The following is a 58,254-nucleotide window of genomic DNA, read 5'->3' as shown; positions in this document are numbered from 1 at the left end:
ATTAACTCGCGTTTGTTCCCTCACCCAATCTGCTCTTTTCTTATCCCTTAACGTTACACCTATCAATCTTTCCATAGCTCGTTGCGTCGTCCTGAATTTATGTAGAACCCTTTCCGTAAGCCTCCAGGTTTCTGCCCCGTACGTGAGTACTGGTAAGACACAGCTGTTATAAACTTTTCTTTTGAGGGATAATGGCAACCTGCTGTTCATGATCTGAGAATGCCTGCCAAACACACCCCAGCCCATTCTTATTCTTCTGATGATTTCAGTCTCATGATCCGGATCCGCAGTCACTACCTGTCCTAAGTAGATGTATTCCCTTACCACTTCCAGTGCCTCACTACCTATCGTAAACTGCTGTTCTCTTCCCAGACTGTTAAACATTACTTCAGTTTCCTGCAGATTAATTTTTAGACCCACTATTCGGCTTTGCCTCTCCAGGTCAGTGAGCATGCATTGCAGTTGGTCCCCTGAGTTACTAAGCAAGGCAATATCATCAGCGAATCGCAAGTTACTAAGGTATTCTCCATTAACTATTATCCCCAATTCTCCCCAATCCAGGTCTCTGAATACCTCCTGTAAACACGCTGTGAATAGCATTGGAGAGATCGTATCTCCCTGCCTGACGCCTTTCTTTATTGGGATTTTGTTGCTTTCTTTATGGAGGACTATGGTGGCTGTGGAGCCGCTATATATATCTTTCAGTATTTTTACATGCGGCTCGTCTACACCCTGATTCCGCAATGCCTCCATGACTGCTGAGGTGTCGACTGAATCAAACGCTTTCTCGTAATCAATGAAAGCTATATAAAAAGGTTGGTTATATTACGCACATTTTTCTATGACCTGATTGATAGTGTGAATATGGTCTATTGTTGAGTAGCCTTTACGGAATCCTGCCTGGTCCTTTGGTTGACGGAAGTCTAAGGTGTTCCTGATTCTATTTGCAATTACCTTAGTAAATACTTTGTCGGCAACGGACAGTAAGCTGATCGGTCTATAATTTTTCATGTCTTTGGAGTCCCCTTTCTTATGGATTAGAATTATGTTAGCGTTTTTCCAAGATCGCGGTACGCTCGAAGTCATGAGACATTGCGTATACAGGGTGGCCAGTTTCTCTAGAACAATCTGCCCACCATCCTTCAACAAATCTGCTTTTACCTGATCTTCCCCAGCTGCCTTCCCCCTTTGCATAGCTCCCAAGGCTTTCTTCACTTCTTCCGGCGTTACCTGTGGGATTTCAAATTCCTCTAGACTACTCTCTCTTCCATTATCATCGTGGGTGCCACTGGTACTGTATAGATCTCTATAGACCTCCTCAGCGACTTGATCTATCTCATCCATAATAGTAATGATATTGCCGGCTTTGTCTCTTAACGCATACATCTGATTCTTGCCAATTCCTAGTTTCTTCTTCACTGCTTTTAGGCTTCCTCTTTTCCTGAGAGCATGTTCAATTCTAACCATATTATACTTCCTTATGTCAGCTGTCTTACGCGTGTTGATCGCGCGGGCACCGAATCGGTGAGAAAATTGGCCTTCACACCCTAGCAGAGGCCAATAACTACCGCCATACAAAAGGAGTGAAAAAGGCAGCAAAATGTTGACCGCCGAATAGCTGTCAAGTCTCAACATTGATTTGGCGGCACTTTAGGAATGTATGTGAGGAGTGATGGCGTTTGCGGGAAGGGGAAGGTATGCCGGTTAATTTGGGGGGGGGGCACCCCCCCCCCCTCTGTTTACGTGCCTGGCTACCGCATAACACCGCCCAGCAACGACAGTGTCTGTATATGCGAAGACGACGCGTCGATGATTGGTGTAACTTTAGGGTGTAAGTTTGAAATGGTACTGCACTATCAGCGTCAAATGAAACGCGAACGGTGGAGCGCGTGGCCGAAGCGTAACTGAATATATACTGCGCGCCGCCCAGTCACCACCATTGACAGGCGCGCATGTAGATCCGGTTTGACTGCACTGCGCGATGATGCTCCCTCTTTTCTGGGATAGTTTCGTTAGTGTTCTGCTTCTCTTTTATTTTAAAAGCTAGAAAAGATGACGTCTTATAAGTAATAATGACGGCGCAAGCAGTACCACGTGCACCGTTGTTAGCGTTGCATTTGAATCCGATAGCACAAAGTTCCGTCGAAATGTGCGATAGTACTCGCCCTATATGGCGATATTTAGCTTCTGTATTCTTAGATTTTTCTTTCTTCTATTTTTTTAGATAAAAGAGAACCGAAATTCGCCCTGCCGTGCAACAATTGTTCTTCGGCACCCTCAGGGGCGTTTGCGTCAGCAGATGCCCCTGCGGTCATCGAAGTCCGCCCAGGAAGTCCGCCCCAGGTAGTGACAGAATACTATATGAAATGATCAAACGCTTACGCCCTGAAACCCACAGAGCACTAGTGTCACTATTTAACTCCATGTTCCCTGCCGGCTGCATTCCGTCCGCTTGGAGAGATGGAAGGATGGATGCAAAACTTTAATAAGGTCCTGAGGTACGCGACTCAGCGCGCTGCGGGCCGCTCCCACGTTGGGACAGTCAGAAGCAATTGTGATTCTTATTCTCAAAGAGGGGGCAAGGGTCTTTCCTCACCCAATAGTTAGAGGCCTATAGCTCTGACCATGCAGTTGCCTATGCAAAGTCTTTGAGAAAATGATTAACCGGTGCCTCATCCATTGTCTTGAAAACGACAAAATACTCGATCCCTTAGACAACGGTTTCAGGCAACGTAGATCCTCAATAGATCGCCTTGTCCGCATCGAGACAAATATCCGCGATTCGTTTGTGCACAAAAAGTTTTTCCTTGTCAGTAATTTTAGAAATGGAGAAGGCATACCACACGACTTGGCGCTTTGGAATCCTGCGTGATCTGCCCGAAATGGGAGTCCGAGCCAACTTACTAAATGTGATTCAGAGCTACCTTTCCCATCGCATGTTCTGTGTTAGATTTGGTAACATTCTGACTCGTCCTTTCACGCAAGAGGTTGGTGTTCCACTAGGTGGTTCGCTGAGCTGCACTCTTTTTATTGTGAAAATGAACTCGCTCCACACTGTCATACCACGTACCGTGTTTTATTCTGTACATGTTGATGACATCCGGATAGGTTACAGGACATGAAATCTAAATATATGCGAGCGACAAGTACAGCTTGGCTTAAATAAGTTGTCTATGTGGGCGGACGAGAGAGGTTTCATATTAATCCCCCCCCCCAAAAAAAAAAATAAAAGTGCGTGTGTCCTCCTTTTCAACAAGGGAGGTGTGCTACCAGAGCCCGTTATAGACCTTCATGGATAACGACTATCTGTGAGCTCCGAACATAAATTCTTATGTATTGTCCTAGTAAACTGGTATTTTTCATCCATCTGAAGTATCTTAAAGCGTGAAGTATCTTAAAGCGAAGTGCCTCAAGACTATGAACCTGTTGAAGCTCCTGTCACAGACATCCTGTAGAAGCGACAGGCAACGGCTCATAAGCTTGTAAAAAAGTCTAATCCGATCACGCCTTGACCACGGAGACATAGTCTATAATTCAGCTACGCCTAGTGCTTTAAAAACGTTAGATCCCATCCACCACTTGGGTATCCGTCTTGCTACAGGCGCCTTCAGAACTTGTCCTGTGCAAAGCCTCTAGGTTGAATCTAACGAATGGTCTCTGTACTTACAAAGGACGTATTTAAGCTTTTCTTATGCCTTGAAGGTCGAATCAGCTGTAGATCGTTCATGTCATTGACTTATTTACGACTTGTCCTTGGCCAGGCTTTTCCTCAACCACCCAACCACTAGGCCTCCTCTTTTCCTCCGATTGGACGCTCTGTCAGAAGAAACAGGCTTCTCCCTTTTAGGGAATGTCCTAAAGGCTCCTACTAGGCTTCTACTACTGCCACCTTAACAGTGGCAGACAATCCAGTGTAACGTCTCTTTCGTCGAAACATCAAAACGAGCACCTGAAGCACACATACATTCACATCTTCTTGAAATTCAGGATAAGTATTCCTGTACTGAATTTTATACAGACGCTTAGAAGTCTCCTGCTGGTGTTGGTTACGCAGCTCTATAGGACCATCGTTTTTAATATCCGGTAATATCCGGTGCATTGAATCCATATACAAGTAGTTTTACAGCTGAGGCATATGCGATCCTTCCTGATGTTAAACACATAAAACAAATGGATCTCGCAAAGGTGATTGCGTTCACGGACTCATTGAGTGTAGTCCGAGCCGTAATGAGTTTACGAAAACATAAAAACACTGTATTTAACGAACTATATGCACTACTATCTTCAGCTTATATTGGCAAGCAAGTTAACATCCTATGTTGGGTTCCTGGCCACAGTGGCATAAAAGGCAATGAAGCTGCTGACGAGAACGCTACCTCAGTAGTTTTTAGCGACACCGACATAAATACATCCATTACAACCACAGACTATGAACCATATTTGCGGCATAAGTTGAAGAAGCACTGTCAGAAACAGTGAAATACTCAGGAATCCAATAAATTGCATCTGGTCAAACCTAAGTTAGGCTACTGAATATCGGAGAAAACAGCACGATACAAGGAAGTGCTCCTCCGTCGATTAAGGATAGGTCATACCTTCGGCATACACTCTTGCCTGCTGACTGGAATTTATCCTCCCCCATGATGAAGGTATGGTGACAGCCTTACAGTTCTCCGTGTCCTCTCCAGTGCAAGGAAATAGAAGCTGAGCGTAAGAAGTACTTTCATTCCGCGTATCGTCAGCATATTCCACTCCATCCAGCATTCTTTCTTAGTAACGAACCGCTTTTTAACCTGAAAACAGCTTTTAGCTTTCTAGATGATACTAACATATCAGCAATAATTTGGCCATGTCATGTGTATAGCACAGTCTCGATTTCGAGGCTGTAGCCGCAGTGGCAAATATCTACAGCACGTGCCTGCAGCCCTTAACTCCAAGAGCCCTGCGCAGGCAGTAGTGCTTGTTTAAATTTTATTGTATAACTTCCTCGTAGCCAAACTTTTATGCTCATCATGGGTCATTGACATCAGTATGATGCTTGGCCTAATGCAAACAGCGCAGCCCTGATAACAAGTGCCGCTATAGCTTTTCTCTAAGCCACCGGGCTGAACGCACGGCTTTAGAGATTCTACAACTCTGTGAATTTGTATATACGCATGTCTTCCTTATACCATCATCATCAATCATCAGCCCTTTCCCTCCCCGTCCCCTTTTTCCAGTGTAGAGTAGGAGGCCAGAGCAAGTTATAGGTCAGGCCGACCTCTCTGCCTTTCTGTAAATAAATTTCACTCTCTCTGTATATATGTTTTATGCACTTCACAGCGACCCGTTTTAGGCCTCTTTATAGCCACATTACAACTGCCGTTTGCAACTCATTTGATCATTTCACACAGAAAACGAAGACAATTTATTACCATATGTCATGGGGCACTTTGGCCATAGCTGGCCCTTGCGCCGTTAAACACCACACATCATCAGTTGTTCTTCCACATGCCTTGGAGCTTTGACCACCATACATGTGCGACGGGTATTGCTTATTTCGCTCCGAAAACCTGAATCAAAAGGGGAGCCACGAGCAACGACGCAGAAAACTGCGGCCGACGGCAGTACACTTAGGAGCACTGCGCGTATAGGCATGCGGTCGCCAATCCACTCCAGGAATCAGTAAAGAGCTCTCTCTCTCTCTCATAATAAAGACTGAATCGTTAACGCACTGGTTGACTGATTCCTTCCGCACATTTCATAAATGACATGCGAGTCTCTTTCAAGCTCGTGCATTTGTGCTCGTGCAGACATTGTGTCAGGCCTTCGTGCTCGTGCAGACTGTCATGCTCGTGCAGGAACCGGCGGATGAACAAGGCGTGCAACGTGAGCGTCGGAGTGTGCGCCGCCCCCGTCATTCTGGCCCTCGTCGTGCTGCTCGCCATCGAGTACCAGAAGTACTCGCTGGAAAAGGCGCGGCAACAGCGAGGTGCGGGCTCGGTACTTCCAATGCAAATGTTTGAGATGGACGAAGGAGTCTTATGAATATCCCCTTTGAAACAGGGTAGTGAATGGCGTCACAGAGGTCGCTATTTCTTGCGCCCTTGTACGTTTCTTCTTTTTCGCTAATAATAGTCGTGACGCCTCTTAACGAATAGTTTATTTTTTACATAATTTGGTCTCCTAAGGTCATGCTTTACTATCTTTCCATTGTAGATTCACGTGTTCCTAGTTATACTGCCTAAAGCCTTGGGCAGGGTAACAAGATGCTCATTTAGGTCTGGACAAACACGCAGATATGCTGAAAAAACATGTCCAGTGGTAGGTGTGCTACTTGCACAGCAAGAGCACACCTACGGTCGCGCCATCTGTGGACGTAATATTTTGTTGTGACCTTTTGTTGCCATCGAGCACTGATTGTACGCCTGACTTCAAGCAGACAACCGCATTTGCGAATGCAAGTCCTGGAACCATTACACCTTTCCACATATTCCGGAGCACCTCGTACCTATTGTATCCCCGTAGCGCTCTGAGTTTCATTATGGCAGCATTTCTCTTCCCCCTTACTGTTATTGTTTTTTCCTGTGTTTCCATATGTCTATTGTCTTCGTTTATCCATATATCAATGTATTTATATTATTTTCCGCGAGGTATATTCCTGTCCCTGTATTGACACTGTCTGCTCAGTGTTTTCATTGAATACCATAGCACCTGATTTTTAAAGCTAAATTTCAAATCTAAATTATCGCCATCCTGTCAACAGATATTAGCCAGACGTTGCATATCACTTGGCTTGTTAGCTAGCAAAACAATGTCGTCCGCATAAAAAAAAAACCTGGAAGCTGCTACTCTACTACTGTACCCGCCTGTTTGTGTGGGCGATTAAACGCTGTATCACTTCCTTCTAGCGCCCTTTCCACCCTCACCATGTACATCATAAACAGCAGTGGGTATAAAGGACACCCCTGCCTCAGTCACTTGTTGATAACTTTCTCCTCGCTCCTCATCCGATCCCCTTCAATGCGCACGGTATTTTCTAGGGCAAATCTCTATCAAAAGCTGTAGGCAATCATCGTCTAAACCTTCCCGTTACTGCAGAAGTGAGTTAACGAGATTTCGCTCGAGAATCTTCCATTGAAATAAGAGTTTCTGCCTTGTTGGCAAGTTATATTTATTTGCCTAATTCATAAGTATTTTGTAACATTTTTTTTTGCTTAAGCAGCGGGAATCGTTTTGAACCTACCGCCTAAATATGACAAGGGAACGAAATGATCACAGCAACAACGTAAAGCATTGAAAGTACAACTGCAACGGAATACAGCAGAAAAGAATGGATAATAAGAAGAACAAAGGAATGAAAGGATAAGTACAACAGAAGAAATCGCAAGAGAAGGAAACATACGAAAAAGCCTAACGAATGAAGGGATGAAGACAACACAATATCACACAGAAAAAGCAAGGAAATGAAAGGATAACTGCAACAGAATAAAGCAGAAAGGAATGTAACATAGAAAAAACAAAGGAATGAAAGGATATGTACAACAAAATACCGCACAGAAAAAAAATGAAATGATAGGATAACTGCAACAGAAGAAAGCACGAGAGATTGAAACATAAAAAAAAAACAAGGGAACGAAAGGAATACCTACAACAGAATACCGCACAAAGTAAAAATTTGAATGAAACGATAACTACAACAGAATGCAGCACAAAATAATGAAGCATAAGCAGAACAAAGGAACGAAAGGATCACTTCAGGAGAATACAGCACTGAAAGAGAAAGCACGTAAATTACAAAAGAACGAATGGGAAAGCGTAGTAGAATATCGCAGAGAAAGAACAAAGAAATGAAACGATAACTGCAACATAATACAGTAGAAAATGACAGGTAATTTGTACCTCGCACCACAACTAAATTTAAGAACTACCCTTCCACAGCCGTTTCTAAATTTAGAAAAAACAATAATAAAGTGGCGAGGGGGATCGCAAGCGGCATCGCGATTACGGTCATGGAGAAAATATTCGTCCCTGTGCAGCGGTGGCGCTACGAATGTATTCTTTGAAAAGAAAAAAAAAGAATAACTATGTAGGTCTCACCGAGATTTGAACTCGGATCGCTGGATTCAGAGTCCAGAGTGCTAACCATTACACCATGAGACCTTCATGCACGTTCCGACGCCGGGAATCGAATCCGGGACTTCTGGGTGAAAGCCAGATACCCTAGCCACTAGACCATCCCGGAGATAGCGGCACTCGAGCGAACTTTCGAACCGGTTGCTGTCTGCGGCAACCACGGGGCATTTTCAATACGTTTCGTGCAGTTCACTGCTGACGATGGTTTATCGCAGCGGCCGCAAGACGCAGATATTATTGTCCTTCCTATCGCTGAATAGTATGCAGCTTCGTTCGCAGCACTTGCCAGGGCTTGTTCTCGAAAATCATATTTAAGATTATTAAATGAGCTTGGCGGAGATTCGCAGTGTTGAGGAACGTTTACGAAAGGGATGTTGGCGCGGATACACATCGTCGTAAAATGTGTGTTACAATAAAAAAGAAAGGAAGTCTGTAAAGGATTAGGCTTCCGAGTTAACAACAAAGATGCATTTTTTTTTTTAGTTCGTACTTTCGGGTGCATGCCAAATTTCTTTGTTGTATATTTTCCCTCAGCCTTGTGGATTTTCGCGGAAAAAGCACACATACCCATGCGCGAAAGCCGACCTGCTGTTCTCAAGCCACTCAATGAGTGAGATGAATGTACACACTGGCGCTGCTTAAACCTGGGCCTAAACGCGCTAGCCATATCAATGGCGGTGCTTGAGGCTTCCCTTCGACCGCAAGCGTCATGTGGTTGAAACTACTGTTGCATTTCTGGAACCATATTGAACCTGACGCTCTTGGACTGATCCAGAGACGTCGCATGTATTTTGCGCTAAACAATATTGTTAGGCACAGTGCAGGTCCAGGCGGGTTCTTCGTTTTTTGTGGTCTCTCACGTTATGTAATGACAAATGAGATATGTTTGAAATTAGCGGACGCGGACGTCTTCGCATATAACCATCAGGAAATAGCGTTAGCAGCACTTCGCGTGCGCAGAACTCAAACGTTGGTTGGCCTCTGCATGCGCGTTGCCGCCATCGTGTGATATTCATTTTGTCAAGTAATTCCTTCCTATTTTTTTCTCGGATCCAGGAGCTTCAGCTCAATTAGATACGCGAGCTCTTTCAAAAAGCTTTGGCAAATGCAACATATGCAATAATGGAGTCTCTCAACCCCGTAATCAGAGACAACCTAAGCAAAGTACGAAAGAAGGTATTGCTATAACTGCAACGTGATTTCAATTTGGCTAAATCTGGTATAAATGAGTGTAGTATATACCACTGAAGCAATCTTGTCAAAGCCGCGCAGGGCTGGTAATTGTAGTTTTCTTGTTAACAGCCTTTAAACAACGCCTAAGCAGACGACGCGTGCACCGTGTGGTAGTCGTTATGACGTACGTAACTCTCTCCACGCCGCCTCCGAGATCTTTCAGTGCGTCCCGGACGCCTCCCTATCTCGGAGGTCATACCGAGCGGTACACAGAAGCTACTCATTGTAGGTCTTGCGTCACTTCTTCCGAACGGTAATGGCTGCTTTCTTTATAGTTTTAGTATGAAACTGTGACTTAGAGCGCACAGCGGGGCAAGGACACGAAACGACGAAGTGCCGAAGTCACAGTAACATGGATGACCAACTAGCCTGGTCTCAAACCTTCGCATGAAAGGCGGTTATTTCTGCGAGCTTTCTGTGACCCTGCCGCTCGTATATCAAACGTGAAATTTTGCAGGGATTGTTCTATATCTACACTATCCTAAACAAGGGTTCTTATGCGATCCTCATTTTTGTTGCTTTGACCTTTAAGGACCATAAACCATCTTCGACAGCAACACCCCAAATCAACCGAAGAAGAATGTGGGTTCTGTGCCTGCGCACTACGTCTGCCGCTATTTCTTGCGTACATGTTAAGGCACTTGCGCCCACCCACCTTTACGCTAGCTCCCACTTAAGGGCCCTGGAATGTTTTGTAAATGTCTGAGTAAACTGGTATCCTAACATAGTTGATACGATGGTGACCCTCTCACATTACGGATCGCCAATAGTTGGTGTTAAGATTTATCCTCCTCTCAACTCAACTAATTGAAAAGTATGAGAAGCTAACGTGGCCTATTTCTGAGATCGTTTGACGAGCCTATGTTTCATAGGCTTGACGATGGATCTTCTCGACTTGGACAGATCTCAAACGTGGTGCCAGATGGCGCCAGATGGCGCCTTATGCGCTAGCAAGAGCTTGGTGGCGCAACCCACCGTCCCGTTCCAAAGGGGACGCTCGTAACAACCATCCACCCATCCATCCATCCATCCATTTTTGTTTGCGTTGCCATGTGTTAAACCAAAAGCCTGCAAGAGACTCGCGCCGCAACGTCTCGCAAAGTGTTTGCATTTAGCGCACACAAAACACGTCGAGCGTTTTCTTTACACTTGAGAGATTTAGGTTGTCCGGAAACGTATTACTCTCTGCGGAATACCAGGTTACGCAAGCACCCAAGACTAAAGCCCCTCAATTTTATTTCGCGTTGGCGGCGCCATCTTGTGGTGGAGAATTTAACCACTCAGAGAGCTAGCACAGAGCTAATATATCAGCCACCAACTATATTCCGCCTAACTGGTGTTGCAAAGCTAAGAAGAAAAAAACAAGGACAGACGACGCAAACTTCGCTCTAGAAACATCCGAACACGTTGTAGTTCGACAAAGGATCACCAGCTGTTGATACTACCGTCCATGGCTCTGGTGATCTGGTATTCCGCAAACGGCGATACCTTCAGCGACAAGCTATAACTCTGTACCGTCTATTGGAGACGTACAAACGAAAGCGGCATACAAGCCTCTTGCATCCCCTAATATAAAGCTACCTATACTGTCTTTCACGTGAGCTCGCGCTCTCCTGCCTTGCACGCAAAGCCAGGGCAAAATTGCAGTCGACCAACTCCACGAGCGGTAACACGACTGCGGGCCGCCCCACCCACGATGCGGGCAAGGCGAGTTCGGAGACCGGGTCGCCGCCCGCACGCGACCAAGTGGTGTTCCCAGCCGAGGCCGTGCTGGCGGGCCTCCTCTTCAACCGGCGCCGCTTCTTCTTCGGCCGCTCGGTGGACTCGCACCGGGGTCCCTGCGTTGTGGCCGCCCCGCAGCCGCGCTGCCTCGTGGTGTGGCAAGGGATGCCAGCACGATTCGAGGACGACTTCGAGTACCTGGTACGCACACACGAGGGAAGCGGGCACAGCGCCGATAACGACGCGGCTTCCGATATGTTGCCGACAAAATTGGATGAAACGAAGCCCCTCATTCCGCATATCGGCCAGCTATTCGTCGAATAACTCGAAAACTATCTCTGCATCGGACATCTGTAAGCAATCACGAAAAGGCAGCACGAAAAATTACGTATATACATCTATACCATGAGCAAGAAAACGCATTCTTGAAAGCAGTCACAGTAAATTTTTTGAGGGGGTAGAACTTAAGCATGCCTTCCAATGGCAGAAACTTTTTTCCCTGCTGAAGGTATGAAACAATTTCACATTATTTATTTATTTATTTATTTATTTATTTATTTATTTATTTATTTGTATATATTTATTCGTTTATAAATTACTATTGGGATCATATGCTACCGCAGAAGAGGCGTTAAATTGCAGAAGGAAACCCAATATTGGATTGACAATAACATTTTAGTATTATGTAATAGTTCAAAGTACAACGACAGCCTTGAGTGCCAAAATAATACACAGTACACCGTTCAAAATACGTGTGTATTGCAGCACTTCTTGTTGCTAATGGGAACCGCGTCCGCTTGAGTTAGGAAACAAAAAAAAAATGCTGTAATATGAGTATCGGGGATATGTGCTCTTCGCACATAATGCTCTTCGCATAATGTACGTGACTCTGGTGCTCACAACCCTGCATTTATTGTCCCGTGTATCGTGATTCAAACTTCCTAGAGACGCGAATGTTTGCTACACACAATCACATTACCCTTGGGTGTCAGTTCATATCAAGAAACGGATGATTTTTTCAGGGGTCGGCATAACTGTACCCGCATTTTCTTTGCCCATAGCTAAGCCGTATGCTATCGCCCCATTAGATTGTCACGTGTGTGAATTAATCTTCTCTAGAGTGGCCAAGGGACCGACCTCACCATACGACGGCTCCTTTGGAGCAAACATACCAAATATTGAAGGCTATACGTTTGTGAAATAAAGGCGCTGGAAGCGATTGCAGAATCCACAAACGCGTCATGCCCGCCACGTTTTACGAGGGCGAATCAAAAAGCCTTTGCCCCTATTTTTTATGAGGCAAAATAAGGTACGTACACGGAATTACAAATATACGTTCTATTCTACTTTCCTTGCAGTGCTTTTTCACGTAGTCCTCACACCGGTTTAGACGATTGTCCCATCATATCACTAAATTTGATATGCCCCTGTGGTAGACGGTCGTTGTCATGCAAGTCTTCACGGTCTTTTGCTAACTGACAACACCACCACCACACACTTCTAAAACGAGATACCTTTCTCCGTACGTGGGCTGTATTTCCTGGTGGATTTCGATGGGCGTTCGTCCCTTGCTCCATAGAAAACGAATCACACTTCGTTGCTCGTAGGCAGTGGACGTGTGAAGCACGACCGCCATCGCGGCAGGTTATGTGCTAAGAGCCGCCATGCCCAGATACCTACACCAGATATAACGTCCTGTCCCGAGCCAGTCTCGCTGCATCCGACCTTGTTCATCCATCCCACGCTTGAGAGCAGCACAATAACTGTGTGCAAGCGCCCCGTCACGTTGTATTTTTTTCATGTTTCGCGGGCTTTCTTTGGAAGGCGGAAGAAAGGACCACGTGAGATATGTCGTGTTGGAAACAATTTATTGAGGGGTTTTTCAAGGTGCTCTACAAGTTTGCATCACACTTGGGGTCTGCAGCCAGTACTTAGAAAGTTGATTAATTAAACTGAACAAATCCATTAGTTAAGGGGAAAATAAAAAAAATAGCCCGAGTAACTCTAAGCCAGTGCCAACATTATGCATTCGGTTCAACTCGCGTCCGGAGTGCCTTTCATTTTTAAAACTTTGGCTCAAGTTATGCGGGACAACCTGTATCTGACCTGGAACACACGAGCTGGCATTTCCACACATTTAACAAACAGACAAGATATTGTGCAAAAAAAGAACAGAGGCGCATGTCACAGAACGCAAACGGACAAGCACAAGAGAACTTTAGCGAAGGCTGAATGGCTGCACACAAGTGACAGTGCTTATCACGGCAATGTCACTGCGCAGGCATGGAACAAGCCATTGGTTGACGAGGATGAAGGCTTCATTTAAGACCTATTTGGCAAGCAACAATGACCCATGAATCGTGCGACAATTCATATGAGCCACGCGCAGTGTGCATGCACCAAATGCATCAATGTAACGACTATGGTAAAGTACCGCCCTTTCTGTCTGCAACAAATATTCAGAAGAAGGGGAAATTTGGCAGGCACTTAACAAACAGAACGCGATCTTTGAAAACACGAGCAATGAATTACCCAATTTCAGCCCAATTTCGGCGGAATTGCGTGCGTACAGGAGTGTGTCTCATTAGAGGCATAATAAAATAAGTCCCGTGGTCGGGTCGATCAGGCAGAGCGAGAATTTCATGCGGCGACAGAAGCTGTCGCTCGCTTGCCGGAGACCTTGTCAATAAACACGTCTGTGCTGTCAGACTCCAGTCACTGCCTTTTCGTAGGGTCGCATGGCCAAGATCTTGTGTATGCGCCGGATCCTGTAGTAGTCACTCAACCTCTCCTCCTTGGCTGCAGATGCTCTCCGGAAGGAACGAAGCCGATCACGCAACTCTTCCGCCAACAACTCGTCAATGTATTCGAAGGTGATGTCTGCGTCGGACACCTGTAAGCAGTCACACATTGGCAACGAGAAAGTTTACACACCTAAAGACCATGTAACTAATTACTCGCTATCAGTCGCATTTTGTGGGTAGCTGTAATTGATCTATTACTTTATTCTTTTTCTACGCAGTAAGGTTCGCTGTAGTTTAGTTACTCTTTCTGTAACCGATTACGTGTAACCAGATACGTTCCTTTCCGAGGAACGGGGACTTCGCCTGGCGTCCCCTCACAATTTCACGGTCAAAATGGCTAAAAGAGTGAAGGGCGCCTGCCCTGCTCTAACATATATTGGCCTATACTAATTGAACAGGTGGTGCTCTTGCTTGTCAGTGATGGCCAGTCGCGGCCTTAATTAGGCCAGGAAATTGCCTAGCTGTGATTGTTTCAATTTTCGTTCGACCTACCGGAGCGCCTCCCGTGAGCCTCAGCAACATTGAAGCACTGCGCTTCATAAATAGAGGGCACGTGTAGGCGAACATCGCGGCACCGAAGTGAACACAGTGTTGTGAGCAAAGTGTCCGTACATTACAACACAACCCATCATTGCATCACTGCACATCCAGCAAGTTTACATTGCAGCTGCTGACGTGTACGCAGTAAAAACGAGATGACTGAGGAAATTTTAGAACGCGATTGTTAGCGATAATAAACAAGGTTGTGAAAAACTGCTGAGGAGGCACTGAAAAAAGCCAGGTCAGCTCTGTTTTCTCACTGTAATTAGCGACATGACAATAAATGTGCCGAGGAAAGTAACAAACCTAATCGATTTTCTTTTTTCAAATTGATCAATTACTTTCGTGAGGAAGGAAATGACCACTAATAAATTACACTTTTGAAGGCAGTAAGTGCGATTAGTTACTTTTTTCGCTAACGTGCACAAGTTTGCCAGATTGAATGGTTTAATGCAAAAGCATTATATGTCCCATCACGCGAATATCGCTGGGCGTGGCAGAAACGTGGTACCAAAAATTGCCGACTGCCCAAAGAGTAAAAGCACCTAAAGAAAATGGTCGGATTAACGTGAAATTTCTCAGGGAGGTCCCTATAAACGAAGCAAATTAATGGCTTGTCAAAGAAAACGCGCTAAATTTTGGTCTGGGGGCGAGTCAAACCCGGCACCTCCCAAGCCCGAGCCGAGCGTGCTTCCCCGACGCCACGGCAGCTTGACGGTTCTGGCTGACTAAAGGCGTGGCTTATAGAGCGTGCGTCATTGGTGGCGCCACGTTATGAGTGTAGAAAATGAGGGTTTTCACGACGTTCCAAGGTCTACAGACGATGTAATGCTGTCGCATTCACACACGTAAGCAATCCTAATTGTCTATGAGGTTTTATTTGGCTGTGCCACTCCCTTAATTTCACTTGTAGCGCACCTGAAAAAGTTATCACGTTACCGAAAACACTGGGTGTGTGGAAAAACAACGCGCATCAAGGGATCAGTTTTTTTTTTTCGGAAATTCGTTTCACCCTTCCACTTGTTCACTGGCACCATGCAGCAGATCGCACTACTTCCAACACGGCGCGTGCGGGTCGCGCATGCGCTGTTCAGCTCGAGACAATTTTAATTGTGAAATTTACTGTCGCGAAACTGCACAAAATGTTAGGAGATACCCTGCGGTGGAGGATTCCGAAATATGTTTGGGCAACTGAGGTTATTAAACGCGCGCTCATTGCACGGTACACATCAGAATGAGGCCGTGGGCAGGAAGCGGACCCGCGAGGCGACCTCTGCTCGGCTACGCATCGTCATAAAGTGTGCTTGAGCAGGTTCCGTATAATTGCTATACGCGATGAAATGACGCGCGGGATGGTCCGCGAAACCGCCTCGACATTTACGTGACGTCTGATTATGGCAGCATAGTAAGGAAGCTAAAAATAATACCGCAGTTTCACGCGTCGAAGCAGCATGTTAACAACTATGGTTGTTCAACCATAGGAATTAAGCATGAGCACTGTTGGGGTACTTGCGATGTCCATTTGAAGGCTTCCAAGATTCCTCGCTCTTTTTTGCTGTGGTAACCTAATGAGATGGTGAGAAACCTTAAAGGCCTTCAGTGTGCGATTTTGAAATTGGGTCAGCCATCCTTACATGTCATCGTTGATGAAGAAGATAGCGTTTGTGAAATATATGCCCTAACCATGGAAGATATACAAGTCGTTCGTGAGCGGGGTGCAAGCGGACTAGTTTGTTTTCGTTTTCAATTGCGAGTTTCATAAATATCTTTCCTGTTCTTTAAGCCTGTAAAGAATCCTCACATCAGAAAACTGCGCATTCATACGGTCCGTGTCAGTTGTATGGCGTCCCTGCTTCATTGCGGTTGCCAAACAATCATGCAACAAACACAGCGCCAAACAGAAAGAAAGACTGCATAATGGCGCGTAAAGGAGCCACCAACGTTGGAAGGTTATTGCGCGGCGAGGCAGCAGAAAAATAGGCTTAACTCTGCCGCATAGAATCAGGCACTTCGTCATGTTGTACAATGTCTCGTAGGAAATGCTGCATGTCGGTCAGATGCACACTGCATGCGCTTCCCGATGTCATCAACTGCGGAAGGAAACGACATCGAGGCACGCGCCGCTGTAACAAGTTGAACGGCAGGCCATGGCGTTGCCCAGTTGTCTCAAAACCCCGGACGCCTGCACACCTACCCTACTATTGACTGCGTGAATTGGACGTTTACTGCCCTGCGATAGTAACAAGCGCGGGGAACAGCTACTTCGCACGAAGCGCAGCACGGTCCCTTGCCGCACAATACAATCAGTCCGCTGCGCCATCAAGTTCAAAAGAAGCAAATAACTTTGAGGGACATACCTTTGAAAGAGTTGAACTGCAGGTCGTGGTGTCGTGCAATACGACCGATTGTGGCGAATCGTGGAATGGCGGCAGAGTTCCAGTTTCACTGGAGACTGTATCAAGGAATGCGGCGGGCGAAGTGGCTGGAACACGGCCGTCGCGTCCCTCTCTGGTTTCAGGCATCATGACCACCGTCTTTTAGTTGACCACGCTTTTGAAAATCGCTTCCCGACTGTGGTACACTTGACGTGGCGTGCAGGACGTTTGCTGGCAGTCGCCGTAAACGAAACGCAGAGTTTCCCGCGAAGTGTCGCCTTCCGCGCTGATAATGCGCCCGCTAAGATAAGGTGATAATGGTTTGTAATCATTCCGCAACTCCTCGGTTAACATTGTCATCTTGAAGTACACCACTGCGCGTTGACTGCCACTTCAAGAGGTCGCCACTGATTACTGAGGCCAACGAGAAATAAACTGCCACGTATTCTTTCTTTCTTTTTTTGTTTTTGTTTGTTTTTTGGCACGGGGGTGGGATGCAACCTGTAGGGAATTTTTTTACAGCAGTTCTTCGTTTTATTTTATTATCGTTTTTTTTAATTGCGGCGTTGTCCATTACACGGCTATCGGTGCTACAAGGAGAATGCTAGAATGACGCAGCTGCATCGATGAAGCTGGAAATCGGTGCCCTGCATCGCTTCTGCTGCCTGCAGCACTTTTGACGTGTGCAATACCACCCGATTCGCCTATCTGTAACAGAACTGATAGTTGGGCGAGTTGGTACGAATTCATAGTAAAATATTTTTTCCGCGCACAATTGACAAGGACACAGTGAAGGGGGACACACGAGCGCTTACTCACAACTATCTTATTTTCGGAAAGATACAGAACACATATACCCCAGCTATCAGCGCTGAGCATGTGCAACAAGAGTGGTCAGTAAAACATAAACAGATTAAACGCAGATTAAGAAGGTTCAACCAGTATTTAAAAAAGCGAATTCATGTTCAGTGATTACAACCGAAGGTTGGCCTATGCATCTTTCAGCGCACTTTTTGATATGGAATGCTTCTGTGATTTCACGTGTTAGTTTATTTTTATCCGAAAACAAAATGTCAGTGTTACAAAATATCGGATCACAATGACATCGATTGCAGTGGTTCGACGAGTGCGAATGATTTTCTTTGCCAAGAGAACGTTCATGTTCTTTTAGACGGGTGTTTATGCACCGACCGGTTTGTCCTACGTACATGTTGCCACAGGTCAATGGAAGCCGGTACACAACACCTATTCGGTGTTGTGTACCGGCAACACCGAATAGCTGTTGTGTACCGGCTTCCATTGACCTTTGGCAACATGTACGTAGGACAAACCGGTCGGTGCATAAACACCCGTCTAAAAGAACATGAACATTCTCTTGGCAAAGAAAATCATTCGCACTCGTCGAACCACTGCAATCGATGTCATTGTGATCCGATATTTTGCAACACTGACATTTTGTTTTCAGATAAAAATAAACTAATACGTGAAATCACAGAAGCATTCCATATCAAAAAGTGCGCTGAAAGATCCATAAGCCAACCATCGGTTGTAATCACTGAAAATGAATTCGCTTTTTTAAATACTGGTTGAACCTTCTTAATCTGTGTTTAATCTGTTTATGTTTTACTGACCACTCTTGTTGCACATGCTCAGCGCTGATAGCTGGGGTATATATGTTCTGTATCTTTCCGAAAATGAAATAGTTGTGAAAGCGCTCGTGTGCCCCCCCTCTTCACTGTGTCCTTGTCAATTGTGCGCGGAAAAATATTTTACTATGCCTATCTGTAAGTTCTGTCAGTGCCGTCTGAGATAAGCGGCGATAAACTTGTTAGAATTCAATATCACCATTAGGAGGTCCCATTGCAGTCTTTGGCCTCGGCACCTCCTCCTGTATATTATTGCCTTGTACTATATCTTGTCTGTTAATAATAAAACATCATGCATTCATTCAAATGCAAGCGATAATTGCGCACAGAAAACGAGCCGCACCGTCAGATGGTCTAGCACTGTAGATACTCATGAAAGCCAGTATTTCTTTCAAACATGTTTTCTCTAATAATTCGTGCCTCGAATTTAACAAATCACAATGAATAAATTTAGCTGTCTTTTTTTTTAATTCTTGATAATTTCCATGTGTGGGTAGTCTTTCTCGCGATATTTATGAATATTCGCTAGACGTGGGAGTCACATTACATAGTAGTTTCTGGTTTTGCCTCCTTTTGGGATGTTAACTGTTATCCACGTTCTCGTTCGACCCTGTTCGACTACAGTGCATCAAAAAATTATAAAAGGACACACGCACTTTTCCAAAAGCTATTTTATTGCCAGAATACATCCGTTAGCCTCGGGTTATTCTTCTAGTATAATCATTGAACGAGTTGTCTAACATGCATTTGACCAGCCAGAAAAGCGTCTTGAAGTTTATTGCCGACGTTTTTGCTGGATCACGCAATCACGTTAGGCATCTTTTTCTTCGCAGTCAGGCGGCAGCCGCAAACCGCGAAGAACGCGGCCGTATTAAATTATGTTTGAGTTTCACCATAACACCACAGCAACGACAGTTCGTGTCCCACTTGTGCGGATACTTGGTAACGTCTGCAGCGCACTGATTACGTTGTGTTTTTTTTTTTTCACCCGCCGTGGTTGCTCAGTGGCTATGGTGTTGGGCTGCTGAGCACGAGGTCGCGGGATCGAATCCCGGCCGCGGCGGCCGCATTTCGATGGGGGCGAAATGCGAAAACACCCGTGTGCTTAGATTTAGGTGCACGTTAAAGAACCCGAGGTGGTCAAAATTTCCGGAGTCCTCCACTACGGCGTGCCTCATAATCAGAGAGTGGTTTTGGCACGTAAGACCCCAAATATTATTATTACGTTGTTTTCGAAGAGCGGTTACGCTTGTCACCGACAGATGGTGTTCTTTCGCGCTCGGCAAGGAGCCACTCGGTGCAGTTTCCGAAATCTCGTGTCGGTTGTCACCCTATGCCAAGTGCATTGCGAATGGTGTTGGAAGCTTGTTGCTAGCTCACCCCACGTGTTACTGAACAGAGCGGCGACAGAATTTCCCCGTGTTCTTCCCACGAAGCGCCAACAGCTCTCGCCCATTATCGCGTATCGATATCGAGCAAACGCACTGCCCTTAGCGGCGAGCCTGAAATGATCTGCTTGCTTTCCCGCTGAGGTTGTCTGATGGTGCAGCTGTCTCGTGTGCGAGGGCGCGTAGTCACATGGTGTGTTGATGACAATGCCTTCCTTAGTGAGTTATCTGTTCCTGTCGGGTAGGTATGTTACTAGCCTATTTCGTGGGCCAATCCCTGAGAATGTGCAGACTCGAAATATAGACCGATAACGAAGGCAGTGCAGCGTAAAGCCGCTCCAGCATGTACGTGCAGTCTAAAAATGAGGGCCCATCCCGAAGTTTGTGCAGCAAAAATTTTAAGCTTCAAGCGCTCCTCCTACCATTCTCGCGCGAGGGATGACGGGATAGAGTGTTTCACACAGTAACTTCATCCCATTCTCACCCCCAGCTCGCTCAGGAAGACATTTTCGTTCATCGACATCAACTATAGTGGTTGAATTGCCTCGCAGCCTTTTTCATATTTCGTTGGCTTTCGCTTTCCGACGGTAAAAGTAGACGCGCCATGGGAACAGCCTGTTTTAACGTCTGTGACGATTCTAATCCGCACAGTAACATCTCTACGATTAGAGCAAATCGATAAGTTAGGTAATTGCTATTGGATAAATAAATGGATGCCTGGAACTACGCAAAGAAAGAGAAGTAGTGGCGTTTCTTAATAGGACTAAAAAAAAAAACAGTTTTACGTAAACTAATCCACATTTCTTCCGTTTCTTTGTGTATTTTTTTTTGACGTGTTTCATCTTAGCTGGTCCCCCACCACCGCAGCGCTATTTGACGCTCACCAAAACCCGCCGTGGTTGCTTAGTGGCTATGGTGCTGGGCTGCTATAAGCAGGAGGTCGCGGAATCAAAACACGGCCACGGCGCCCGTATTTCGATAGGGGCGAAATACGATAACTCCCGTGTACTTACATTTAGGCGCACCGTAAAGAATCCCAGCTGATCCAAATTATTCCTAAGTCCCCCACTACGGCGTGTCTCATAATGGGATCGTGCTTTTGACACGTAAAAATCCCATTATTTTTTGTTTTTGTTTTTTTACGCTCACCAAGTTCTAACGCTCACGAGTTTATCACTAATATGTGGGCATATGGACGTGCCACGTTGAAAACCGCAATAACTGTGCTGGCACTTCTAAAATTACAGCAGACTCGTGTGCAATCATAAATGAGGTATATAGCACGGTTGAGCGACAAGCGCTGAAAAGTGCAGAGAAAGTTGTGAAAAGAAAAAACATCGGCGAAAAGTTCCAGAGAAAATTGCCAACCTAAACCGAAAACCGTCATTTTCTTATGTTTAGTTTCGCTCTGGAGCAAAAATCTTAATCACCTGGTCTAGCTCCGGTTCGAGCGAAATATAACGCCTTTTTTTTTTTCGGTTTCGGTAAAGTTCTGGTTCGATACCCTGGACTGTAGAAGTTGTAGTAGCAGGTGTTATTGCTTCCGTGGTGGTGGTGGTTGACGACGACCAAGACGACGACGTCGACGACATGATGATCATGATTCTGATAATGACGATGATGAAGCGGTATACGGATGAAGGTGTACAGTGGCAGCGCTTGCGCATGCGCGCTCTCGGCCGTGGCGCAGGCCCACTCGGCGGGCGTGACGTTCTCGTGGACTGCGCACCAGGCCGGCCACCCGTGGCCGTCGAACGTGGTGCGCCTGACGGCCAACACCGCGTCGGGGCCCGGTCGCCGGCATCGCGCGGAGGAGTTCCACTACGGCCGCAGCCCCGGCTTCGGCCGCAGCTCGCTGCTCGCGGGCGTCGTGCGCCTCTCCGAGTCGTCCAAGCTGATCGTCATCGACAACCAGCGGGTGCGCCTGTTCCCGCACTACGAGCTGCTGGTGAGCGCGATTATCCGCTGCGAGTCCGCAGATTGGCGGCTGTCCGTGCCCTCGCCCGGCCAGCGCTAGCATAACCCTTCTGTCACTCGGTACTGAATTTGGAGGTTTAATTATGTAGATTTTTTTTTTTTTTTTGCAATGCCCGATTGTCGTGGCGCGGGAGCAGAAGGCGGTGCTCTGCACGCCTGACTAGGCTCCTGGCGTGTCACGAGCCCAGCAGACAACAGTGAAAGAAAAATTTGAAAAATGTAAAATAGATAGACATATATACATACATACATTCATATATTATGCACACACATACACATACGCGCGGATATATATATATATATATATATATATATATATATATGCGCCCGTATGTGTGTGTGCGTGTAAACCACATGCAGTTTTACGTACAATAAGTTACAGCCACTCCTTTTCGGGAAAGAAAGCAAAGGGAAGTGAAGGCAGACAGTCTTGCAATATACATGAAATTGCATATTAGTTGACAATCAGGAATAGCAATCAGAAAAGGGAAGGTAATTGTCGAGGAAATACGGCTTTCATTTTTTCTCTGAATATTGAAGGAGTTCAGGAATGGTCCATATTATCAAATAAAGCATGCTCACCATTAAAAGTAATCTGCCACTGTAATAGCTGATTGGCCGTAATTTGTTATGGATTTTATCTTAACAAAGTTCCTTGATCTTAAGGTGTAATTAGTTTTGGTATTGGTGTATATGCAAAAAAATGAATTTTTGCAATTACTTATCAATTCTAAAAATGCTTTCACATGACTGTTGTTTATACTGACTGTTGACATTCAAAATACTGTCCTGTTGAAAGTACTCAGAAGTATGTTCTTACACCGATAGGTCATGAACAATACGAATAAGCTTTTTCTGCCTTCTCAATAGAATTTCCGTGTTAGCTTTAGAAGTGACGCCCCAAACAAGTACATAATAGTGGAGTCTAGAAAGAATAGTGGAAAAGTGCACCTGACGCTTAAGTTTCAAGGTCACAAAATGGGATACTTATCCAGCATATCGATTAATTGTGCTTGTTACGTTTAATATAACTTGATGCGTCCACCGTAGATTCTCGTGTAAGAATTACACCCGGAAACTTTTACTGGGAAACGCTTTCAATTACTCGTGACTTGAATAATAAAGAAGATGTCAGCTTAACTATCTTGTTAGTAGCAGCAAAAACAATATACTTCATTTCTCTAACTTTCGGCTTTACTTTATTAGCCGATAACCACACTCAAAGCAAATTTAACCATTTATTAAAAAGAGGAATTAGAAGATAGATGCTGTCAGAGGAGTAAAGTACATTTGAATTGTAGGCATATAATACGATATCGGGTGCTTCTGGTTTTGCAACGATGTCATTCACATAGAGCAGATAAAAGGTTGTGCTTGAAAGAGAACCCTGCGGGACGCCGTACCTAATATCTGATAAATCTGATTTTATGTTGTTGATTTCCTCACATTGGGAGCGATGTCATAGATAGCTACACAGCAATTCTAATGCAATGCCTCTGATTATATCAAAGGGTAACTTAGATAAATGTATACTGTCTTTAATTGAATCAAATGCTTTAATGAAGTCTGAAAATATACCTATGTACTGTTTAATGTTCATTTTATATGTTGGGAACTATTTTATCACGTATTTCAAGTGAAGCGGATTCAGCGGATTAACCCTTTTAAAAGACATACTGATTCGTGGATATAAGCTTATGCTTCTGCAGGTGTCCAGTTATACTAGAATCTAAGGCTTTTAAATTTACTTTAGAAAAAGAAAACTGGTAATATGGATATCGGCCAATAATCAGGGGTGCAATCAATGGCGCGACCTTTATGGAAGACGATGATCTTAGCAATTTTCATGTTATCCGGAGATTTGCCTCTAGAAAACACAAGGTTTGTTAAGTCGCAAATGAAATCGCATAGGTCCGCAACTACCTTAACTGGTCCCACGTTAATACCGTCATACCCACAAGACTCGCCACTTAACGACCCGGCTCCTGAAAGAAAGAGTGTTCATCATAAATTTTGTTGCATGCTCATTTATAGAACATACCCAAGAATTTTGGACATTTCCCCTGCGGCCATTTGTTGAATGTCAGCGAAATGCGCCGGTGTAACTCAATGGGCAGCATTCTTCAGTTCAGTTTCAGTTTCAGTTTCAGTTTATTATTCGTGCATAACAATTTGTTACAAAATATGGTATACAGACAAGGGTCCCAAAGTCAGAGACTGCACCGGAACCCTTGGATTAGAAGTTATACAAAAAAATAAAGCGGAATACAGAGCAGAGAAACAAATCATGAAATAAGCAAAATATAATTAAGAAACTGAGTGACGACACACATAAAAAACAAAAGGAAGAGGAAAGATGCACAATCAATGGTAATTCCACAGCATCTAAATAGAAAAATAACATTGTAGGAAATTAATCAGACAGCAAATAATTCTTGAGTTCATATTTGAAAGAGTACAAGGTAGTTGACAACTTAATGGAATATGGAAGACTGTTCCAAAGTTTAAGCGCGCAAAAAGAGGAAGCCATCTTTCCGTAATAAGTATGACATAAAGGCAACAAGAAATTTCCTTGTGCTGCAAACCTTGTGTTATTGAGATTAAAAAGGAGATTAGAACTAACAAAGTTGTAAGAAACTTGTTGAGTTAGTAATGTGAAAAATAATATCGCTAAATGATAGTTAAACAAATCAGTAACTTGAAGAATGCGGTTTGTACGCAGTTGTGAAGAGGCGTTAGAGAAAAAATGGCTTCGCGTTATAATGCGGATAGCCTGATTTTGAATGTGCTGAATAGAGGAAAGATGACAATGATAAGTATTACCCCAAGAAGCGATACCGTAAATGATATGACTGTGAATGAAAGCGAAGTATAACGACAATAATGCTTCTTTGGAAAAAAATGCACGTGATTTGAGTAGTGCTCTAATGCCAGATGCTGTTATAAAGCGATATTTCAAAAAAGCACCTGAGTTTCAACAACCTTTAGTTGGCGACGTTTAGGGGGCACCTCCTGCTAATCAGGTGTTTATTTACGGCGCTTATTCCTAATTCTGCTGCTGCAATATGGCAGTGTTTTAAGCCTGACCGAAATTCTGCTATAACGCGCCATAGACGTCATGACCACGTGTCGTAAATGGGCACGTTAATAAAAGGGTAGATACCCTCGACGTTGTTAAGTGACAGTCCTTGAATTACACGCGGCCGTCATATGATATCATTTTTCGAAATGTTCAGTATTTCTGGACGTGGCACATCTTCTCGAATAACGAGTGTACGGCATGCCCATCCGAGCACGGTTCGTCTACAAGAGAGTACGTTAGTGCAGAAGCAGTGTGATCGCACGGTGACGTTCTCGTACGTTGTGTAGGCGCTCCTGTTGATAGGACACGTCCTGGTGATATAATGTTCCTGTGTACTCTTGCCCGACAGAATACACAGGAAGGCCACGAGAAAGTTGCGGTATCTCGTATTACTCGAATCAGCACCGCGACCGGCACGTGCTCGGGCCTATAGCGAGCAGCGGGGGCGTGTCCCCCATCCGTCGCGCAATCTAACGCGTAATGTACCCTCCAAACAGCACTGAGCGATATGTGCCGCAGGCACGGGGCCGCTGGTAACACAGACATGACACAAATACAAACTCGATCCCCCGTTAGGGTGCCTCGATATCAGCGCCGCCGTTTGGGTATCGACGCACATATGATCCCCCTGGCTGTACGTCGCGCACTCTCGCGGTGACCAACAAGAAGCGTGGATTTACTTTTATCGGCTTTGTTAACTTGTAACGATTCCCTTACGAACTATATCATAGTAAAACCCATAACCGGACATGTAGAGACAAGAACAGCCCCTCAGACGTGGAAACCCGTGAAGAAAACAATTCTCACGGCAGCACTAACATCTGGCCGCACGCAACAGTAGAGTGCAGCATAACGCCCTGCTTCCGGGAGAAACCGCCGCACGACACCGCGCTTCCGCTGGCTTCACCTGCGCCCTGCTCGGCGAGTGGTGAAGCGGCATCCAGCCAAACGTAGTGGAATCGGAGCCAAAATTCAAACGGAATGTGTGGATACCTGGGTTTCGGTATGTGTGTGAACATGTTGGTGGGCTAGTCGGCATTGATGGTCTCGTCGGTATTGCATTACGTAATGTGTAGTGCGACGTGATTTAGCGTCGCGTCTTCGCCATTTCCGTCCCATTGCGGGCCCCGTTTGCGCTACATGTCACGTTATTATAGCTGCCTTCACTGATTACAATGCCACCGATCGCGCTGTAGGCAACGACACCGCGACCGTAGCTTTTAAACTCTTCTTCTTACCGATACCTCTCACCTCGACAGTGTGCCCACGAAGAGAGGGACGAAAGCTACAATTAATGCGCATGAAATTTGAATGTTGTAGAAAATAAAAAACCGCGACCGCGTTGCCAGAAGACGCGTTGTTATGATTATGTTCATATCTAAGCATTTATTTAGATCCTAACGCCCAAGCGAAAACGCTCTCTTCATACTTTCAAAACATCTGTATTTACGTATACTAAGGAAAGACGCGCCTGACTCAGCGACAACTTACTTCCTGCGGAGGTTCCTTCCTCGACCGCGCAAATAAACAAACTGGACGCCACCTTTGCGCTGAAACTTTTTGAAACGCTTAAAACCACTTTCACGTAGTTGCGGCAACCAACGAAGGCGTATGCTGATGCCGAAGCCATCCTCCTCCAACCGGCTTCGTAGCGACGAGGCTGACCTTCTAGTCCGTGCGCGGGCTGGATGTAACCAGGAAGGAAAAAAAAAAAAACTCTGAGAGGGCGGCAACTCTAGAGCGGATGCTTTGAGACCAGTTTCGTACTAGACGGAACGTCTGCGATTGCACTGCTCGCTGCCAATCGAAGACAGGTTGGCAAGCGGGCAACGTTTTTTCTTTTCGCTTTCTTTTTTTTTTTTTCATATTCCTCGTAGTACTGTGCTCCGGAGTCTCTGAAAGAGCTCAGGTGCGCTGACTTGGAAGCACGCACACGTCGGTAACAGCTGTGTGCCGCTGTGGCATGCGGCGTCCTCCGCAGACAGGGTATACGTCATAGTACACAGCACGTACGTACTCCGTGCACGACAGCGGGACGCCCTCTCTGAAACGTGACGGAAAGCTTGGGAAGACAGGTAGGATTGATGGACGGCTTGGATCGTTCATATTTATTTATTTATTTATTCTTTTACGCAAGTGCCGCAACAAAAAAAAAAAATAGTGGTTGTTTAGTGGTGAATGCGGCAGAAAGGCGTCTGCAATACGTTGCCCCTCTTTGAGGTCCCAGATCCATGGTTTAAACCACGTTCACCACATTGCATATATATATATATATATATATATATATATATATACATATATATATATATATATATACATATATATACATATATATATATATATATATATATATATATATATATATATATATATATATATATATATATATATATATATATATGTGTGTGTGTGTGTGTGTGTGTGTGTGTGTGTGTGTGTGTGTGTGTGTGTGTGTGTGTGTGTGTGTGTGTGTGTGTGTGTGTGCGATAAGGAGCCAATAAACACTGATACCAATGACACCTTAGGCGAAATTATCTGCAGTTGTTCGCTGAATTGAAGAAATTAGAGAAAGAAATGGAAATGAAAAAAGGGAAACTATCAGTAGGTGAGATTCGAACCCACGTCTTCCCAATACGCTCGCATGGTAAGAGCATTGCACATCACCTGCCACTCACAGGTACGCAACCCGCCGGGTTACCCCGTGGAGCGCTGGCACCAGTGCCAGGACCGGTGCAACTCGACCGAGGGCGCAGTGTTCGGCGGACTCGAGGGTGGCACTCCCACCCTGGTAGGGAGGGCTTTCTTCGACGGCCGCTTCTCGCCCTGCAAGGTGGTCGCCGTGGGCTGCGTACTGCCCGGAGGACAGGTATGCGCACGATGCAGTAGTACATAGTAATTGGTACTTTATTCAGGTGCACGTCAAAGAACCCCAGGTGGTCGAAATTTCCGGAGTCAGACACTATACGGCGTGCCTCATAGCCAGAAAGTGGTTTTGGCACGTTAAGCCCCATAATTTAATTGGTACTTTATTTAAATTAGAACGAAGAAAATGAAAATACAGTGGACTCCGCTTAAACGAAACTCGGAGGGACAGAAAATGAAGTTCCGTTTATCAGAATTAAGCTTCGTTTACATGCGAAAGATCCAAAATTCAGGAAGGAAAATCGTTTTTATTTCAAAAGCTTAGTGTGTTCTCACTTCACTACGGTGAGGGGAAATGCCTTATTGTACTTTAGCTGTTCTCGTGTGATTCATTAAGGAGATTTACTAACTAACCTCAATTTGCAACCCTACTGCCCGTGAGGGGCACCGTATGGGACCGCACGGAGGGAGTAGGTGCTACCAATTTAATTTTCGCCAGCTCAGGCTCTTTATAACGTGCATCTTAAGCTAAGTACTAAGTACACGGTCGCATTTACGTTACGCTGCCACGGGAATGCGGCCGCCGCAGCCGAGGATCGAACCCGCTACCTACAGTACGCAATTCCACCACCATACGCAATAGCGAATGAACCGTCGCGTCTGATTGGCGAGCTTACCGTACACAAACGTGTGCGAGGACACATTCCTGCTGTGTCTGCGTGTTGAAGTAAGGTTACCGCACGCCGAACATTTCGGCAACTAATTATTACGAAGAGCGCAGTATATATTCAGTGCAGGTAGTGCAAGTAAAGCACAAGTAAGACACCGGTATTCGTAGGACACGCGTGTGACTGGTGGAACGGAAGCCGATCATAATCTATCAGTGTCTATAGCTTATTTTCTGCTTTGGTTTATTTGCACCTCCTATACATCTTCATAGGACTTATACATCTCTTAATGAAGCATTGCTATCGTACCCACCTCCAACCCGGTCTACGTAAAGGCCTAAAGTGGCTCGCTGCAATGGCTCATACCCGAAAAAGGCGGCGTCAAATGAAGCAAAAAATATCGTCATCAGGCATGGTTCATACCCCCGTAAGCAAGCAAAGATGCAATGGCTGGATATGAATGAAGAAACAAAACAAAAAAAGAACGAAGGAAAGAAAGAGAGAATCTTTAGGTAGTGCATTATATTAGGTGCACGCATGTGTCGTTGAGAGGGCCGACCTAAGCTCCGTACGTTTACTTCACGCGGCGGCTCGTTACGTATTGCAAGAAGTCTGACGCCTCCGATCGTATAACTTAATGCACTACCACGTGTGCAGCAGGCTTTCGTCTTCACGTATCGCAGGAGGGCAACATATATGCTGCCGACCTTTTGTTTTATCTATGTATTTCGTCCGCCGACTACCGCCAATGAAATCATAATAATATTTGGGGTTTTACGTGCCAAAACCACTTTCTGATTATGAGGCACGCCGTAGTGGAGGACTCCGGAAATTTTGACCACCTGGGGTTCTTTAACGTGCACCTAAATCTAAGCACACGGGTGTTTTCGCATTTCGCCCCCATCGAAATGCGGCCGCCGTGGCCGGGATTCGATCCCGCGACCTCGTGCTCAGCAGCCCAACACCATAGCCACTGAGCAACCACGGCGGGTGAATGAAATCAGAAATTGTCGAACAGTAACCGATGGACTATGCATGTAATTTACAAAAGTTTACTAAGTAGCGTTCTTTAGGAATTACCCTGGAGAATATGACCATTTAATTTGTTAATGGAAGCCGACCAGTGCTCCCAGCGCACAAGCTCAGCAGAGTGCGCCCAGTCATTCTGCCAGGAACACAAGGTCGTTCGACTCCCGTGTCGCTGCAGATTCCGATGGAAGCGGGATAGCACTTACTCGAAACGTATGCCAAGTAGAGCACACATATATAGTTATCGAATGGCGCTGATATGCACGCTCATAATAATGAGAGACTGAAATATTCTATTGATAGATGACACACACAAAAAAAAAAATTATCGAGTTTTACGTGCCATAACCATGATATAGTTATGAGTCACGCCGTAATGGAGGAGTCCGGGAATTTAGACCACCGCGGGTGCTTTAACTTTCACCTAAATCGAAGTACACGGGTGTTCCTCGCCCCCATCGAAATGTGGCCGCCGTGGCCGGCGATTCCATCTTGCGACCTCGTGCTTAGCAGCCCAGCACCATATCCACTAAGCAACCACGGTGGGGGATAGAGGGCATAAGTTGCGCGTTCGTGCATGGAAAATGCTTCTTCACTTTCGTGCATGGGAAAATGAAATTTAGCCTCCCTTCATGCTTTGGTGTTAGAAAGAGGGAACGGTGGTGAACAAGAAACAGTGGCGATGACATCACCGGTCTCTATCGGTGCCCGGTCTCTCGTATAAACAAATTAAACATGCATATAACTCTATGCGTATAGGTAAGATGCCCGGTCAAGCTGATTACTAACGGCTGTGTTGGAGTTGGCACTTGACTAGGCTCTTGAGAATGCTTTCTTTTTAATTCGAAAGAGCAAACTCGCTTTTTATCCCGTACATTTAAGCTCGTTCGCAATGTGTTACGCCTGTCTGAGAACGAGCGGCCACGTCGCAGCGCGCCGAAAGTATGGCCTTCGAGATCGTGGCGCCACGCTTAGTTGCAGCAACAACGTGATTTGGGAGAGTTGGTTATTTTTCAGGTAAAACTTGAAGCAGCGCGATGAAGGAGAGGACAGGAATCTAAAACAAACACAACAGGACGAGCGCTGTACTGCCAACTGGGAAACTTGTTGAAAGATCAACCAGCTTTTATAATATGTCACAAGAACACCAACAATAACCACAAAGGTGTTTGAAAGGCATGCGTGCTGCCTACAAGTAGATGTGCTTTGGAGGAGAGGAGCACCTCTACTTGTAGGCAGTACGCATGCCTTTCAAAAACATTTGTGGTTATTGCTGGAGTTCTTTTGACATGCTTTAAAGGCTGGTTGATCTTTCCACAAATTTTTCAGTCGGCAGTACAGCGCTGGCCCTGTTGTGTTTGTTTTCGATTCGTGTCCTCGTCCTCTTCGCGCTGCTTCAAACTTAGTTGCAGCGCTGCAATCTCGGAGCCCATGCAAGAGCTGACGCAAACTGTGAACTTTGTCGCAGTGTTATGGTGCTGGACAGCGCTTAATAAATAATTAAAGCTGGCGTGTCAATTTATGTCCTTCTTTACTGCAGCGAGTCTGCCATGGTTCAACGCAGAGTCGCTATTAAATTTATTTTTCACTTTTGTTCTAAAATTATTTGTACTGAAGTACAAGAGTCTTCGCGGGGTGTTATCTGGACACCGCCCATTAAAACGAAACCGGTTCGTACTGAAACGGTCGCATGATTAAAAAGCACGGCTGTACGCTTTCGTAGAATGGCTGTTGTAATGACTTCTCGATACTACCATAAGTGCAGAGCCAACAAACTGTGGCGCCGAAGTTGACAGCAAGTTCCTAAGCTTGAATCGTTGCTGCGATTTGCAAAGGCGCAGTGGAATAGTTTGTGCTGAAATGCACAATATTTTTGTTGGCGCTGTAGCTGAGAATAAACACAACAAATAAAAAAAAAGGAAAAAAAAATACACCGCCTTGCCCCGGGTGAGGATCGAACTCACGACCTTCAGATTATGAGACTGACGCGCTGCCTACTGCGCTACCGAGGCGGATGTCTGCGGCGCTGATATACGGGTACTTATACTTTCTGAGTGCTGGTGTCCATGGGCCTATGTTTGTTGCACTTCTTTAACTCTCCAAAGCCATTCCCGTGAGCATTTCATGCTATTTTTCACTACTACAGAGGGTATACAAGCACCTCTTAATACTGTGCGCAAGGTAGAAAACGCCAGGATGCGGTAACATGAAGGGAAAGTGAGAGTGGCGATTGCCGCATTTTCGCTGTGATAAGCAGCGCCATTTCGTTAGTTTTGGCGGCTACAAGGGAACTCGGCCTTCCGTAAACTGAGAAGAATTCATCGCACTTTTTTTTTTAACTACCAAATAAAGGAGAGGGTCACACAACAATGCCTCAATCCGGGCTTTTTGGTTGGATTACACGAACACAAACAGCAAGTAGCGTCGTTTCTTCGCGATTGTGTCCGTGCGGACTCCCTGTCGAGTGCCCTTTATTCCGTCTCAGTAATAATAATCGGCGAAACTTGGAGAGAATAAATAAATAAATAAATAAATAAATAAGCTTTTCACCCAGATAATCTCGTCAGACAAATTTCATACCAATATTCATTCGTGTTCATTAGTACAATCGCAAGCTCATTCAAATGAACCGTGCGGACGCTTTTCTTTTTCTTAATTGTTTTCGTACCAACACTGATATCAGCTTCACCGCACGTACATATTAGTTATAGTGGCTCAAGTGGTTGCTAAAAAGAATGGAAGGGGACTACCCTATTTCCCTCTCACGCCTCTCATGCGGACAAGCTACCACCAGGCGTGTCCAAGCTGGGCAATTGCAAAAGCCTCTGTACAACTACCAGTTAGGAATCTGCCTCATTGAACAGCTGGAGCTGGCAGTGGCCAGAGGATCTAAATAAGCCGATTGCTGCAGTTGTTGATTTTGGCGAAATGAATGTTCGGGAGCGCTTGGTTTGGCCAACGACGTATTCCCTTGCGCAATCCTATCCCGTTGTTTTCTTCATTTTGTTCATTTTTTCACGCTTCCTTACATGACGACAAAAAAGCGTTCAACGTCTGGAAGCATGCCATCTGATGTTCGGGCTGAGAAAAGTTGTAAAAAACAGCCGTTGAAGCTCACAGAAAGGCTGCAGCCTCAGCGATCTACTCGAAGCTGTCTCGTAAATAAGCATAGCGAGGAGGTATGACGAGGTGCAAAACCGGCACCTTGATACCAGGATTGCCAACCATCCCTAATTTAGCGGGACAGCTCTTGAATAAATGTCCCGTGTCCCGTCTTGACCCAGTCGGGATGGCGAAATGTCCTGACTTTTTCTTTGTTTTTTTTTTACTTGATAACAATAAACAAACCAGATTTCCTTTTTGAAATGTCTGAGAGCTCGTTTGCGCATACTTCCTTTTTGTATTTTGTTGCATTGCCATGAACACAAAGGCGGTCTCGTCTGTGTTGTGGTTCTAGTTCTGTTGTAAGGCCCTAACATTCATGTAGCCGTACCTCTACTTGTATTAGTAGCCGCGTTATTCAGGCAACTATGCTGGCATGTGCAGACTGGCGGCTCATGGCACTAAAAGGGTCTGTCGCCGCCAGGGGCTAGGGATGGTCGATTAATATTTTTATTCGATTAACATATATTTGTTCGTCATATAAGTCTGCAATCGACTAATCGCTTGGGACGCAAGGGTTTTCATAGATTAATTGAATAATCTAAAAACTTGCAGGGCACTTTAAAGGGACACTAAAGGTTACCAGAAACTCAAGTTAAAGTGGTAGAGCAATGTTCTAGAACGTCTAAGGCGTGAATATAATCGCGAACAGAGCTTTAGTAACCGAGAAATTGAGGTAAATGCATGACACGATTTGAGACCCCCCAGCGACATTCCGGTACTAGCCCGATGACGAAAGGACTCCTCATAATTTGTGTTACTAATACTCAACTGCTCGTATTAAAAATATCATTTCATTCGATTATAAGACGGAAAAAAATGCTACTTGTCTACGTCTATTCGATTCTAAGAAAAAATAACATTTTGACGTTGCCCTTCAGTAATATGGGTGTTCGAAAGGTTTCGTTTTCGCTCGACTCTGCGCGCTCGACTCTGCGCCGCGCACGCTTTGGAGTTTCAGTAGTTTCGTTATCGCGTCGTGCTGTGAGGGTTCTGCTGGCTCGCGAAACTTTCATTTGGAACAAGCAGCGAGAATGCCACGTCCATGTGATGTCGTGGGAAGCCCTCGTTGCTTTCCCGCTCCGGAGAGCCGGTGTCGAGGCCGCCGTCGTAGTACGCAACGACGCCGGCAGTGCGAGCCCTCAGCAGCAGGTCGCGCTCGTCGGTGCTCAAATCGCTAAAGTTGAGCCCACCATCGCGAGCCAATCTGTCGGTGTCAGGGTCCATTGCGACGAGCGTTGAAGTTAGCGTCATAGAATGAAGTACCAGCTTATGGGCGTCTTGCGCTGGAGTTTGAGGTATAGTAGCGGCGCCTGGTGGCGGTGCGGGAAACGACATCTGGGTCGTGCCAGCTTGGGTCGTATTGAGCCCTGGCTGTGGCGAAGCACGTTTCTAGGCCGAGTTTTGCGTCGATTCGCACATTTTTATGCCCTGTTGCGAGTGCGAAAAGGCTCGTCGCTTCTCATAGACCACGCCGACCACGCTGCGAGCTCGCCGCAGCCTATAGTTTAACGAAAACGGACTCTCCGTGTGCCGTGGGACGTAATGTTGGACGTAATTCGTTTCTCCTTCCGCTAGCCACCATACTCCCGCTTTCGCTCTGCTGTCGGCTCTGTCTTGGCTCTGTTTCTGGCCGCGCGTTCGCGTTTTGCGCAGAAAAGCCGTAGCGCCGTCTGCGGACGCCGTTCTACTCACCGATGGCGCAACGTCACTATGAGACCATGATGTCAGTACTCCTCGATCGGAGGGCGGGCGATTTGAACTGCGCTAGAGGTACGCGGACGCTTCAGAACGCATTTTCTCTTAAAATAAGTCTCTCCTTGGCACGAAACAAGCGTTTCGAGGTTTCTGTGATGGTATTTCAACAGTCCACGTTGACTTAATAGTAACCTTTAGTGTCCCTTTAGGAAGGTTGAAACACAGTTTTCTACTTTTGTAGGACACTGTTTTAATGTTTCAAAGGTGGAACTAAGCTTGAAACACAAGTGTATAAACGTTTCATACAGTATAATCTTCAACTTGTTAAAGACTAAATATAGTTGGCACTTAGTGCTGATTTAAATAAGAAAAATGGCAAAAGTGAAAGGAGAAGTCCAACTGAAATATGCAAAAATTATAATATGCACAGGGGAAAAGAAAATTACTGTGTTAGGATTTGAAACCACATGCTGTTATCTACAGAGCGAAAGAATGTCGATTGGTTGGGATGTTTGAATGAAATCGCCACCTTCTTCGAATGGCCACGCAACCAGCATGTGAGAACAGACGCTCGGACGCTACACATCTGCTGGAATCGACGTGAACTCCATCGCTATATATGTCACAATGCATGCTCCAAACCGGCGCGCTTGCTGTGCCACGTCTTTAGGTGGTCTGGGAGTGACACGACGATCAACTACTGGGTTTGCGTGCCTTAACGTGCTTAAACGTGCCTTAAAATGCAAAGACATTTGAAGCCTTCGGCATCGGGCGGCGTGGTGGGAAGAGAGGGGAAGCGCTCGGCACCGCATCACTCGGAAAGAACAGTCGACAGTCGCTCTATACCACAGCCGCGCAGTCACCGCTCATGCGCCACCATTCAAGCACGATTTCAAAATCTTCACGCCACTCCTGTCAGACTCTCGAAAACGATTAATCGAACAGGTCTACTATCGATTAAATGAAAGGTGGACATCGTTGAAGATTAATCGTCTTGCGGGGTACATATAATCGATTATTCATTCATCGATATTACCAACCCTACCAGCGGCCTCCCTCCAAATCAGTAAAGGTAAGAACGAAATTATTATTATTATTATTATTATTATTATTATTATTATTATTATTATTATTATTATTATTATTATTATTATTATTATTATTATTATTATTATTATTATTATTATTATTCTCGTGACGATACCTCAGTGCTCGTCCGACGAGGTGACGTCATAGATTCTTAAGCATTCGCTCGTATTTGGGCACAGGAAAACTTACCGAAACTTGCTAGGTCGAGTCTTTAATTCCCTTTAGTGCGCATAGTATTGACTTTTATATCGACAGGTACGATTTATCACTAGGCACGAGTAGAGGCTCTCGATATCAACGACGAACATCGAGTCGGTGGCCGTTTCGCTATTGCAGAGCTGTACGTAATTTGCTAAAGCAAATCTAATTTTCTTCTTCAGTGTCCTAATGGGGACGCTAAATCAGTTTAAGTTAAATCATTTTTTAAAAGCCTCATTTCCATTCATTTGGCGGAAAGCCTCACATTGGCGTCACGTCACGGCCAAAGTCTACATAGGTACCACGGATACCAAAGCGATAATTAGTACAAGCAACGACTTCCAACTTCTGTCGTGCGGCTTGAGTCACGTGGTTCAAACAGGGCGATGTCAACATGACCGGCTCCACGGACATAACTGCAATATCCGCGAGGGACTGCAGGGAGGGACCCATGACGGCGCATCGTAAAAGGTGTGGTTGTAAACCAGGGTTCAGAAATCCGAAATTTGAGTGCAGTTATGTACGTGTCTTCATTTCGCGATATATTGAGGCCAAAAATTTAACGGAGACATCATCGAAAGTCAGATCTGTGGGCCAAGCGCGTCGGCTTTTATACGCGACTCGTCGAATGTTCCATTGTAATCGCTGGTGCCCCGTAGCTTCCAGAAAGTACTACACAAATCGTGTATCGCATACAATCAGATTACAAAGCAATCACAAACCACGACAATCGAAACAAGCGCGAACGAGACCAAACCAAGCAAACCAAACAAGCGCGATTGAGAGCTGACGCGAGAAGACGATAGTACGAAACGAGCGGGTCCGGCTGAGACCAGATACGACTACGCATCGAGTGGTCGGGCGGGTCCGCATGACAACAGTTTCCCGCGCCCACGTCATTGAAGGGGTTGCTCTCATTTATCTCCGCCATTCGCGCCTCCCGTCTTTCATTCTTCGCTGTGCTCGTTCGATCGGCCACACCACCTAAGCTCGGCGCAGGAACGGACACCTAGAGCTGCACTCTAAAAATGCGCTGTTTTGTACGAGAACGCTGACCTGCGAACCATAGTCGAAGCTGCAGAAATGGCTAAGGGTGAGCGCTCATGCGTAAGCTTTCCATCCATTGCTTTGTAAACCAAAGAATTGCGGTATCTTTGCGTTGCACGTTCAAGTGGTGATTGACGTGGAGATTCTTGCACGTTACTTGCATTTATTTATTTTAGAGCGCAGCTTTTAGGAGCCCATTACTGCAGCGAGTGCCGGCATCCCTCGTAACCAAGCGAGCGAGCACACCGAAGGATGAAAGAGCGAATGCGGAGCGCAGCAGGGGATGAAAGAAGGCGAGAGTGAAAAGAACGTGAGCAGGAAAGCGGAGGAGGAGGGCATGGCGATAGCATGAGCAGAAAAGTGTAGTGCCACGCAAGACGGGCTCTGCCGGACCAAGGCTACGAGATGGCGCCAGATTAGCGCGCGTCGTCTGTTCACCGATGACGCCACTAATGACATGTATGAAAATAAAGCGCTGCATGATCGGAGGTCTGTCGGCTGCGGCTGCTGTGAATCGCGCCCACGTGTCACCTACGCGCTGCCTCTCGCGATCTCCCGATTAGCAAAGCAGTCGCGCTACATTTCGCTTGTTTGGTACCGTGCCGCACAACACAGATTGTCCGCGCAAGCCAATATATCATGAAATAAACACATGTATAGAGCTGCGCTCAAATTTCGCCTTACGGGGTATCGTAATAGTTGGTGTACTTTTTTTTCTCACATTCCTTACTTCTATATGCGCCGAGGTTGTCACTTCTGGTGCTCTTGTGCTACGGGTTCTATATAATGCTTCTGCCATGTACAAATTACACATGTTCACAGTGATAAAACTGTCGCCGTAGCGTTTGTGCTTGTCTTATCCGTTTGTGGCCGCGGTTCCTGTGCGCTAAATAAATAATAATTGGTAATGACATATCAACTAGCTCACTATATCACTTGGTGACGTGACGTATTGCAATGAATTTTATCGCAGATGAGCCAGTTTGGCATAGGAATTAAGAGGCCTCGAAGCTTGCTAGCCTGAGCCTCAGACTCATTTGGCATTCAATGTATTTTCTGTTGACAAACACTTAACCAAAGATAATTAGGCGCTCTTAATACTCATGAACCCACGACGACGTGCCGAAACTTCTGGGTGACGTTGCCAACTCTCGCGTTCTTGCGGCATTTCTCGCTTATCAAGTTTTTTCTCATGGTGAGGATGGCCGTTTTGTTATTGCAGAGGCACAGAATTTACTAATACAGTTCAACTTGTTACTGACTTTTTTAATTCGAAATAGTACTCGAAGCGCCTGTTTTTTTTCTGTTTTCTGTTTTCTTTTTGCCACGGTGAGCTTCCGCACTGACTCAGCGTAACGTCATTGATTTTAAAACTACTATAACAATGTTACATTATTATGTGCTCGTATAATAGCGTTCCTATTGCACAGTGACCTTGAACTTCTATTAGTTAACGTAGTGGCTATGGCGTAGCGCTTCTAAGCACGAGGTTGCGGGCTCGATGCCCTGCTTCGGTGGCAGCATATCGATGCGGTTGAAATGCGAAAACGTCTGGGTACAATGCATCGGGTGCACATTAAAGAACCCCAAGTGATCAAAATTCTTTCAGAGTGTTTGACCATATATTTCGTGCATCATAATCCCACCGCCGTTTTCGCTCGTACAACGTGTTTTCTTTCTTATATTTTCTTTTATTTTAAGAATCAACGCTAGTGCTCATAGGACGCTTCTTCTGGATAGCGCGCGCGCGCGCGCGCGTGTTTGTGTGTGTGTGTGTGTGTGTGTGTGTGTGTGTGTGTGTGTGTGTGTGTGTGTGTGTGTGTGTGTGTGTGCCCGCGCGCGCGTGCGTGCACACGCACACAAACACATCTAGACGATGCTCTTTATTTATTTCTGGAGACACTATGCTACAGCGGCGTATGGAATGAATGGGCGTGTTAGGTGACGAAAGTAGTATTTGCAATGTCTTACAGGTGTGTTCGGATAGCCGGTATACTGATGTAGTTTAACTACACCAATTTTATTTTACCGGTCAATTCGTCCGGTTTATCAGGTGGCCCTCATCTTCGAGTTCCTGGTCGAGTCCCGTGGCGTGGTGTTCGAGTGGGTAGACTTCGGCGGCGGAAGCGCGAAGGGCAACGCCAGCGACGGCCTCTCCGGGTCGCCGACGTCGTCGCCCGAAGTCGCTGAGGTGACCGTCGGAGGTGCACTGGTGGGCCGCAGCCGGCCGCTCCATCCGGACGGCAGGTTACTGCTGGGGGCCGTGGTTTCGGGCAACGGGTCACGGCTTTACGCCTGCGACGTCAGGGAACCACTGCCGGCGCCCTTGGAAACCTTCCAGGTGCTCGTCAAGAGACCTGCGGGCACGGAACTGCGCTTGCACTGAGCGGACGCAAACGCGCTGACAGGGAATTTACCTCTCAGCGACTCGGCGGAACTCTCCTTTCTTTTTTTTTTTTTTCTTTGTGCGCGTCTTCTTGTAGACAGCGCCTCAACTTCCTTCTCCAAGAACGTTTTATTTGTTTCTTTTTCTTGCCCATCGACAGTCACTTTTTTTTTTCTTCTTTCTTTCTGTTCTTACCGTTTTGTATGTGACTCGCGTAGACACGAAGACAAAAAGGCCTGTTGCCCGTTTAACGTCGTTAGTATAAGGTAACGGTGAGCAGCGGAAGGGAGACAAGACGACGCCCGGAAAACGTTTAGAACACTACCCGTTCGCTCCATTATTTGTAACAGAGCTGTTTCAAGTGACGAGCTATAGAGTAGAGCAATTGTGCAAAGTTCCGGTAAGGAAGAAAGACAGTGGTCGGCTCGCCGCGGGGCACTTTTTAACGAAGACCGCTCTTGCAACTGCCATTTCGCTGTTACGCCGTCGCTTGTTTCGTGGGGATCGTTTCCTCTTACGCATCTGTGTACGTCGAAAGTGAGGTTGCTGTAACGACTCTGCGCTGAATGAAAGCGCTCTGACTTATACTCTGGTGTGCGTATGGATGCGTTGCATTCAAGGCGCACACACACAATAAAGGACACTGCATTAGCTAACACTACAGATAACCGGCCAGAAGCCCGACTTGTGTATTCTTTAATTTCGAATAGCGAATGCATTAAGTTTTCTATATTTCTCTTGCGCTGACGAAATTTTTTATCTGTGCTGGACGTGCACTTCCAACTATCTAGTTGACGATATCACACGTTGTTAAAGCACATTCTGAACTCATTTGATTACATGTGCTGGATGGCCGTCAAATGCTATAACTCACTAAGACGTCGCACGATTGGCCTACTTTAAACTTATCTGGCCAATCACACTTTGGAAACGTGTATCAATTTTCGTTTTGTTGCCACTTCGACTTTTCTTTCGTACTTTTTCTTTCGTACTTTTTCTTTCGTTCTTTTTTTGTAGTTCGCCTGTTTGCTTTGGTCTTGATGTTATAGATTGCTGCAAATGAGATTAATACTCGCGTACATGCATATTTCGTGAAAGCTGGCTAGGACGGGAAAACCTGAAAATCTCGATTATACAATATTTGCAAACAGCATCTGCTCTAAATCACCTGTTCGTTGCAAAGATACGCCAGAGCTGCAACATTTCGGAATTGTCTTACATTTATTTAACTGTTTAAGATTAGGCTTATCGTCTTTCAAGAAATATTTAGCTGTCGCGACACACGTGCGTTGGTGGAGCGCCATCAAATTTTAATCAGCGCGTCGTCCTTCGCTTTATTTTCTTTTTCTTGCAGTTAAAGGATTACTACACTAGCCCCCGTGGCAACACCTCGGTTATGACGCATACTGTGTAGTATAACCGCATCAAATGTGGTCTCCGAAAGTTGACACGGCGTATGGAGCCACAAACTAACTTTCGCAACAGTCGGATGACGTGAGTTGCTTTACATCACAAGTGCGGAGTGAGTAGTGCGGTTCACGGTATACCGTGCCTCCAGCAAAGCGCCCAGTCCGCCGTTGGTCAAGGCGAAGTCTTCAGTCGGGAGATTCGATCGTCCCTCCCCCCTGTCCCTTCCCTTTCTATCGACAGACCGCGAGCCCTTAGCGGACGCGCCGTCGAGCTCGATCAAGGCACCGCGAGCGCAGATCTCCGAGACGTGCTTGGACGCATCCGGCGCTTCGACCGAAGAAGGACGAAGCCATAGCGCGCGCAAAGGAAGCGAGGCGCCCTCATTGGAGTGGGACGACCGCGCGCGCGCGCCGTGGTGTACGCTACATAAGCACGCGTGTAGCCCGTGCGACGGCGGCGCCAAGAATTGACATGTGTATGTGGGTCACGGAAAGTGGCATCAGCGCGGCAATTTAGCGCGGACCGCTGCGCCACGGCGCGATCAGGCGCGGCCACCGCCAGAAGCGCCCGCGCGCGAGTGTCGCCGCGCTGTGTAGTGCGACGAGCGAGAGGGCGTCGCGAAGCCTCCCCTTCCACATTGGCCTTGCGCTGCGCGGCGGCCTCCTCTGCTGCGGCGATAACCGCGAGCGCGAGCCCCCCGACCATCCCGCGCTTCCTGTGAACCGCGCGCGTCGTCGTTGTCGAAGGGCGAGCGTCGAACGAAAGCCCGGGTGCATCGGCAGGACGGCCTCGTTGCGGTGACGAACGCGAGACGCCACCAGCCATGGCGCGGCTCCGGAGGAGGACTTCTCCAGCACCGGGTCCGCCGGTCCGGACCGCCTGCGGATTGTCGTCTTCACGTCTCGCCTTGTTCGCGCTGACGCTCTGCGTCGTGGCGTCTTCCCACGGAGTCGCGGCGGCGTTCGGGGCCGTCCGCAAGAGGGGCGAGGACGTGTCGCTCGTCGAGTGGTCGCACGGCACCAACAGCCGCTGGAAGCTGGAGCAGGCGCTGAGCGGCCGCGCGGCGCCGTACGTGGAGGCGGACGTGAGCCAGGCGGACGGCATGGCCGTGATGGCGCACCCGCCCGTGCGCTCGTGGGACCTGAGCCTGCGGGAGTTCCTGCGCATCGTGTGCGGCTCGCCGCGCAACGTGACGCTCAAGCTGGACTTCAAGGCGAGCGAGGTGCTGGAGAGCGCCTTCCTGGACATGGAGAGCGCGCCCCTGGAGGTGCGTTTCAGTTTGGACTTACTCGGCCGTTTGCGCACGATGCCTTGCCTTGCACGAGCAGAGCGCGATAAAGCAAATGAATGGCTGACAAGGCGCCGGCGCCTCGTCATCCCTCCCGCATATGACACAGCGCCCGGCGTAGGAAATTCGACATAATAATACATGACATGACATAATATAGAATGCAAATTCAGTTTCCTAGGATAGCATATGGACACGAGGGAGCGTTTTCATATTTCAGCTGAAACTGGCCGATGCCGTGTTTTAATTATCTGTATACAATTAGCGCGGTCGTTAGAGGGCGCTTTAGGTATGCACTGTCTGCGCGTATCACCCGTACGGTGATACGGCGCGGCTCTATTTTGTCGGAGGGATAGATTTGCCGTACGACCAGGTGCGTTTCCAATCGCTGATAAGCCATGGTTTTTCCTGTATAGAGACATAATATAACGCGCGCGGAGGATGTGTTTCAAAGTTTAATAGTGCCCGCGTTGAGGTCTGTGTCTGTTTCAGCTCATTATCGCTATAAATGTGTAACACAAAAATCACTCGCCACGTGACTCTCCAACCTTTTCCTTTATATCTTTTTTTTTTTTTATATCCGTGGTGGACATGTAGAGGACATCAAAGAGCGCATTAATTAAGCTGCAAGAATCGCTATCTCTGCCGAGCAAAAAGAGCTCAGAGCAAGTTACAACTTAGCGGTGCAGCGGCGCAGAGAGCGGAGATGAGGATAACCGATAAGCTGTAGCGCGTAACAATGTTATCTCACAGCGTCAGAGCCCGCGCAAAGGAGTATCGCCGATGCATCTGCCTAAGCACTCCACAGAAGCCATGCACCGAAGCAGCGATCACTCCACTTTCACCATACCGTCCGTCGATTCACAACACGTGGCTTCCACGAGCACTTCCATTGTTGGGAAAATGATCGTGTCGAGTTGTTTACGCGAACGTGTATTCAAGCGGAGTGATGCTGCCCTGCACTTGCAGATCTGGCAGCACCGCTAATCTCCACGTGTCTAGGTTGTCTTCACGTATGAACTAGTTATGTTGTGCGCCAGATTATTATTTCTTTTTCGCACTATGACAATCTAATTGGCTTACTAGCGTTATGCGCCTTTAGCCCTCCCCTCCCCCTTCCCCCCCCCCAATATAAAAGAAATAGTGTAGCTTGCGTTTGTGAAAAAAAAAAAAAAGAAACGACTGACTATGAGAATGTATGTGATTTTTGTGTCTGCTTATAAACGTGCGTTAGGGATTTCTCAATCATATTGATCGCGTATATGTATACCTTTAAGAGGAACGACGCAAGTATATGGTTTCATTCTGACCACTTACATGTTCTTCTTCCCCACTGCTTCTTATAAATACACTGTTACGGTAATATGCAAAACGAACTTGAGCTACCACTCGCTTACTGTCGTTTAAGGAAGGCTACAACATACGCGGTGTAAACTATAAAACGAGCCAACGTAACCCGTGGAAAACTAACACGACCAATTATTTTATGCTTACGGTCACCGACGAGCGGCAGCTTGCTGGCAGGTTTGATGCCAGAATTTAAAAAACTGACAACGTTGAAAATAACAGTGCTGCATGCACTCTGAGCAATGTGTATGGAATATTATCATAAGACGTGTGTATGAAGCTTTGTATATACTTTAAATATTTTTTGTAGTTTATTAATTTCTACCTTCTGTCTCCTCGTTAGCTCTGTTTAAACGCGGGTGTTGCAGAAAACATTGATTAAATAACGCCCGCTTTACCACTGCGCTGTGTCTGTTACTTTTGGTCACAAGCACTATTTTTCACTAAGTCATTTGTAGACAGAGTGTAACGTTTTTGTTCCGTTTTAAGTGCATAGAAAAAAAATTATTTCAGACCGACCAAAGGAAGCGCTCCTTTCAGAAGTCGGCCCTATAGTCTACTGCTCTGCCTCAACATTGTTAAATAATTGGCGCGACCATCATGAAACTTGCCAAAATAATTTTTCATCACAAAGAAGTAGCACACAGGCAATGAAATGAACTTACACTTATTACACCGTAATTTGCACTTGCGTCATATGTTCCCTATGACGACAAGATTTCACTTGGCAACGAATGAGTCGCTGAGACAACTACTGCCGATAAGTTGAAGTGCTTAGTGTTTCGGCATTTCACAACGCTCTGTAAACTGCCTCTAATTGTCATCAGCGTATGACATAGCGTGGAGGCAGGCTGCGTTGGGTAATTACCTGTCGTAACCAGCTAAGATGCTGCTGTTTAGCATACCCATGATCTGCTATGGACGTTTCGAAATATAACGTTATTAGCACTCCATTTTTCCTCGATGATAATACCACATGCGAGGTTTACAAATGGCCAACTACCAGCCCGCGGGCTATGACGGACACAACGGCGCAATAATATGGATTAATTTGTCCACGATTAATCTGTCCGTACTCTCATTGCGAAAACCGTCATCTTTAAAGAGCATATACTTGTCTATAATGCACATAGCGTCGTGCTCAACCACTACAGTAGGGCTTGTTGTCGCCTTCGAAGTATACTTTGTTGGGCCACACATCTTCCCGAAGTCACAACGACGTGCAAACTGGCCGCATTGCCTCACGCGGCTGTGAGGGGGAAAGCTCTGCGCAAATTTCCAATAACTAAGACTGCTTCATAGAGCATCTAACTCCCAACTGCGCATCGCCGCATAGGCGTGAGTTTGAGTACCGGCAGCCGTGGGCTGAGTTGTGTTTTCCTTCGCTCCATGGCGAGGAAGAAAGCTGAAGAAGTGGCCTGGCGAAGGCATGACAACGTCACCTCAATAAAACGACCAACGCACACTCCAAGATCACCTTAGAGCTATTAAGTGCTCTCGCAAAATATTATACTTACCTTAATTCATCAGAAAGCGGAAATTGCGTCCTGAAAGCCGAGGGGCAACTCTGCATCAGGATGAAAGGGCCCATAAGCAGCTGTGGGGGGCGGATATTGTTTTATAAATATTAATGTAAAGAAACTATACGGTTTAGATTTGATATGACTATGGCTGATTTACATCGGTAAACACGTCTCCTGGTCTATAGAAAGTACACAGACGACCTAACGTCACTAACAAATCTACCCAATTTTACCTAAATTGTGATTTTTAGATTTCCAGACGTGTTGTCTGTGGGTCAATAGCCCCGGAAAATGTAAGGCCATAAGTTCACAGGCTTTTTGAGGCAATCCTATCGACTTTACCGTAAAGCACCTCTAGACTTTATGTCGAACGAATTTTAGAGAGACGAATCTAAAACGAATGCCACTTTCCTTCGCAGAACTTGCGTGACCTCTGGCTGAATGCTGACATCGTCGAAGGACCGGGCGGCAGTCCTGACGTGGATGCCCAGCACTTCTTGCAGCTGTGCACCAGCCGTTTCCCGCAGGCCACCCTGTCGCTCGGCTGGACCACGCGTCCCATGACATCTTACACTTGGGCTCACGTCGAGGCCATGGCCCGACTCCTGGTCTGCGGTCCGTACCGCGTTCCGCACGTCACGTTTCCCGTGCGAGCCTCCATGCTGGCCGCGTCGACAACGCAGCTTCTGTGGCTACTGGACGTCATCCCTGGCTCGACGCTCACTGTCTGGTCTTCGCCGCGCGACCCATGGAGCACGAAAACACTGGTAAAGCTACGGAGCCTTCTCCCGTTATCGGCCGTGTACTACGACCTGCCGTCCGACCAGAAGCAGGACTTTGACCGCGCTAAGGCCGCCGTCGCGTCCTCCGAGCAGCACAACCAGCACGTCGACGATGGTCCGCTACCGGAATGGTCACTGGGCGTCGGCTACTCCTGCCAACACCGGGCACTCGCTGGCAAGCGGGCAGTCGTGTTAGCCGGACCTGGAGCCTGGCTCCTGCTGCCAAAGAAGTGGCACCTCGTGGAAGCCAAGGTGGATCTGACCCGTATTGGAAGCTTATCGCTGGGCTGGGGACCGGACACGGACAAGGTACAGATCAACGGAGGCTGCTTCTATGTGACGCTGACAAACGGCCCCAACATAACGGTGCAGGTGTGGGCATCTCCTTGTCTGCCCACTACCTCTTCTTTCGATGAAGCAGACCACGACAAGAAGAGTGACAAATTACGCTCTGGAAAGCCTCTGGTGACCCGCAAGTGGCCGTCGTCGTCATCACCGTCGCCGCAGACGTCATCGCAGACGGCGATGGCAGCTGCGCCTCCAAATTCACTCCTGCTGGAGTCTCCGGGCCCCGCCGTGGTATACGACGTCCGCATTTCATCGTCGGCGACAGCTTCGTGCGCGACGTCATTGACCACGTTACTGCTCTTGTGCCTCGTGACTGCTTTGGCTGTCTTCCTGCTCGGCTGATGGTGTGACGCTTGAACATGCGTGTGAGCGGGTCTCCGTCAAATTCAAGTTCACCGTTCCTTCTGCACGACTAAAAATCGAAGCGATATCGGCTCAGCGAACGCGTGCTCTCGTTTTTACAAAGTCATGGGAAGTCAGGAATCTACGCGCTAAATTGTAACTTTTCATGCCGACATGGCTTGACGGCTGGCCGTCGTGTCCTTTGGCGTTGCTGGCGACTACTCTGGAGACCACCGCGGAGGTGTTGCTTATCACATATCCTCCAGAGGTCAAGACACTTGTCTAGAGCTCGCGAGACGGGTGCTTTGGACTGCCGCGGCGACGTATAGTGATGATAACTTTTGCGAAACCAACTGGATATGGGCATGCAAGCTAAATTTACGGGGTGCGCTGTCTTCTCTCTCCATGCTGGTTGCCTCGTGCTATGGCGGCTGCTTTGGCCGTCAGGATCGCGTTCTATACAAGTGTCATCTTTGTACATGTGGCAAGAGCGTGACGTTACGTAGACTGCTCACAAAAGATTATGTAATACTTTGGAAGCTAGACAGCTCGTAGCTATTCTCCCTGGTGTTTCTGTTGTTGTGGGTCGTCAAATTTAGGTAATGTTATTAGCATATGTTATCGCAAATGGCAAGAATCACTGAGCCGCATTCTAATATGCTTCTGGTAATGGGCAATTGTACCAGGTACTAAATAGCTAATTAAAATTCAGCGGGACTACTTCATTCGTCGCCTAACGTACGGGCTTGTTACAGCGTACCCGAGCTCTATGTTGCATTCTTACGCATTGGTGGGCAGTGATAGTGATTCTTAGGAAGCCAGCTTACTTCAGGCCGAGGTAAAATTTTATCAGCTTATAGTAGGCTTGCTGAATGAAAGGCGTGGTCTTGTCAATGCTTCCGTGTATATACGTTAATCACTACAGATGATATATGGCTTGCGACAAAAGGCTAAAAACCACTGCCTTCAAACCCCTACCGATAGTTGGCATTTATCGGTATTGCGCGAGGTCCTGTGTTGTGTGGTAATAAAGAAAAATAAGCGAAGGTAGCGACGCAGAGTTTCTGTTCTTAAGTCTGTAATAAAGTGGTTCTGGCCAGTGCATTTTGTCTTGTCATTTTAATGAACCAATAGTCGGTCAAGATCGCATGCACACACACACGTACGCATGTGTACACAACGCGTCTGTGCACAGCATGAGTCGGTGCAATCTGTACACGCAAATGAAGACATAAGTAAGGTTGCGACTGACGTATTGACAAAGCTGCTTAGTTTGTTGGCCGACCCCTAATACGTCACCCACACTTTGCCCTAGATGGGCAATGGTCCGCCTCGTCTTTGTATAGCAAACTGAAATCTTTATGAGCATTTCATATGACGTGCGATTGGTTCTCCATAGAACCATGTGATTCGTTTAGTCACGTTATTGGGGCCATGCAGCCAGTTTATATGTAGTGAAGAAGCTGGGGCCTCGTTTCCGACCAACAATCGGTCTTTTAATTTGATTTGAGTCACGTAAGAATCGCCGCAGTGTCGCACTATTTATGATGTGTGTTCCTTGACGACGCCTGCACCCACAGAGCATCGATAGCGCAATACACGCTTCACGGAAGGCCTGCGCACATTGAGCCGTGACGTCATGTGGGAAGACCGAGAGATCACAGGTGTCGGGAAACGGTGACGCAGCAGATGACACGACGGTCAATGGGTCATCAGTTATTCCAGAATGAATTCTGTCATGAAAGCATCGGCCTTTCTATAAATGACGTCGCAGACAGGACGTGACGACGCTATCCAGGGACTGCGTGCGTGCTCGCGCATAGCCGCCACGTTATGCTTTTTAGACAAGCGTTCCACCGTTTTCCCTGCAAAGCGCAGCGTCACGAAAGCATGACCGCGACAGGTGTCGTCGCTGCTGGTTTATCAGCGCTACAGTTGATATTACGGGCTGCGGACGCAGTCAGTGGCGTTGAACGTTTATTCGTAGCCTTCCTTATTCGTGGAATTAATGAGGCTGCCGACATGGGATACCCGAATCTGAAAAAGCTGGGCGAGCTTGGATGCGCCTTCAGCAATGGCACGAAGAAACAGAAAAGCAGAAGTTTATCAGCCGTCGATCCATTGCATAATAAGTGATGTTCTTGACTGGACAACGTCACTTTGTTTTGTTGCCATTGTTGTTTTTATTCATTTCAGCGCGCGCGCGCGTGTGTGTGTGTGTGTGTGTGTGCGTGCGTGCGTGTGCGTGCGTGCGTGCGTGCGTGCGTGCGTGTGCGTGCGCGTGTGCGTGCGCGTGTGCGTGCGCGTGTGCGTGTGCGTGTGCGTGTGTGTACGTGTGCGTGTGCGCGCGCGCGCGCGCGCGTGTGTGTGTGTGTGTGTGTGTGTGTGTGTGTGTGTGTGTGTGTGTGTGTGTGTGTGTGTGTGTGTGTGTGTGTGTGTGTGTGTGTGTGTGTGTGTGTGTGTGTCGAGCTACGCCTGCGGCACGGTTATAGGCATCCTCGCCCTCGATCTCGCGGCGGCGCCTAGAACTCCACGTCCCGTGCCATATGGACAATTATACCCGACACGTGACGCATCTGGCAAAGTGGGGCGCCAGTGAGGTTACTCGTGGGTGGAGGCGCCGCTCCGTGGGAGGACAGACTCGCGCCTTCCCGAGCGCGCGAAGGCAGTGCTGCAGCAATGGCTAATTGTTTTACACAGTGCTAGTCTGCTCATGGCGCCAAGCACACGGGCGTTGCACAGGTCATGACGGCCGCTGTGAAGCCGACCGCGTCGAATTGCGTTTCTGCACGGCCCGGGCTTTGCGAGCCATGTTTGGTCGCGAATGACGCAACCACCCTACTCTCCAATCTCGTACTAGCGACTATAGTGCAGAGTGGAAACTGCCGAGAATGTTTTGTTCGAATGTCGCAGTGTATACGCAAGGACGCGGATACAATTACAGGGCTCATTCACACCGGCGACACGCATAGATCGCGCAACCACCTTGATCGCAAATAGTCGCTTCTCTCGAAAAGCAACTCTTTTTTGGTCACACGCTCGGCGCTGCTCGATTTTTTCAGCCACTCGACTGCAGCTACAGATTGGCTGAACCAATCAGCGGCGCAGTTGGACGACGTCGGAACACGCCTATGGTTATTTTGCATGGTGATGGTGGCGCGAGCCGAAGCGAAGGGCTCACTCATTTCGATGTGGCAACATGCAGTCGCGCTTGCCGATAGGGAACTTCGGCGGCGCCAAGTCGCTCCTCGGTCGCCATGGATGGATGGATGGATGGATGGATGTTATGAGCGCCCCCTGTGGAACGGGGCGGTGGGTTGCGCCACCAAGTTCTTGCTATTATGCTGCCTAATGTGCTACCTAGGTTAAAAAAGAAAAAAAGGGAAAGAAAACAATGTGAACTTCCAGAAACAAATTTTCTGGCCACCTATTCCGAACTTTGCGTTTGTGCGTCTCCGTTTTCTGTCGTTTCCCAACTTTTCTTCCACCAATCTTCCCCAATCGCCTCTTACTCCTACTTACTCCGTAGGTCGCGCGACCTCTGTCGGTGGCCAGTGCGAATGCTCCTTCAGCCTGACCGCGGCTGTAGATGTTCACGAGAACGGGCTCCCACAGTGCTCCGCAAAACCTGAGCTCCTAATTATGGCGTGTAGATTTGTTTTCTCGTTCATTTCGTATATACACTGCGCGTTAGCATTTCATCGCCGCAAACTGTTTTCCTCCTATCTTCATCGTTGTGGAAAAGTCGGCAGTAAAGTTGACCAGGTAGGACGCTTCGGATAGCTGGTTCTACAACAGCCGGGCAAACAGCGATGTGAAAGACGTGGACGAAAGGAAGATGTATGGTAAGATACACACCATACAGCGCCTGCGTTTGTCTAACGTCTTCCTTTGATCGACGTGTCTTCTGCGCGGCTGACCGCATTCCTAACGACGGTAAAGGCTGCTAACATATATTTAATGTCATCAAAGCAGACAGCCCACCAAGCAACCATATTAGTTTCGGTTGCATGAACGATGCCGCATTTGTAAGGTTAAACAGTCAATAGTGACGCGGCTGTTGCGCGTGGGCCCCAACTTGTAATGATATATATATATATATATATATATATATATCGACCGCATAAGCGCGCTGCGCACTTCTTTCCGCAGTGGCATTTAACTGTTCTGGCGTCGTTACTCAGCGCCAAATGACGCGCGCCTTGTCGAAAGACATGTTTAGGCGCTGATGAGCGTACCTTTAGCCATGAAGGAGATTAACCGTTTCGTGATTATGCCCAAAAGGAATGTTTTCTTAAATGACGATAGGAGCTGTGAAAATCAGGTCGTACGAAGAAAAAGAAATCGTTAATCTTTTGCAAATGACCGGTCGAAGCTGACTTGGCTGAGTTCCGTGAGTCGTGGCCGAAGCATCGGGCATCCGAAGGCCGTGCCACAAAACTGTAGTTACATAAGGCAAACTCCGTTTAATGCATTGGGTACCCATACTTCGAAACTGTCTAAACGTTTGCGAAAATTTGTAGCACTCGTATATATAGAGCACCAATAGGAGCAATAAATTAATTTAGTTGATGGGGGCATTTCTGTTTACGCAATGTAGTCGTTACCGCATGCTTTCCGGATTAAACATGATAAGCAAAATAACCTGCGTGTAAGGGATCTTGAAGGCCATCAACTGGCATCTGTTCGTGGTAATGAAGGCCGGAAATACACGCGAAATCGCTGCGCGACTGGCCGCTAGAGGCACTTCGCGGGTTTTCGCGGGATTCTTTCACTCTCGGGAAAAACACTTTTATGTAGCACTTTATGTAGGAAGCTGTATCAGGAGTTTTTCATGTCGCTCTACAATTTTCTCATTTACACTTTTAATATAATTATAATATTTGAGAAGTTGAACAATTAATTAAGACTAGTTATCTAATTAGGCAGAACGAAAAAAAATTAATCTGAGTATCTCCAAGCGAAGGCAAATAACATTACTTTGGTCCTGTCCAGCTACGTGGCATTTGCATATATTTAATGTTTGGCTCAAGTTACGTGTGACACCCTGTATAATTGACACAACACTGCCTACCCGTCAAGAGTCCGTGTCTGAGTATGCCCGCGACGTCATTGCCCGCAAGCCGAAGAATAATAATAATAATATCTGGGGTTTTACGTGCCAAAACTACTTTCTGATTATGAGGCACGCCGTAGTGGAGGACTCCAGAAATTTTGACCACCTGGGGTTCTTTAACGTGCACCTAAATCTAAGCACACGGGTGTTTTCGCATTTCGCCCCCATCGAAATGAGGCCGCCGTGGCCGGGATTCGATCCCGCGACCTCGTGCTCAGCAGCCCAACACCATAGCCACTGAGCAACCACGGCGGGTAAGCCGAAGAAGCACGCCAAGTTGCTCACCGTAACCTTTGTGCTTCTCGGAACAAGCGGAAAAGCATTTATGACCGCGTCCGTCGTCACCGTGGCGCCGGCTATGTTCCAGGGGATCTTGTCCTTCTATGGTCTCCGACCCGACGCGTCGGCCTCTCGCAGAAACCAATGTCTCACTATTATTAGTGCCGTCAACCAAGAGATGAACACACACACACACACACACCCACACACACGCACACACACACACACACACACACACACACACGTGTGTATGTATGTATGTATGTATGTATGTATGTATGTATGTATGTATGTATGTATGTATGTATGTATGTATGTATGTATGTATGTATGTATGTATGTATGTATGTATGTATGTATGCGCACATGCGTGCGCATACATACACACATCAGGGAGTGTCTGAGTGAAAGATATAATTCGAGCCCGAATGAACGCAAAGAGCCGCCATTGCCGACTATAGGAAAAAAATAAGACGATTGTAACACAAAGGAACGATAAGCACTCCGAGTCATATAGTGGTGGGGATAAAGCAGAATATGAATGTCAATATAAAATATAATAAAAATAGAGCGTTACCCCAGATCCTCTGCAGAGATGCATGCCAGTGTGAGATCACGCACAGACGCGCCGGCGCTCGCACGGACGCGCATGACGTCAACGGTGCAACCATAGCGCTGCGCTAAACCGCAGGACGTCAACACGGTACCACGACCAGATGGACGCCAACTAGCGGCGGCAGCTGCGTTTGCGCAGAGAAGCCCGTGCAGAACCACGTGGCCCTGTTTTGCCAAGACATTTAGGCCATAGGGTCCCGAAACACGCTTTTGGTGCGACAGTGAGAGGACGGCTTTCTTGCAAAGGTCTGTCGCGTTGTGGTCGAGCTCGTCAGATTCCACAAGAAAATTCCGCAAGTGCGCTTCTGCGCTTATCCATACAGACCAGCAACGTGGCAGACCTTAGACTAAACCTAGAGCGATTCCTCGTTCATGTCTGTGTTCCTTTTGTGTGTGCGCAAACGTCTTCAGCGCTGTTTTCTAATATTGGAATTGTAAATAAAGCACGAGAAGAAGCTAAAAAAGACTATAGAAAGGAACGTAATTTCAGCTAGCAAACCAACCGACGCCTCCCCCTTTCCTGCGAGGTCCATTCGAGCTTCGAATATTGGGAAATAGGCCCTTCATGGTTGAATGACCATGCAAAGCATTCTTGGTTAGTGGCAGCTTCTTTGACACCCTTGTCACGATCGGCCCTCGCCACCGTCTCGCCATACCATCCTCCGCTCTACTTTCCCCAACACTATTGCCTAGTGGTAATAGTTCGTCCAAGACGGGGTGAGGGCCTATTTCCCATGAGGTATTTTTCATTCTTTTTCCGGTATGACACATGATGCTCCCTCTTAGTATCTTTGATTCCTCGATGAGACGCGATGTGTCAGAGCGACTAATTTTTTTATGTGAGAGAAGCAGTGACGTTGGCCTGAAGAGCTCGTTCTCTGATTTGCTACACTGTGTGGGTGAAAAGGAAAAGTGGAACTAAAAAGAAAAGAGACAGTGCGGATGACGATGATAGTGTACAGTAAACTATGTGGACATGCGATGTGAACCCATGGCCTTGCACATAGCCCTGTGATACAGCACGTGCTAGAGTATGAAAGTGAGGCCTGTATATGTCAACAATTGTGAAGAGTGCTTCAACTATCCTTCTAGCGGGACCACATTGGTCAGATTAGGTATATAGAAGACTGTCTACAGAATTTGCGTAATATTGTGCAAAAATTCTGCCATATCCGTGGTGGTATACCGAATGAAACGCGAAGTGATTTCGCACAGTGGTAATTGCAGAAAAAATATACATAATTGCGTTATGTTAATGCGAATATTGTATTTTCAACACCTGGGACTATCACCGCTGTTAAGTAAGTTCGGTAATTTTTACCCTTCGGCTCCAGAGCCCGAGCTGAGACTATCTTTATCGTATACCGTCCAGGACGCATGTTAGTTTTCTTCATTTCGCTGTAAGTGAGCGGCGCTCAAGATTCATGCTCAATTGAGCGAACGCATTTGAACTTGGAATCTTCTCATTATTCTGTAATTTCTTTTGAGCGTTTTCCGACAATCATATTTATTGCTTGCATACGTTTTGAGGCAAATCTTATTTCTTTAAAACAAGCTTTCTTTCTAACGCTTTTGTTTTAGATAAACTGTAAATGAGGAAAACAATAATATTTTTTCGAGTCAGGACCAGCGATAGCTCAATGCAAAAATAATGAAACTGTCTTTTTTTTTTTTTTTACTCTCTTTACATTAGGGGAGAGGGGAAGCTGACTAAATCTTGGAATCGAATGGTTAGCGTGCACCTAGGGTCATAAATTCCGAAGCGCTTTCTTATATTCCGCATATATAGAAATGTGGCTGCCGCGGCCAGGGATCGAACCCATGACCTCGTGCGCAGCAGCAGAGTGTCATAGTTATCGAGTTGTGGCGGTGATTGCAGAGAGATGAAGGATGTAGGCACACACTTAACAAAACATTGCAATAGGGAAGTAAAGTTGGATGAAACACTTATCTGCGTCAAGGCGCACGTATTCTAGTCAAGACACTAACGAAGATGGATGCACTCGACGGAACGCATAGCCTTACTTGTCGTGCTGCAGAAAAGCCGAGGAGCCCGCCTTGAGTGTGACAAAAGGTACGATGTACGCTTATACCTGGTTAAGGGATTCCGCATTTTTTTCTCGCGTTTTTTTGGTATCGTTTCAGCTTAGTTAACCCAACTTCAACAAAGTGGCTTCCGTCGTGAGGACATGTGTTGCACTTCGAGGGGTAAGTTTTGCAAGGACACTTGACAAGACGCCATCAACGGGGGCTTTTTGTTATCCCATTGTTGGCGCGTGACTGATCATTGCGTACTTCGTAGAAATACCGGGGCAAATCAAGCAAGGCAGGGAGATGGCATAAGGCTCTTCGGAGCAGTTTTTTTTAAAGCCATCTTGTAATCTTCGTATGTACAGTGGCTATAACTACAATACATTTCGCATTCTCTGTTAGCTTTATTGCTGTTTACCGATTGCGTAAAGGGTGGGTAGGTTTGGGCGTCACTTAGAGACGATGGATATGACTATCGACTATGATTTTTGTAATATTGTGCAAAAATTCTGCCATATCCGTGGTGGTATACCGAATGAAACGCGAAGTGATTTCGCACAGTGGTAATTGCAGAAAAAATATACATAATTGCGTTATGTTAATGCGAATATTGTATTTTCAACACCTGGGACTATCACCGCTGTTAAGTAAGTTCGGTAATTTTTACCCTTCGGCTCCAGAGCCCGAGCTGAGACTATCTTTATCGTATACCGTCCAGGACAGGAGCTCCAAACAGGAGCTTCCACATACTTGGAAGCTCCTGTTTATTCTTTTTCTTTCGTTTGCTTTACTGTACGCGCTTGCGCACGTGTGTGTGCACATACATACATACATACATACATACATACATACATACATACATACATACATACATACATACATACATACATACATACATACATACATACATACATACATGCATGCATGCATGCATGCATGCATGCTTGCATACATACATACATACATACATACATACATACATACATACATACATACATACATACATACATACATACATACATACATACATACATACATACATACATACATACACACATACATACATACATACATACATACATACATACGCACGCAAATACGATACGAATACAAGCACGCACCTTGGTAAATGTGCGCCGCGAAATAGAACCGAGCCCCGCTGACGCCACGGAGGTCACTATATAGCATTGACCTAGTATACGTAATACTTTCGAGACGCCCCACCACGCACGCACTGCCTCCTAGACACACGAGACACCTGACGAACCAACCACTCCGCCACCCTGAGAGATATACTCGGCGGCAATGCCGCACGGGTGACAGGCGCGCCGCGCCGTTGCGTGATATTACGAGAATCACGAGGACGAAATTGGGAGAGGCGCGCGGTCACGAATTAAGACCCCGTTTCGACACCCGCCAAGCGCCCGTCCTTCGTCTCGAAATAAAACTCACTCGGGCCGACTACGCCCGTGGCAACCGCGACTCCCGAGGGCGGCGCGAAACGCGAACGGCAGGCGCAGCAGCTGTGCGGCGAGAAGAAGGTGCGTGGAATAAGCCGCAACTCGGGAGACTTGAGGCTTCCCGGGCAGCTTTCCGGCACCGCGTACACAGGCGGAAGCCGTGTACCTACGGAGATTCCAAGCGTGATTCGGGGCGGAGAAAATTAAATGCACACAGGGGCCCGAAATGGAATCGACAAGCCGATGCATGCCGCGAGCTTGGTGCGATGTAACCGCGGAAATATTTGAATGCGCGCCAAATGGGTTGCGCATTCAGGGAGGAAACTACAGCACCGTGCTCATCAAAAGGCAGCGATTCCCTCCCCTTCCCTTCCACGTACTCCGGGTTATGAAAGGGGAAAAGTGCAAACTTTCGAGTAACAGCTGAAGTGCAGGGGGAAATTCCGCGCGAATCGTTTGCAGAATGATCTGTGCACAAAAAGCCTTCACCGTTATATACCATGTATATGCTTGGCGGCAGCCTATAGTCCTGCGACGTCGTACGATTACCTTAAGTATTTTTCTCCTTTTTGCGCAGCTCGTTCGCGTGGTTGATTTGGGAGCGCTTTATAAATACTAAGCAACTTAATGTACTGAGACTGACTTATGGTTGATCTCAAAACCAACAGTGGAAAAAAGAGTAGAAAAGGCTGTGATCAATATGCGCCAACTCCAATCCATGACCCACTACAATGCAACAAATTTGTTTCAGGTGTCCTCACGGCAACCTTATGAAGTTGTTGGCTTTCATCATCTACAAAAAATATATTATTTTTGTCTACAGACATTTCCTTGTAACGTTTCTAGACTATACCACCTTATATAACTTACGAACAATATAATTTCACGTTATTCATATAAGTGTAACGACCTAAACACTGTATCGATGAAATTGGCGCATTTACATCCTCAATATCTATAGATTTTCTATCACATGCGTTCGTTCGGTCTTCGTGTGGCCCCGATCATTCCTTCGTAGTATGACTGTCCTCTTTCCTTGTTTGAGGGCACCGATGGTCGCCGCGCGCAAGCGTCTAGTCACGTGGTGTACTTTGTTGCTGCGATAGCAAATATACGTACACTCGAGGCGCGTTGGCGCCGTTGCCGTTGTCGTGCTGTCACGAGATCGACGCGCACGTGAGAAGGGTTGGATCTCCAGTCACGCGCTGTGGCTTTGGAAGCAAAAGTGACGAAGCCAAGTATCGAAGTGCCATCACGCGCCGCTCAATCATCTCCGTGTGCCCATACCACCCCATAGCGGATACACTGGTTTAAGTGGAAAGGATAGCGAGCGTCCGATCGTTCCAATGGGCGCCGACGAACGCGGACGGTTTCCCGTCGGTCGCATCTGGCGCACTGCTTAGGTGCGACGCGTCGGTTGCGCCGCTGGCGTTGATCATCGCGCCATGCGTATATTGACACGCGCTGTACCCGCTGTATATAGGGCGCTGTTTCTGCTGCTGCGCCGCACAACACCGTCCGAGGAGCCTGAGTGCAACACTAAAGGAAAACTACCCAAGGACCCTGCTATCGCTCTCAATGCTTCGGGCGAAATGGCAAGTTACTCCAAATCTAACGCGTTTTCTCTGCGGTCAGGTAAAATTTTAAAGCACCGCAGTTATCTCCGTGGCGGGGGCGGGGGGGGGGGGGGGTACTAGGGCATTTCTCAATAGGGCTCTAAGAGCTCTCTATTGAATATTTTGCACTTAAAGGAATTCGTTAAAGGTTGGTTGATTAATGATTTTTGATTAATGATCCAAGCTTGAAGTAAGAAATACTTTGAGTTACTCAAGACACAGTGGTTTTATTCTCGTATACCGCACACATGGATGTTTTTTAGGCTTGGCACAGGTTAGCTGAAACACTTTGTTTTATTGGAAGCATTTGGACATACTTGGAAGCTCCTGTTTATTCTTTTTCTTTCGTTTGCTTTACTGTACGCGCTTGCGCACGTGTGTGTGCACATACATACATACATACATACATACATACATACATACATACATACATACATACATACATACATACATACATACATACATACATACATACATACATACATGCATGCATGCATGCATGCATGCTTGCATACATACATACATACATACATACATACATACATACATACATACATACATACATACATACATACATACATACATACATACATACATACATACATACATACATACATACATACATACACACATACATACATACATACATACATACATACATACGCACGCAAATACGATACGAATACAAGCACGCACCTTGGTAAATGTGCGCCGCGAAATAGAACCGAGCCCCGCTGCGGCCACAGAGGTCACTACATAGCATTGACCTAGTATACGTAATACTTTCGAGACGCCCCATCACGCACGCACTGCCTCCTAGACACACGAGACACCTGACGAACCAACCACTCCGCCACCCTGAGAGATATACTCGGCGGCAATGCCGCACGGGTGACAGGCGCGCCGCGCCGTTGCGTGATATTACGAGAATCACGAGGACGAAATTGGGAGAGGCGCGCGGTCACGAATTAAGACCCCGTTTCGACACCCGCCCAGCCACCGTCCTTCGTCTCGAAATAAAACTCACTCGGGCCGACTACGCCCGTGGCAACCGCGACTCCCGAGGGCGAAACGCG

General features: G+C 46.7%; 3 protein-coding genes and 2 non-coding genes across 5 annotated transcripts; 2 read left to right on the top strand and 3 right to left on the bottom strand.

Moving 5' to 3' along the window:
- Positions 1-8,070: 8,070 nt before the first annotated feature.
- TRNAQ-CUG (transfer RNA glutamine (anticodon CUG)) lies at positions 8,071-8,142 on the bottom strand. Its single transcript has one exon. It is a non-coding gene; the product is annotated as a tRNA-Gln (tRNA).
- A 4,785-nt stretch (positions 8,143-12,927) lies between these two features.
- LOC142573993 (uncharacterized) lies at positions 12,928-16,978 on the bottom strand. Its single transcript, XM_075683193.1, has 2 exons — positions 16,772-16,978; positions 12,928-13,963 (listed from the first exon to the last, which is right to left on the bottom strand). Exons 1-2 carry the CDS (start codon positions 16,937-16,939, stop codon positions 13,775-13,777), a joined length of 357 nt encoding a protein of 118 aa, XP_075539308.1. The 5' UTR covers positions 16,940-16,978; the 3' UTR covers positions 12,928-13,774.
- A 4,481-nt stretch (positions 16,979-21,459) lies between these two features.
- LOC142574570 (uncharacterized) lies at positions 21,460-40,757 on the top strand. The gene is made up of 4 exons (XM_075683621.1): positions 21,460-21,771; positions 27,560-27,748; positions 38,689-38,976; positions 40,672-40,757. The coding sequence occupies exons 1-4, from the start codon at positions 21,460-21,462 to the stop codon at positions 40,684-40,686; spliced, it is 804 nt and encodes a 267-aa protein (XP_075539736.1). The 3' UTR covers positions 40,687-40,757.
- Positions 31,381-31,453, bottom strand: TRNAM-CAU (transfer RNA methionine (anticodon CAU)). Its single transcript has one exon. It is a non-coding gene; the product is annotated as a tRNA-Met (tRNA).
- Positions 40,758-41,047: 290 nt separating the features above from the next.
- Positions 41,048-47,163, top strand: LOC142575887 (uncharacterized). The gene is made up of 2 exons (XM_075685659.1): positions 41,048-41,698; positions 45,009-47,163. Exons 1-2 carry the CDS (start codon positions 41,255-41,257, stop codon positions 46,059-46,061), a joined length of 1,497 nt encoding a protein of 498 aa, XP_075541774.1. The 5' UTR covers positions 41,048-41,254; the 3' UTR covers positions 46,062-47,163.
- Positions 47,164-58,254: the final 11,091 nt, after the last annotated feature.

The sequence above is a fragment of the Dermacentor variabilis genome, chromosome 3, assembly GCF_050947875.1.
Source record: "Dermacentor variabilis isolate Ectoservices chromosome 3, ASM5094787v1, whole genome shotgun sequence".
In the NCBI taxonomy this organism is placed as follows: domain Eukaryota; kingdom Metazoa; phylum Arthropoda; class Arachnida; order Ixodida; family Ixodidae; genus Dermacentor; species Dermacentor variabilis.
Note: the sequence above shows the minus strand (reverse complement) of the source record. Positions and strands in the feature narration are given on the sequence as shown.

Coding starts and splice junctions, on each gene's coding strand:
- LOC142573993 (XM_075683193.1), bottom strand. CDS start 16,939: ATGATGCCTGAAACCAGAGAGGGACGCGACGGCCGTGTTCCAGCCACT. Junction 13,964..16,771: donor GCAGTTCAACTCTTTCAAAG/GTATGTCCCTCA, acceptor GACTGCTTACAG/GTGTCCGACGCAGACATCAC.
- LOC142574570 (XM_075683621.1), top strand. CDS start 21,460: ATGAAGGTGTACAGTGGCAGCGCTTGCGCATGCGCGCTCTCGGCCGTG. Junction 21,772..27,559: donor TCCCGCACTACGAGCTGCTG/GTGAGCGCGATT, acceptor TGCCACTCACAG/GTACGCAACCCGCCGGGTTA. Junction 27,749..38,688: donor GCGTACTGCCCGGAGGACAG/GTATGCGCACGA, acceptor CCGGTTTATCAG/GTGGCCCTCATCTTCGAGTT.
- LOC142575887 (XM_075685659.1), top strand. CDS start 41,255: ATGGCGCGGCTCCGGAGGAGGACTTCTCCAGCACCGGGTCCGCCGGTC. Junction 41,699..45,008: donor TGGAGAGCGCGCCCCTGGAG/GTGCGTTTCAGT, acceptor TTTCCTTCGCAG/AACTTGCGTGACCTCTGGCT.